This window comes from Lithobates pipiens, unplaced genomic scaffold, assembly GCF_037356315.1.
Source record: "Lithobates pipiens isolate NorthernLeopardFrog02 unplaced genomic scaffold, aLitPip1_a1.2 Scaffold_28, whole genome shotgun sequence".
Lineage (NCBI taxonomy): Eukaryota > Metazoa > Chordata > Amphibia > Anura > Ranidae > Lithobates > Lithobates pipiens.
In genome coordinates, this window is record NW_027507789.1 from 51,654,251 (window position 1) to 51,726,339 (window position 72,089).

The following is a 72,089-nucleotide window of genomic DNA, read 5'->3' on the forward strand; positions in this document are numbered from 1 at the left end:
AGGGTTTTAATGAGAGTAATGAATTTGATCTGTTTGGCAACATGGAAGCAGGAAATGTATTTTACGAGGTCAGATTTATACAGGGCAAAGTCCTTCTATTTTAGTCTTACCCCAGAGTTGCTCAAAAGCATAACTATTTTGAGACTTCTGGTGTTGTCTGTGTGCCAAGGTTGTAGAGGTCAGGGCTTGTGTGTAATGAGGTGAGAAAATGTGTCCAGGTAGGATTGGTGCGAGCTGTTATAGACAAAGGTGGCAGGTCAGGTCAAGACAGAGATGAGATTTAGTCAAAGAGCAGTTTGTTACAGAATAGAGAAATTAAAGGTTAAAGTACCAACGGTTTCTATGGGTAACTGTTTTCTGGTTGGAGGGATAGGGGGTTGAAAACAGAGTGAGCATGAAAGTGATACGGCTCTGATCAGAGAGAGGAAAAGGGGTGTTGGAGAAATTGCAAGGGGGGTAGAGGTGGGAGAATACAAGGTCGAGGGTGTTGTCATCAGAATGAGTAGAAGTATTTATTGTGTTAAATAATTGGCTATGTTTAGAATTTTAGAGGTAGCTGGGGTGTTAATATTAACAGGGATGATAAGGTCACCAAGATGATAGTGGGTCATAGATAAAGAAAAAAAAGTTCACATACAATCTGTCTGTAGTGGATCACTGATGTTTGTAGATGCTTTTGTGGTTCTGTCTTGCCTAAATTGCCATGTTTATCTGCCCTAATACTAGTGCAGAATTAATACCTAGGCAGAAATAATAATTGGCTACGCCTATGCCCCCTGGCCAGTATTCAGGTGTGTCCAACGGTCCTGCCATTTTGAGGGGTTATATTACACTTTGAAGGTTGAAGAGGACTAAAGCTGAAGGATTCTTCCATCTACACAAACATTTAAGCCGGGTACACACTAACAGGTTTTTTTGTGTGCAACCCTGCAGGTTGCATAAAAAAAAACTGACAGCTCCGGTCAGAGCCGCTGTACTAACAATGCGAGGTTAGTTCAGCGATCTCCCCTTCTGAGCTCCCGCCTTTTACATTGTATTCTGGCAGTGGCACCAGAATACAATGATCATTGGATGAAGCTGCAGCAGAAGTCAATAAAATGTATCTACTCTGTTTCTCTCTATATACTCTAGATCTATCTATCTATCTATCTATCTATCTATCTATCTATCTATCTATCTATCTATCTATCTATCTATCTATCTATCTATCTATCTATCTATCTACTTCTATTCCCCATCTGGTTATATTTCTATCTACCTATTTTTCAATCTGAAAGTGCAGTTGGAAATGCAGTCGCTCTAAATCTAAGGGGTGGATCTGAAATGAGTGGAAGCTCTGCTGATTTTATCATCCAATCATGTGCAAGCTAAAATGCTGTTTTTTATTTTCCTTGCATGTCCCCCTCGGATCTACAGCGACTTTACTTCCAAGTGCACTTGCAGTACAAAGTGGATTTTCCTTTAGTAAATAACCCCTATATATCTATCCCTATCTGTATCCGCCTACCTATCTTTTTATACATATGAGGGTTTCTATTTTTTGAACAAAGTTTGTTAGATTTGCACATTGTTAATGGTTACACAAAGGGAAGTTGTATTGCATTTTACATATATAAAATGTTTGGCCTCACAGTAACTAAACTTCAACTTCTTTATGATCCTTATTAACTAATGTATTGTATTTGAGACTGTTTTTAGTCATACGGTCTTGCTTGTTTGACACTAAAGCACCTCTATTTTGTAAAAAAAAATTAAAATAAAATAAAAATAAACTTGAACTTAATATGTACTGCCCTTATAAATGATTACAAATCCAAATTTTAAATGCATACAAAAACTTGAAGAATTTTGTAACCGTACAGATCATATAAATAATGTCAATAGGAGTTGGATGAAGACTGAATGAATAAATGAGTGAGCAATCACATCATGTTATACGGGGTCCCTGGTGCCTAATGCACTCGTGTATCTACAGGAGACAAACTGCTGATAGGACATGCTGGCCATACTGGTAGATGTGCAGTAGTGACTCAGGCTCTTTAAACCTCAAATAGATAATACCTAGAAGTGGAGCTTTATAGGTAAAATGGAAATCCTGCTGAGTAAATGAGTTATCAATGTTCGCCTTAAAACTGTCTGCCTGGTAATTCCAGATAACAGTCTTACCTTGAAGTTGAAATCATCTTTTTTAAACCATCTTTTTTTTTTTTTGCATTAAGATGAAAGAAACTAAGCTTCTTTCTCTTCTTCTTATCTCAAATCCTCAGCATAAAATTTTCAGACATATTTTCAAGAGGCTGTTCTATTAAGCAGTGACTGTGGATGAGAAACCCTTATGTTCCATAGTGCTTTGCTCTATTCATGAAATATTATACGTGCATCAACTCGAAGAAGCTGCTTGATATAAAATTTACTGTATAGTGTCTGTAATATTGTGTTGTCTATTTTCATATAGTTTAAGTCTATAACTTATGTGAAATCACCATTGATCATATTATTAAAATCAATGTTTTCACCCAAGTTTCTTACAACTTTCACCCAAGATTTATACTTTTTTTTTTCACAAAATCTTCAAATAATATGTAAATCTTGGATGAAAGTTGTATGAAATGTGGCTGAAAACATTTATAAATAAATCCCAAAATAGTTACAGCTATGAGTAAAGCGTTACACTGATTGTAGGCTATAGCTGTATTGAATAATAAAGGAAAGCACTTGAATCCACTCAAAGATCTAATTCAATTTAGAGGATAATTCCGTCAATGTAGCTGTATTGCACTGACTGTGTCACAGTTGCATTGCTCATTGAAACATATACATATGTACATGATATATATATATATATGTGAGTCAAGGGAGTATAGCCAGCCCATTTACTGGCACTATGCATGCTCAATGACACAATTCCATCATAATACAGTCTTCTACTAGCCTCTGAATGGTTCCAAAAATGATTACATTTCATTTCATTGTGTGGGTAACAATAATTGCACACTGTAGTTAAGTTTTTAGCCAATAACACACCAAGCATTTGCATTTTTTTTAGAAATATTCATTCAAAATTTTTTTAGATTGTTCTATATTACTGCAGATAAAAAGATATGAGCATGTAATGCCTGTTATTGCCAGAAGAGGCAGTAATGCGTCATTCCACAACATTTTTTCAATCTCATGGATCTCAGAGCTTGGAAAGGTTCACTAAGACTTTTAATGATCTTTTCAGTTTTATAAATAACATCTGAAAGTTGAAGAAATAAAGAATAGAGAGCAGAGCATCTGATTGTGAATATGGAGAGAATAGAGGAAATCTCCGCAGGCAGATAGGTGTAGGTAGTGCTTGTAGAGTAGAGACGAGGCAGAGAGGATTCTGGGAGGCGCAAGACAGAGCAGGGGGGATTACTCCATCCAACAGAAAGTGTAAGACGCAATGTAATGTACAGGCTGGCGTTACAACGCTCCAGAGGAATGTCCTACAGCTTATTGTACACCTTCCATCATCTTGAGGAACTCTGTGGAGAAAGAAGCAAAAATGCTATAGAATGTGTAATATCATTTAGGGACACATAAGACAATTACTTTACAACTCTTGTCTGATAATTTAAAAGCTTGTGCTGTAACAGCACTTGTCTATTTTTAGGTGCCCATTTGGCAATGTAACATGCAAAACTAGTTATTATGGGGGTTATTTACTGAAATTGGAGCATGCAAAATCTGGTGCAGCTCTGTATAGAAGCTATCACTATTAACTGAAATCTGTTGCAGTTGGAGGATGTACAAAATCAACCAATGGAACAGATTGTGCAATATTTTCAATAGCCTGGATAATCATTCCAATCTCAAAACAACTTGGAACTGGTCACGTATTTTTTCACCAACTTCTGCTTTTAAACTGCTATAAAAAGGTGCAATGAGGTGCACTTTACAGTACAATTGTACTATCTCTGCACATCTTTTTTATATATATTTAACAATGTACTATGAACATAAATCTAAACAATCAGTTCAGTTTATATCTATTGCGCAGGCTCTTACTTTACATAGTTGGTTACATATCTAAGAAGATTGTACAGTTAGATTGTACATTGTATGATTTGTTGTAGATAATGAAGACTAAAACATATCTCAAATAAAAGAAACTGGCACATGTATAAACTGTCTGAGCCAGATTGATCATTTGTACATAATATTCCAAGATGTGTGTAGAAATTTGACTTTGCACCAGATGTAACACAGCAGAAGAGAGATCAGAGCCAAATGGAAAGGGGCATGGTTTCATATTAACACCACTGTACAATATTAATGAAATGATCTTCAGCATTCCATTTGTTCTTGAGATTCTTCTTTCATAATGGAAGCCTTGGAAACTTTTATACAGGAGGCTGAAGTTCTTTCACCAAACTTGTTTATGGACCAGCATTGTTACTATAAAAGGCAAAGGGACACAAATATGCCATGCCCCTGCATATGAGTGCCAGATTTCATTGTGGAATGTCATATGATGTCATCAATCAGGAAGTTGTATCGGTGCATCTTGTGGGGTGACATATAGATATACAAGGGACTCACCATCAAAGTCAATCTTTCCATCATTGTTTTTGTCTCCATCCTTCAAGAGCTCCTCAATCTCTTCATCTGTAATGCTTTCCCCTGAAGAGCGCAAGATCTCTCCCAACTCTTCACTATCAATGTATCCATCAGCATTCCTGATTGAAAGGACAAACATTGTTAGCCAGGAAGCAGGAATGCTACAACAGCCATATAAGTGGACAGAAGTATCTGTGTCTAACCAAATGAAGGGTTACTGAATATGAAATTGAAACCAGCACTTACTTGTCAAAGATGCGAAAGCATTCAGCCAATTCCTCTTCACTTTTTCCTTGCGCATCCTCTTTCATCTGGCGCACCATCATGACCAAGAACTCTTCAAAGTCGATTGTACCGCTGCCTGTAAGATATCATGGGTGTTACCTCATATCTTGGCTCAGTACACAGTACATCTTCACATGTGTATCATACGGCTCCAAGAAACAGGTGACCCCACAGTTCTAAAATGCCATAGGTTTTGTCTGTGACATACAGTATTTGTGACATACTGTACACAATGGACCATACAGTAATCATTTATGAGAAAGTGCCATCTTTTAAGGTGACAATACAAAGTATGGTTATTGTAGCATATCAGGACTTTAAGGGCTTGTATAACTGCAGATCAATTGCAGGTCAGAAAATTGCCATTGACTACAATAGAGTAGTGTAGATCAGTGGTTCTCAACCTCAGTCCTTAAGTACCCCAATGGGCCATGTTTTCAGGTTTTCCTTTACTTTGCACAGCTGCTTTAAATCAATATCAATGACATGGTATTGATAAGAGCTATTTTATTTAAGGGAAGTTCCCAAAACATGGCCTGTTGAGGGTACTTGATGACTGAAGTTGAGAACCACTGGTGTAGATGACAATGCAGAGGCTGCATTTGACCTGCTTTGTATAGTTCCTTTGGATGCAGCAGGTCCTATTGCTGTGTGTTTTGTTTGCAGGCAAAGCAGGTCAAAGATGACCTTTTCTTCACAAATGTTGTGTTTTGGCTTCAAATGCGTGTTTGAGCAACACTGCATCTGAATGGAAAAGGCTGAGTTTGATGTAAACATCCGTCCAAATGGGCCCTTCTCATTCAAATAGAATTTGACATTGTGGAATTGTTTGTCATTTATCCAGATCATATTTGTCATGACTATTTCTTTTATTCAGATCATGATTGTATAACTAGGCTATGCATGGGGTGAAGGGGAGGAGTGCAAGCAGAGACAGTGGCCTCATCTTGGCTGAAGCGATAAACATTTCCTATATAAATTTAAACCAGTTGATTGACTATATCAAGACTATCAGGGTGTGTCTTCTGAAATCATTGAAAATTAAGGTTATTGATTGAGCTGACCAAAGATTTCAATTGAACAATGCTAATCTCATGTACATGGTTACCTTTGGACCTTATTTACTTTTGTGGGGGTACAGTTATATTCAATATTCAGATGTTGAAACCCCAAATTGGTGATGATGGCTATAATTTCCTTTTCCTTGTCTTCTTTTCAATGTAGTCAATGTTATCATCCCAGTAACTAAAGAAAACTGCCTTGTGTGCCAGTGTTTAGTTTATTCAAATGTGCTGTAAGTATGTATGGCAAAATTTGACAAAATTCTGGCCATCGTGTAGTTAAGGTTGTGTACAACGCCATCAATACTCCATCCTAAACTCACCATCTTCATCTACCTCCAGAATGATTTCATCCAACTCTTCTTTGGTTGGGGTCTGCCCAAGCATCCTCATGACAGTACCCAACTCCTTGGTGCTGATGTCACCGCCACCATCAGTGTCAAACATGTCAAAGGCTGCCTTGAACTCTGTTAACAGAGAAAAGAAAAGTTTTTGATTTTCTTGCTATCACAAAGTAATATTTAATCCAAACTTCCATGCTAACTTACTCATTCAATGATCACTTTACATAAATCAGTCTCTGCTTCCTGAGATTTTGTGCTATGTTTTTACTTCCATCATAAAGAATCGTGCAATTTGCATTACGCTTTTCTATGCTGTTTATAATTTCGCTTCTCATTCTGTCAATATTCCTCTAAAACTTGAACATGGCTGTGAAATTCTTTCCTTACAATCTACATTTTAATGCCCCTACTTATCTCTGCAAAGTGTCATTACTCCCTTTTCTAGTGTTACTTGCCCTTTTGCATGTATATACCAATGGACATTTAAAGGAAAATGGGTCTGAAGAAGACAGTAGAGGAACCCATTTCTGACTTTTTAATCTGAAATTACTAGAAGTCTTTTTTTTTTACATGCTAATAGACCCTCTCTGGCCTCAAAACATTTTTCAAAAAATGGAACACACGGGCAGCTAGAGAAGTCATAACACCTAATTTTGTATACATGTTCTATGCTGATAAGTTATACAGTACAGAAGCCAGGGGACCAACATGACAGCTATGCAACTAGCAATTTTAGAAAAAAGAGGTCAGCAATGGCAACCCCCATATTTTACTTATGACAGGTTACCTAATTTTGGTGATGCTACCCAGAGCACAAATTAGATTTTAGGCCAGTATGGCTCAGCCATAAACGGCCCTTCTATTATAGCCTTTAAGCTACATGTTTCTCTTTTATTTATGATAGATATAATAGTGTTTTATGGTGAAACCTGCAATAGTATCATATCGTACATACTACTGGCCATTATTGATAAGGCTGCTGGTTTTAGCCTCACTTTATTAAAGTTAATTCAACTGATAAGCTAAATAATATCCTGGTTAGCCCAATTTGAGATCTGCAAAATATTGGTTATCACTCATTATTCTGTTAGATGCTAATTTTGTAGCAGAAATCTGAAATCGAGACACTTATGGTCTTGCTTCATAAACAGCCATGTTGAATAACTACTTGTACAACTAATTAGAAAGCAGCTTTCTATTAACCCGCCACTGTAAGTTGTCAAAATAATAATTCTTGGTATGAAATGCTGCACACTACTATAACGATCTTAAGTTTATTAAGCCTTTTTAACACTAGTATATTTATCCTGTGAGATAGATTTTCCTCTTACTCATAAAAGGAACATAAAGATTGAGTTATCTTTGGACTTTCCTTAATTTTATTGTCCATTACATAACAATCTGAATAATTTGTGGAGATAAGGGGCCTCAAGAGACAACTAGGTGTACATGTCTTTAATCACACATTTAAATCAGATGTACAATTTGGTAAACACAGGCTAAGGTTAGTCATACATTATACATTGTTCTTGTACAATTTCCCTTTAGATTTACCAAAACCATATAATACGTCAAACCTAAACACTTTCAATTTGTATGCAGTCAGGCAGGCCCTTATGCTACATAGTTGAAGGTAAATTTAAAGGAAACAGAATAAGAAAATTGTATAATGTATGGACAGCGTAACACACTAAAGGTATGCAAAATATAAGTAGCAGCAACAAATTAAGTTTCATAATTTCCAGAAATACAGGCCCTTGAAATGGGTCTTTTTTTTTTTTTTTTTAGAAAGATGTCAAATTGCTTGCTTGATCCCAAGCTAAGAAAAGGTTGGACACCACTGATCTAGGCTCCACCAAATATTACAAAGTATAAAGTACAGGGGACTTACCAGCGATCATTTCTTCGCTGAGGAAGGACCTTGCGTCCATTTGCTGGTCTGTAGGCTGTAAACCAAAGATATGCTCATTATTGATCCATCATCCATTAACTCATCCTAAGAAAAGACCTAACCCTTAATACACTACTCCACTTTTTAGTCATGCTTTCAAAATAAGCCAGAAGCCAGGCCTGCAAGTGCCGCTTTGTGCAGAGCAAATAGCCCTGGGTATTCCTTCAACCAGCAAAACAAAATCATCAGGGGCTTCAAGTAATAAAGAGTATCCACAAGAGCTGGGAGCACAAATGACATCTTCTGTGGGGTCTGATATGAGGAATTCCAAAAAGCCCCATTACCCCAGACAGGAGCAAACTTTCATTAAAAATAACCAGCAAAAAAAAAAAAAAAGGAAAAGAAAAAAGTGAAATATTGTAGGGCACAACAAAATAGAAGATTGGCTGAGTGGAGGATAAGGAGGTATTGGTACAGATGCCTCTATAACGCAGACTGACCTGCGCCATGGTGCCTTGGGACACAGAGCTTCGTCACAGCACTATGTCCACGGATGACTGAACCCCAAGAGGTTGCTGCAGGTGTCCAAAAGATAAGAGCTGGTATAATTAGCAGACACTTCAAGGCTCCTTATAGGGAGTGGAGCTCAGAGGGGGATTGGGTTACTCCTCACATATGAACCCCCTAAGGCTGGCAGAGATGGAGATGAACTGAAGCTGCCAAATTACTAAATATACTCTCTGCAGACAGAGCAAGTTTCCCTGAAATAGGCTGAATCCTGAGTGTCCATTATGCTTTACTTTAGCTTCTGTCTGTATAAATATTCTATGACCATTATGCTTTCCCACTTTCATCCTACACCCCTACATTTGACTTAAAAGTAACACATTCAAGAAATATGTCTGGTATCTGTCACCAAGAACGGTAACAGGCTATTAAAGGGATTGCAGTATACATTACTTTTAGTATGCACAAAGTGAAAAGTTATATACCTTAAGTCGTATTGAGAAACTGTGCCATAAAAATACACATAGAAGATCCTAGGATTCTGCAGATTAACCAAGTTTCATCTGTTGAATCATTCAAATGTATCTTCAGCCAGATGTTTTATTTCAGTTTTGGATATAGTGGGAAATGTAGAAACCTCTGTTAGATTTTTTACTGCTTTCCAAGGCTTTTGGGGAGATTTCTCCTCTCTTTGGGCCCATTCAGACTTTGACGTTCTGGTGCATTGCGCTTTCCTTTTTTTTTTTCTCTTTTTGCATTGAAACTGTCTGTTCAAATGAATGAGTTGGCAATGCACCACCATGTCCATTAAAGGACATGCGCCATTCATAGCAAGACAAAACACTACAACGTATGGTTTTGCATTACTGTGCATTGGCGCTGCACTGCCTTAGTGTGTCTGGGTGCCATTCAAAATTAATGGCACCGCTATGCACTAATGCCCATAACATGGTTTATCTCAACACAGTAGAGTATGTTTCAACCCCTCTTGTCCTGGTAATCAGGACAAAAAGTTAGGAGAAATCTTATGCCCCATACACATGGTTGGACATTCCGACCACAAAATCCGTCTGATTTTTTCCGACGGATTTTGGGCCAAACTTGTCTTGCATACACACAGTTGCACAAAGTTGCACAAAGTTGTCGGAAAATCCGATCGTTCGGAACGAGGTGACTTCAAACACGTACGTCGGGAGTATAAACGGGCAAGTAGCCAATAGCTTTCATCTCTTAGTTCATTCTGAGCATACGTGGCACTTTGTCCGTCGGAATTGTCTACACACGATCAGAATTTATGCGATCAGATTTTGTTGTCGAAAAATTTTAGATCCTGCTCTCAAACTTTGTGTGTTGGAAAATCCGACAGAAAAAGTCGGATTTTCCGACAACATAATCTGATCAGACTTTTTCCATCAGAATTTCCAACCGTGTGTATGGGGCATTCAACATTTTTTTTGCAGACTGTGGGAAGATTAGAACCCCTGTAAATATTTTTTTTGTGCTGCTGTAGATTTTCTCTCATTTTTGGTCTCGTGATAATGTTGTCACCACAAAATAAAAAGAATAAAAAGAAAATCTCTCCAATGAGACATCAGACAACAATAATAACCTGCTCTGGAAATTAGGTAAATGGCACTGGAACCTAAAGCTAGAAATAAGTAGTTTATTCATTGTTGGTAGAAACCAACATGTTTTGGGGGCCCAAAAGTACCCCCTTCAGTAGGGTTTTAAAAACTATAGGGTTGACACTCCCGTGGTTGAACAGCACTGTGTTGTAGTGTGCACACACACAAAGGCTAAATCACCAGATTCATATAGATTTACAGATTGTCAACCCTACATTTTTTAAGCCCTGATGAAAGGGGTAATTTCAGCCCCCCCCCCCCAAACACACTGGATACACACGATTAATACATTTCTTTCAGAATATAACCTTATGGTGTGGCCTTCCAGTCACTGGATCAGAGGTTTAACACAATAATAATCTAACAGAAGTTCTAATCCTTCTCTGCTCTATCCATAAAAAGCAGGCTTTTGTTAGAGTAAACTAAAGAATTTTTATAACTTTCACACAAGATTCAGTTAGCCATATGTGTGCATCATGGATGAAAGGTGTATGAATTTTGAGTGGAAAAATTGATAACCAGACCTCTAAACCCTTGTACACACGGTCGGAGATTCCGACAACCAAATCCGTCGGAGTAATTCCGACGGATTAATTCCGGAAGAGGTCCGGAAGTGATGTTGCATACACACGGTCAGACTAAATTGTCGGAAAATCCGATTGTACATAACGTGATGACGTTATTTCGTTACGATGGGACTACGTTGAGGCTAGTAGCCAATAGCTTTGGTCTAGGAATTTGATCTGAGCATGCATGGCACTTTGTCAGTCGGAGTAGGCTACACATGATCGAAAAGCATTTTGTCGGAAAATTTTACCGGCAAGTTGGAAAACTTGGTCCGTCGGATATTCCGACGGAAACAATCTGATGCAGACCACACACAGTCGGAATATCTGACAAAATGGTCCGATAGGACACATTCCGTCGGAATCTCCGACCGTGTGTACAAGGGCTTAGAGTGATCCTTGGGAGACAGCATTGACAACCAAACCTCTAAGAGTGATTCTTGGGAGACAGCATTGATAACCAGTCCTGGCATTAGATATGCTTGTGAAGTGCATGTAAGGGTGATGACTGACCTGACCCGGGGTAGGTCCATTGGGCTATGCCAGGCGGTGCCTGGGGTCATACAGAACAGGGGTCATGCTAGAACAGGGGTAACACCTTGCCCCAAGATGTGCCAGGCACCAGGCGAGGGCCACAGTCATGTGAAGAATCAAACATTAAGGCAGTCCCTCAACTTAGAGATGAGCCACTTATGGGTAGTATTGTATGTGGAGTTCCTCCAGAAATGTTGTCCCTTGTCCTACACAGTACAGGTATATGTGTTGCATTAGTGTACATTGTATTAGTGTAAGTCACTGTACCTGTTACCTCACTCCCAGTAACAGAATGTGGTCCCACTTAGCACTTAGAGCAGACTTCATGCTTGCTCTCACTTAACTTTTGCCTCACGTACTTAGTAACCAGGCCATAGATCTCTGTAATGCTAGTCTGCTACTGGTGACTGGGGGAGACAGACAGCTAGAGAGAGAAAGAGTTGGAACATTGAATCCCCTAGCTACCAGAGCACCCATCAACTAACCAGGTACCTCGCCAATGACTGGTTGTTGTTTCTTTCCTACCCATTCCAAAGTCTTTTCCTCGTAGACTCACACCCTGTGTTGCAGTGATGTTTCACAGGACTCAATGTGCTGTTTCAGACCCTGGTTTCTTAGAGAGACACCAGGACCCCACATGCACCCCTTGAGTAACTTCAGACCAGGCCTTGAGCAGTAGAAACAACTGTACTGAACCTTTGGCAGAACATGTATAACATCCAGTAACATCTCTTTCATAACTAAACCTAATTGGGCCTGTCCCAGGTTACCTGCACAGGTGGAGTCTCTTAGAGGAAAATCCAAGCTTGGCGGTGCTCTAACAGGTCCATGTTCCAGGTTGATTCTAGCAAATCAGGGTTCCCTAGCAGACCGTAGGGCTCAGCAAGTGTTTAGCTTAGGTTCCTCGTGCGTTTCACCAAATGTTCCCCAGAACCCCCCAGGTTCCAGACCTCTTCACATTTATATATATATATATATATATATATCACAGGGAGGCTGGACCCCAGGGAAAGTCACCCTGACCTGGGCAGCTGGGTGCTAACTAAATACACAAAAGGGAAACTGCCTACAAACATGTTCATTGGAAACTCCAGTTTGTTCCAACTTCTCTGCACATGATCGGCTGTTTGCGGTATACAACATGAACATTAAAGAAGCACAGCTGTGGCTCTTACATATAAAAGTGAATAAGTAATGCTTTATCCTAATTACCAAAAAGTGCTAAAAACTGCAATGGCTAGCAAAATGCATAACAAACTCCTGATTTAGCAGTACACATCTGAGCCATTTTGATGTCATTACTTAATCTGTAATCAGAGTAAACCAATTCAAATGCTAAAATGAAGAATGAATTTGCATGTTTGCATGTATTTGCATATATGCATTTTTTTATTTATTTTTTTACCTGCTCTTGTAAAATAGGAAAAAATATTTGAACTTGAGGTGCAAAGCAAAATAAAGGCACTGCAAACGCCACTAACACACGTAAAGCATCCTATCACAACACACTGAATTGCAAAGAGGTGCATGGGCCCTTCGAATTTTAATACATGTACACTTTAATTGAATGATATATAGTTTTCTAAAGCACTGTAAATCATAAACAACTATCATAGTGTTTCTTTAAAGTATAACTAAATGCAAAACTTATTTTTTAGTTTTGAACAAAGTGGATTGGGATTAGAACACTGATCAGGTTTTTATTGCTGTCTGTGCCCCCATTAGGGAGATTCACCCTCCCTATTTGTCCTGTTTACCGTTATCATTAAAAGTGAAATTAAAAGAAAATCCCAAATTTTGAGTTGTCCCCAGAAAAGCAATAGAGGGGAAATCTTCCAAAGGGGACACTAGTTCAGGTGACCTGGGAGCCCCAAGGGATCCCCTTAATTTGCAGGATTTCCTGTCCCTTTCTGTTTAGGTTATGTGACAGGAAGTGAAGGTAAATCTCCCCAATGGGACACAGATGGAGAAAAAAAAAACTGATAAGGGTTATAACCCTTATTAACGCTATCTAAAATTAGAAAAAATGTTTCCTTCAGTTCCACTTTAAGGAAATACCGTTTTACCTTTTTTTCATACTTTATTGCATCTCCTGCATCCTCTTTCAGCCACTTGTGGTCTACATACGTACCTACTCATGGCAATTCTCAGGGCTGCTTTCCTGATGGTGACAATAAGGGAACATGCCTTCAGCGTGAGCATGGACACTTATAGTCTCCACAGGATGTGATGTGTATGTGACAGAGTGATAATAAAGGACAGCAATTGTAAGGAGTGGCCAGCAGGTTGTCAGCCAAAACAGGAAGTGCCTGAAGAAGGACCTTCTTGGTAGGTTCACCAGGTACTATCTTAATGAAAGCTGAAGATTTAAAAATAATAATAAAAAAACTTGATAATACAATATATGAGGTTTTAGAGATTGGGTTTAGATATCATTTATATTATGCTTTAGGGTGTTTTTCTGCTAAGGGGACAGGACAACCGTATCAAAGGTATGATGGATGGGTGGGGCCATGTGCCGTCAAATCTTAGGTGAAAACCTCCTTCCCTCAGCCAGGGCATTGAAAATGGGTTGTGGATGGGTGTTCCAGCATGACAATGACCCAAAACAAATGCCCAAGGCAACAAAGGATTGGCTCAAGAAGAAGCACATTAAGATCCTGGAGTGACCAGTCTCCAGACCATAGAAAATATGTGGTGGGAGCTGAAGGTTCGAGTTACCAAACGTCAGCCTTGAAACCTTAATGACTTGAAGACGATCTGCAAAGAGGAGTGGGACAAAATCCCTCCTGAGATATGCGCAAACCTGGTGGCCAACTAGAAGAAACGTCTGACCTCTATGATTGCCAACAAAGGTTTTGTCACCAAGTACTAAGTCATGTTTTGCGAAGGGGTCAAATACATATTTCACTCATTAAAATGCAAAATCAAGTTATAACTTTTGTGAAATGCGTTTTTCTGGATATTTTTGTTGTGTCTCTCACTGTTAAAATAAACCTACCATTAAAATTATAAACTGATAATTTCTTTGTCAGTGGGCAAACGTACAAAATCAGCAGGGGGTCAAATACTTTTTTCCCCTCACTGTATAGGGAGTGAAGCAGTTCTGAAGCAATCCAAAGCATCCAGTCACGTACGGGGAAATTAATGCTGAATTTTAGGCATAAAACTCTAATTTAAATATATTCCTCGATAGCCACAATGAATATAAACACACTTTGTGTGAACCAGATGCCTTTGCCAACCCAGGTATTACCTTGTAAGAGTAGCAGTGACATCATCACTGTGCTGTATATAGCCTGTGCACAAAGCAGGGCTGTGGGCGGGACCAAGCAGACCCACCTACTAATTGCTGCCTGTAGAAAACTACAGGAGGAGGCGGAGACAAGACCAGTCGCCCTGCACAACCTGGTTTTTATCACCGGAAACTTCTGTACAGAGGCAAAGATTCACACTGGATTACTGCACAGGTCTCAAAGAAATACACAAAGCACACCAAGATTCAAGTAAGAATACACATGCCTCTTGTATTTAGATGATATCTGTTTATACCGGAGTTCAGCTTTAAAGCCCAACTCTGGGCAAAAAAAAGCTGTGCCAGGACTGCAGGGGTAAGCTGCTTGTTTGTCCAGGGGAAAGGAGAAGGGTGTATACTCACCCGATCCTCAGCTCCACCGGCAAACAGCACTCCTCTGCAATCCAGGGGTGGGCATTTTCTTACATTCTCATATCCAGAGCAGGTCTGTTGGCTTGACTATGTCAAGAATAGTCCACCACACAAGATGGCTAGACCGTGAGTTGGCAGGAGCCGCAGGGACTGGCATCGTGCGGGGAGGATCAGAGCATCAGGTAAGTATGCCTCCATTCTCCAATCCCCTAGACCAGTGGTCTCCAAACTGCAGCCCAGGGGCCAGATTTGGCCCTTCACTTTCCTTTATCAGGCCCTTGGGGAACTATTCATCCCATGGACACGAGACACTATTCTGCTCACTGACACCAACAATGGGACATAATAACTCCCCCGATATCAAAGATTGGATAGTATTTATTTCCACTGATGCCAGAAAAAAAAATTCTATTCCTGCTGGTCACAGTTCGGTCCCCCTAAAGTCTGAAAAACAGTAAACTGGCCCTTTGTTTAGAAGGTTTGGAGACCCCTGCCCTAGACAAAAATGAGCAGTTAACCCTTGCACTGCAGGCACACCCCCACTGCAAAGGAAAACCTTATTTTTGCCTGAGAAAGAAAAGTACCTTTAATTCACTTAATTTTACCTTAATCTCATGATCTCCCTTCACAGTTTGGAAGATAAAGTTCACTGTACATGACCATGCCTATGTTTCGTCAGATTCGGCGACCCGTCAGAATATGTAACGGAAGTGACTTTCCGTCTCCGCCATCTTGCTACACCCCACACTCCTCCACAGTAAGGATACAGTGAGAAGGGGGAAAGCGGACATCTTGTTACACCCACCGGAGTTTTGCATTTTCCACTTATTTTTAACAGTACAGTGAGTTTATATAGTGAAATACAGTAGTACAATTTAAAAGAAGCAGGAGTGTTAGTACTAACAGGTATGTTGAGGTCCCATGATTATGGGAATTTCATAAGAGAGAATGTAGCGTAGCCAGGCAGAGAAGTAAGATTGATACCAGTCAAGGACACCGGTAGATCACAGCAATTCTCAAAGAGACTGGAAAAAAAAGACAAATACAGTGAGCCTTAAATGATGAAGGGGACAAAGAGGGGGGAAAGAACCTGAAAGGTGCTTTGTTGGGATAGAAGGATTCTACCTCCCTTCTGTCTACTGGGTCTGCATGGGTCCAGAAAAGAGAGGGAAGCAGGATTGAGGAAACCAGGCTTCAGTATCAGCAAGTAGATTAGCCACTTGCTGACCAGCCACCGTCATTATACTGAGGCAGGTTAGCACAATCCTGCGAACCGTCATAGCTGTACGTCGGCACCTTTAAGCGGGATATAAGGCGTGGTGCATGCGCCCGCTGCACACCAGGGGTGTCGCGAAGCTCGTAGCCGGCGGAGGCAATGACCGCCGGCCATGTGCGATCATGGGCGCGAGAGGCAGAACACACAAATCCCTGTTCTGTGAGGAGAGGAGAGAAAGATCGTGAGTTCTTAATAGCTAGGAAGAACGATCTGTCATCTCCTATATTCAGTCCCTTCCCCCCACAGTTAGAACACACACTAGGGAACACAGTTAACCCCTTGATTGCCCCCTAGTGTTAACCACTTCTCTGCCAGTGACATTTACACAGTAATCAGTGCATTTTTATAGCACTGATCGCTGTATATATATCAATGGTTTCAAAAATGTGTCAAAAGTGTCCGATGTGTCTGCCAATAAAAAATAATAATGATAATAAAAATGCCATAAATCTATCCCCTATTTTTTAGACGCTATAACTTTTGCGAAAACCAATCAATAAATGCTTATTGTGATTTTTATTACCAAAAATATGTAGAAGAATACATATCAGCCTAAACTGGGGAAAAAATGTGCTTTTTTAAAAAAAAATTGGGGATATTTATTATAGCAAAAAGTACAAAATATTGTGTTTTTTTCGAAATTGTTGCTCTTTTGTTTATAGTGCAAAAAAAATAAAAGACACAGGGATGATCAAATACACCAAAAGAAAGGTCTATTTGTGGGGGAAAAAGGACGTCAAATTTGTTTAGAGAAAATGACTCTCTGATGTTCTTTGGAAGTGAATTTGGGGTGTATGGGGTTAGCACTTTCATCTAGCAGCAAAAAGGGTCGCTGGTTCAAATGCCGACCACCACACCATCTGCATGGAGTTTGCATGTTCTCCCTGTGCCTGTGTAGGTTTCCTCCAGGTACTCCGGTTTCCTCCCACACTCTAAAGACATGCTGGTAGGTTAATCGGATCCTGTTTAAATTGGCCCTAGTATGTATGAATGAATGTTAGGGACCTTAGGTTGTAAGCTCCTCGAGGGCAGGGACTGATGTGAATGCACAACATATATGTAAAGTGCTACGTAAATTGATGGTGCTATATAAGTATCTGAAATAATAATAATTCCAGAGATTTGGGGCATAGCAAAGCTCTGTCTTTCATTGAGTGTAGGTGAGTAAGTGTGGAGGAGCTCTCTACACTAATTGTGTCTTCACAACTCTGAACAGAATTTTGTATAAATCCAAACTGGACCCCAAACCCTTCTGTTTTGGGAAAGGTTTATATATGATGAAACTGTGTTTTTTTTTATAAATAAGGATGTTTTTAATGAATGGAATTTTGTAATAAACTTGATACTTTTTAATAAATATATATTTTTTGGTTGTGATTTAAAAATCCCACCATAGTTAGGGGTTTAAACCCTTAATAGTGTTTTGATTTGGGACTATATCTCCAGAAGTAAGGAGGAACAGAAGGGTGAGGGAGGTAATATGGGAGTGAGGTTTATATGAAGGGGGGCATAGTATTAGCAATAGTCGATGAGTGCAGTAATAATGGGAGCACAGAAGTGAGGGTGATATATGTAAGCTATGGGGTGGCGAAGAGGGGTGAAGGAAAGACAGTTTAAGGAGAGAGGACACAACTGTAAGAAGGAGAGGTAGGGATCGCATGTTACACATTGGAAGGGTTAAGAGGACTGGGTAAGAGATGAAATAGCTGAACGGGGAGACAAGGTCACCTGTAGTCTGGTGTTTTGTAATGTAGTTTGCTGTGGATATTCGCTTTGTGCAATTGCTGAAGTGCAGAGCTGAAGTGGCCACTTCAACTAAAGAAACCCAGCCTATGCCATCCCAGTATGTTTCTCCCAACAAGTGCCATAAAGATGGTCTAACCTTATACTGTGATGAGTGGGGTTCGTAAATTGTCAATTGATTAATCAGAAGTTATTAAAAGACATATGGCTTGCAGAGCAAGCTTTCACACCAAATCATACTACATGAGGGGCAGGTGCGTTATGAATAAGCACTTTACTGTGCGAAACGCGTCAACAGCTTGTTTGTCCTGTGTGCTGTCCACTTCACACTGGACAAATAAAATATTTTTGGGATTAAGTCCTGCGGTGGTGTACAGCCATAACCCTTCTTTCCTTCAAGAGGAGCAGGATGGCAAAGTTGGAATAATATTAATAGTAAACTTTATTTTATATAGCGCCTTTGAAGGTAGCTTCTCAAAGCGCTTTACAAAGACAAACGAAACAAATATACAGAGGGAAAAAAAGGGACAGTTATATGAAAGTTTGTCTAAAGAAAAAAGTTTTTAGATTTAATTTGAATTTGTTTAGAGAAAATGACTCTCTGATGTTCTTTGGAAGTGAATTTGGGGTGTATGGGGTTAGCACTTTCATCTAGCAGCAAAAAGGGTCGCTGGTTCAAATGCCGACCACCACACCATCTGCATGGAGTTTGCATGTTCTCCCTGTGCCTGTGTAGGTTTCCTCCAGGTACTCCGGTTTCCTCCCACACTCTAAAGACATGCTGGTAGGTTAATCGGATCCTGTTTAAATTGGCCCTAGTATGTATGAATGAATGTTAGGGACCTTAGGTTGTAAGCTCCTCGAGGGCAGGGACTGATGTGAATGCACAACATATATGTAAAGTGCTACGTAAATTGATGGTGCTATATAAGTATCTGAAATAATAATAATTCCAGAGATTTGGGGCATAGCAAAGCTCTGTCTTTCATTGAGTGTAGGTGAGTAAGGGGTGGACACAGAAGTCCAGAATTTGAGGAGCAGAGGTTATGAGTGGGGGAGTAAGTTGATAAAAGTTCAGATGGATAATGGGGTGCCAAGCCATGAAGAGCCTTATAGGTGAGCAAGAAGATCTTAAAGTCTATGCAAAACCTGAGGGGAAGCCAGTGCAAGGACTCCAGGATAGGGGTAGTATGATCACTTGTACAAGACCTAGTCAGGATTCTGGCTGCAGAATTTTGTACATATTGTAGTAGATTAATAGTGGATTTAGGAACACCAGCGTGTAGAGCATTGCAGTAGTCAAGTTGGGTGAACAGAAATGTATGGATCAACTTTTCGGCTACAGTGTATGACAGCATAGAACGCAGCCAAGCAATGTTTCTCAAGTGGAATACAAATGTTCTGCCGGCATTTTGGATATGTGGATCAAAGTTGAAAATTAGCATCCAATATCACCCTTAAAATGTTCAATTTAGACTGCAGCTCAAGTACAGTGGCATTTATAGATAGTCTACCAGGACTGGCCTTACATAATTGATGGAGGGTGCCAATAAGCATGACTCAATCTTGTCACAGTTTAATTGAAGGCAATTGTTGGCCATCCATGTTCGCATGTCACAAATACAGTTAGATACGATAGAAGCAGCTAAAGTAGAATCCGGTTTAGTGTGTCATAACTCATCAGCATAGACATGATAGTTAAGCCTATGTGATCTATGCAGCTGGCCAAGTGGAAACATGTAAAGCTAAAAAGTAAGGGAACCAAGATTGAGCACTAAGAAACACTGAACTGGACTGGACCAAATTCAGACTGGAATCCACCAAGAGAAATAAGATGACAACGATCAGTAAGATATGATTTACAGAGCCAAATCTGAGACTCCAAATATGGTTTCAAGGCATGAAAGTAAAGGATTGTGGTCTACAGTACCAAAAGCAGAACTAAGATCCAGTAGAAAGAATAAGTGTAAAGATTAAGATCAGGCCAGAGTTTAGGCAAAACAATAAAGAACACAATAAACATTGCAATAATATGGACAGGGTTACAGACGGTGAAAGCAGCAGATTAGATGAATATTTTCCCATAGGCACATTAAAGTAATCAGGCAGTTTCAATTTTAGGTGGATGCAAGAAGCAGCAGCATAGATGAATAGTTTACCTGTGAAGGGACGGAGAAGAGAGGATCAAATGAGGCAAAGCAAGACGTAGTGCCCACTTAAGCAACGAAACCCACTTCAGCGAAAGAAGACCAGCCTATACCACATCAGCATCAAATATCACCTCTAGATTTTTCAATTTAGACTGAAGCTCAAGTACATTGCCATTTATAGATAGGCTACCAGGACTGGCCTTACATAATTGATGGGGGGTGCAAATAAGCATGACTTCATTTGAATCTGTTTTAGTGATACACTTAATAAGGTATTTCAGGTCAATGTTTCGCCGGATCTGCCTTTTAGGTATCTTTGGTGATGTGGTAACTAGGGAATTTACAAGGGTAGCAGTGCCGCTCCAGAGATGTGTGAGCTGGCTCCATAGAGAACCAGTCACAATCTCCTGACATGCGAATTGGATGCAGGGAAAACTGTATTCCAACTCGCAATAGTGTGAACCCAACCTCACAGTTATGGAAATCCTCTGATCTACCTTCACACAAGACCTGGATAACTAATGTAGGTAACACCCTCCTGCTAGAAATTTACATATTTCAACATAGGGGCTCTCCTTGTAAATTTAAGAAACTATGGGGGTTGTGACTTTATATACGCTAGGATTAAGCCCGAGCGAACTTGTATACATGAGATTCCTACAATGCCCAGACACAAGTCCATCAAGTCCAACCTATGATGTTATTGTCTTGGAATACCACTTTATGTATATGACAATCTAGCTTTTTTTGTCTCTTTCATCAGCTAAATGAAAATGGCCACTGTTATCTCGGACAAGACTGTATATGTTCATACTTGTTATGGAATTAGATGTTCTTTTCGGTGTTGCCTTCATGCTCTGGAATTAAACTTTTTCTGATTTAAAAAAGAACCTGGTTTGAGTGGATGTATATAGAAGTGATAATTGAGCCCATGTGATTTAAGCAGTTGGCCAAGTAGAAACATGTAAATGCTAAAAAAGGGACCCAAAACTGAGCCCTGAGGAACACCGAGCTTGACGGGATGAACTTCAAACTGGAATCCGCCAAGAGATTAAAAGGGACAGCAACCAGTAAGATACGATTTAAATCATTTCAGAGCCAACTCTGAGGCTCCAAATATGGTTTCAAGGCGAGAGAGCAAAAGATTGTGGTCTACAGTACCAAAGGCAGAACTTAAATCCGGTACAGAGATTCAGGGTCTATGCAAACTGGGCTTAAAATAATGCCAGTTCTTTTGCCAGAAAAAAATACTCATATAGAGGGTTTTTATACAGGTGTTAAGGAGCGTTTAGCATTTTTTTTCTGCCAGCAAACTCCAGAAGGGTTTTTTCCCTGCCTATAAATGCTGAACTTAAAATATGCCTGTAAACGTCCTAATGCGCATGAACATATAGCATAACTTTGAGCTGCTTCTACAGGCAAAACGCAAAGTTCGTGTAGAAGCAGCATTGACCCCAAGGCTTCATGTACACTAGTCTACACTGGCAGCACTTAAACTTGAGTTTAGGAACTTTTGGTGATTTTTTTGCCAAAGCTCTTAAACTCAACTCCATAAAAGCCTATGTGTCAATGTGCACATAGGCTGCTTTTAGCTGCCACGTTTAGATGATCTTCAACCTCTCTCTTCTGAACGTGGAAGAATTGCATTCAGAATAGGAACGTTTTGAAAGGCAGCCGCAGGAAAATGCAAAACGCAGCAAGATCGCGACGCTACTTTGTCGCATCTTGCATTTTTTCCACGGCCACGAAAAATGTAAGCCAGTTTACATGAAGCCTTATGCCCCATAAACACGATCGGATTTTTCGACAACAAAAGTTTGTTGGAGGAAAATCCGACCGTGTGTATGCTCCATTGAACATTTTTTGGCGGACTTTCCTCCAACAAATTTTGGCTAGCAGGTTCTCAAATTTTCTGCCAACAAATGTTTGTTGCCGGACTTTCCGATCGTATGTACACAAGTCCGTCAGATAAAAGTCCACGTATGCTCGGAATCAAGTACGAGCCGCAGATATAACTAGTGTTCGTAATGGCGATATCACGTATGTCTTGTACGTCACTACGTTCATAATTGTTGGCCAACATTTGTGTGACTGTGTATATGCAAGACAAGTTAAAGCCAACATCCTTCGAACAAAAATCTACAGTTTTGTTGTCGGAAAGTCCGATCGTGTGTATGGGGCATAAGAGTAAAGATTCGGATCAACCCAGAGGTAAGGTATTTAGGTAAGACAATAAAGAACAAAATAAACATCACAATGTTGTGGACAGGGTTACAGATGATGAAAGCAGCAGCATAAATGAATAGTTTACCAAAGGCACATTAAAGTAATCAGACAATTTTCATTTTTAGGTGGATGCAAGAGGTAGGAGCATAGATAAATAGTTTACCTGTGAACGAACAGAGAAGAGACGGCCAAATGAGGCAGAGCGAGCCGAAGTGCCCACTTAATTAAAGAAACCCACTTCAGCAAAAGAGACCCAGCCTATGCCACATCAGCATGTGTCACATGTCCTATATCAGCAGCTGTCCTTATAGTTTATTGATATACCAAAAGGCAAAACTTTTTTTTTTTAGTCTTGGACAGAGTGGAGAAGATGGATTAGAACCCCTGTCAGGTTTTATTGCTCACGGTGTCCCCGTTAGGTAGATTCACTATTTTTATTTGTCCTGCTTACTGTTATCATCAAAAGTCAAGGTAAAAGAAAATCCCAAATTTTGGGTTGTCCCCAGAAAAGCACCTTTCCATGAGGACCCTAGTTCTGGTGATATAATAGTAAATAAACACATATACAAAAACACCAGGTTAGTTTGTATCATATTGATATCATTCCCAGTTCTATGCTTTATCTGATGTTCATCAAAATGTTTTATTAGCTTGATAAAGGGCAGGGATCCTTGATTACATGGAATTTAATGAGAAATAAATATCGCTCAGCGTGCCACGACTCTTTTGTTTATTTGGTGGTTATGAGAAACACACCTGGATGTGTATATGGATTTTACTACTGCTTCTTGCTGGTGCTGGCCCTCCTCATATATACTTTGCTATTGATATATTATATATGTAATTTATTATATGATTCATATCATTATATAGATCATATGCTTTCTATATATATATACATATATATATATATATATATTATATTATATTATATTATATTATATTATATATTAGGGTTGTCCCAATACTACTTTTTTAAGACCGAGAACAAGTACCAATACTTTTTTTCATGTACTCACCAATACCGATTACCGATACTTTTTTTTAATGTCACGTGACAGTGTTTTTTTTTTTACACTTTTTTTTTTTTTACAATGCTTTTTTCAGAGGGGGGGGGGGCAGTGTCTGTGTGTTTTATTTTTTAATTTTTATAATTTTTTTACAATCATTTTTTTTATTATTATTTTTTTTTAAATCAGCCCTGTTGGGGGGCTTTGGTGAGATATCAGGGGTCTTAATAGACCCCTGATATCTCCCCCTTGAGACAGAGAAAGAGACATTGGATAGAAATTCCCCAGTTCCTTTCTCTGCAGCCTCAGCTGCACTGAAAATGAATGGAGAGAAGACAGCAGCTCCTCTCCATTCATAAACCAAGACATCATAATCACAGGAGGTTACAATATTTCAGTTATTCGAATGGACATACAGAGAAGGAAGGAGGAGGACATGAAGAGGGACAGCAGAACAGAGGGGGACATGAAGAAAAACTGGAGTGGGACAGCAGCAGAACGGAGGGGGACAACAGCAAAACCAAAGGGGACACGGAGGAAGAAAGGAGGGGGGCAGCAGAACAGAGGAGGCATGGAGGGGGACTGGAGGAGGATGCGGGGACAGTCAGTGGTAATCGTGTGTGGGGGAGTTACAAGCACCGATCACCGCTGTATAGATTTCACTAAAGCAGCTAAAAGCTGGGGGGGGGGGGGGGGGCTTGTAACTACCCCACGCACCGATCACTGCTGACTGTCCAGGTAGCGGGTGAAGCATCGGGAGCATTTGCTCGAGTAAAAGTACCCGGGCAAATGCTCGGTACTAGTATCGGTATCGGGAAAACCCTAATATATATATATATATATATATATATATATATATATATATATATATATATATGACTTGATATACAAGCGATGTCTTGATATACAAGTAGCGCCATGTCACAACTGAGTATAAAAGAGAAGAGAGGCACCTCTAAGTTTAGCAATATGGTTGCTTAATGAAGGTACAACATTTAATGAAGGTACAACATTTAATGAAGGTACAACATTTAATGAAGGTACAACATTTAGCAACTCACATGGTTGATGATTAAAACAGGCACATCCAAGTATGCAGACATCCGGGGTAAATATGTCCACATAGACCATCCTCCTTACCACCACTCACGTCGTCCCTTCCACGCTGTGCTCCACGAGCGGTTCAAGCCTCGCTTTCAGATCGCTCTACTGCAGGGTAGTCTTCCCGGTCACAATTGCAGACAGCTTTACCTCGGATGCCTGCATACTTAGATGTGCCTCTTTTAATCATCAACCATGTGAATTGCTAAATGTTGTACCTTCATGAAATGTAACCATATTGCTACACTTAGAGGCTCCTCTCTTCTCTTTTATACTATTTTGCTTCTAATCCCCTTGTGGGGGCTTCCATTTGTGGATGGACATTTTATGGTTACACGACCATGTTGCTATAATTTTTTAATATAGACTATAAACTGGAGGACTTGTGAATAAATGGTTGTGGAACAAATCATTTGATTTTCCATTATTTCTTATGAGGAAATTGATATACAAGTGCTTTGGATTACAAGCATGTTTCCGGAACAAATTATGCTTGCAATCCAAGGTTTTACTATATATATATATATATATATATATATATATATATATATATATATATATATATATATATATATATAGTATAGCTTTCTGCTTTAGAATGCTACACAAAGGTTTGCATACTACTGTTTCTTTTCAGAATGCAAGTTGATTGGTTGACCATCTCATCGAAAACAATGCACGCTCTCTGTGGCTGATATCTTATCTCAACACTCCCTCTAGTGGCTAAAGTGCAATATATACAGTATTTCTATGTGAAGTGTCATTTTCTACTGTCCAAGCAAACTAATTGCTGGATGCTGGATGCTGGAAGTTGTAGTTCCACAACATTCAGAGAACCAAAGGCTGCCTACCTATTGTTGCTTTTCAGAAAGTAAAATATTTAAATGTTTAAAAATGTGTAAAAATGAAAAATCTTTTTTTTTTACATATAACTTTTAAAAACTTTACTGATGATCTTTGGCAATCTTTGTTTTTCCAAAGGCAGTGTAACCACAAGTCCCAGCATTCCTGGCTAGCCCAAAACTGACATTAAAAGAATCACATCCTTGGGCTTAGAATAAATGTGAATTTTATTGGTGAAGACATGGTTATTATTGATATGTCAGCAAATCACACGCTAATTGTACACAAGTCGGTGGAGGAGCAGCAGGCCAGGAATGGGATGAGTGAGCAAATTTACTTTGGCCGCCTGAGCAGCAATCACATGCTAAGTGAAAAACGAGGAGACTTCAGCCCTGAGCTGTTGCTGTTTCCTATTTCCCATCCACAAACAGCACTCTGGTGTGAACAGGTGTGGGTAAGAGTCGGGATTTTTATCCGATTCCTTCTAATATCTAACTAGGTAAACATATGTTTGTTTTTGCTGTGTGATGCACACTTGTAATCTAAGGGGTTGATTTACTAAATGCATATAGACTGTGCACTTTGCAAGTGCAGTTGCACTCATTTTCCCCAGAGCTTAGTAAATGTGGTTAAGCTTTGCTGATTTCCATCATCCAATCATAAAATTCCTTTTTTAAGTTTTCCTTGCACCTGATTGGGTATTCTTTCCAAAGTGAAGCTTTACTACAGTCACTAATGTCTGGGGAAAGTGTACTGCACAGTACACAGTCTATTTGCCTTTAGTAAATTAACCCCCAAGGCTGCATTCACACCTGGGCGTTTTGAATCCGATTTGATTCCGAAATGCTCTGGTAAAAGGGCAAATCGCGCAATGCGACTTTCATATGCCATGCATTTTAATGACACCTAAAAATGCGATACGGTTGTGCCGTGATTGTCACATGATAAATCGCTCTGCGATCGCAGCAAACCGCATTGCGTGAAGCTTGTCACCTAAAAGTAGCTCTTTAACTTTTTGGGGGCGACGCGCTTCACGTGATGCAGTTTGCTGTCATTTCAGCATAATTTATTATGTGACAATCGCGCTTTTAAAGTGGTTGTAAACCCTTATAAACCACTTTGACCTACAGGTAAGCCTAGATTAAGGCTTACCTGTAGGTCCAAGAAATATCTCCTAAACCTACACGGTTTATGAGATATTTACAAAAAGACAGGCACTGCTGTCTACGGCACATGCGCTGTAGACAGCGGCGCACAGGCGTACTGAGCCGGCCGCAGATCTCTGCGATATGCCGCTCGTGTCTGCTCCCGTGCGCATGCGCAGGAGTGACGTCATCGCGGCTCCGACGAATCACAGCGCCGGAAGTCACTCCAGGATACATGGCAGCGGCGAAGATGAAGACGGAGGACCGCTTCGGGGGCTTCGTTCTCAGGTAAGTTATTCATAATGAGCTAGTATGCTATGCATACTAGCTCATTATGCCTTTGCCTTGCAGGTTGCCTTTTTTTTTTTTTTTTTAATAGCCTTTACTTCCTCTTTAATTGCCATTAAAATAAATGTCGTCTGAAATCAGCGTTGTGCGATTTGTAATTTTATCAAAGAATTTTGAAATAGTGGGCAGAATCGTGGAAAGTCTGCTCACAATTCAAAGCGTCCAGGTGTGAATACAGCCTATGGGGTTGATTTACTAAAGGCAAATAGATTGTGCACTTTGCAAGTGCAGTTGCTCCAGAGCTTAGTAAATGAGGTAAAGCTTCACTTTGCAATGAATACCCAATCACGTGCAAGGGGAAAAAAAACAAAAAAATAAACATAATTTTTGCTTGGATTGGATGATGGAAGTCAACAGAACTTCTGCTCATTTACTAAGCTCTGGAGCAACTACTCCTACAGTGTGCAACTGCACTTTGCAAAGTGCACAGTCTATTTGCCTTTAGTAACTCAACCCTAGTATGCCTCATTTATAAGCGTTTTTTCAGTGTTTTTTTGGAGCAGAATTGCAGGCTTTTGCAGTATTTGTTGTTTTTTTAGCCATTTTTCAAATAAAAGGTGTGGAGTGCTGCTGAAAAAGGGGTGGAGAACTGATGTTTGAGCTGTTTTTAGGCGTTTCCATTGAAGTCTATGGAGGACAAAAAATGTTCAGTTGAAAGCTGAAAATTAGTTCATGTACTTTTTGAGCGACGAGCGTTTTGCTACCAGCGACAGGACGCTCAGATGTGAACAAGGGCTATTGAAAACAATAGGATTTTGCTTGTTGAACATTTTTGAGCCTCGAGCTACAATACTCTCAAGTGTGAATGGGGCCTCAATGTGTGATGTCCTGCCAGAGCTGGATGCAGCTTGTAGAGGGCGTGTCAGTAACAATAACTAAATGTCTTTATTTTATCAGAGGTATGTGAGGGCCAATTCACACCTGTGTCTTGTGCATTGCGGAGGTATGTATTAACCGCTTCCCGAGCGCCTCACGCAGATGTACTGCGGCAGAAGAGCACGTACAGGCAGATTAACGTACCTGTACATTGCCCTTTAAGAGGCGGCTTGCGGGCGTGTGCGCCTGCCGGGAGCTCCGTGACATGGGTCCCGTGGATTCGCTGTCCACGGGCATACCCGCGATCGTCTCACGGTGAGGAAGAACAAGGAGATGCTATTGTAAACAAGCATCTCCCAGTTCTGCATAGTGACACTGTCACTGATCAGCTCTCACTGTAATCGGGAGCGGTGATCAGTGACGTGTTACACACAGCCACCCCCCCAAGTTAGAATCACTCCCTAGGACACACTTAACCCTTACAGCGCCACCTAGTGGTTAACCCCTTCACTGCCAGTGACATTTTTACAGTAATCAATGCAATTTTTTTGTATTGATTGCTGTATTAAGTGGTTGTAAACCCTTACAAACCACAAGCCTAGATTAAGGCTTACCTGTAAATCCTGGAAATATATCCTAAACCTACATGGTTTAGGAGATATTTACAAAAAGACAGGCACCGCTGTCTCCGGCGCATGCACCGTAGACAGCGGTGCGCAGACGTACTGGGCATGCCGCTGCTAATGGGGATATTCCGTTAGTGGCGGCTCCCATGCGCATGCGCAGAAGTGACGTCATCTTTGCTCCAGTGCTGTGAGTGGCCGGAGCAGCGATACCCGGAAGAAGATGGACGCTCCGTGCTACAGGGGACAGCTCTGATATTGCTGGCTCCTGTGTCAGGTAAGTGACACATAATGGGCTACTTTGTGATGCATAGTAGTCCATTATGCTTTAGCTTTGCAGGGAGAGAAAGAGGAAGTAAACCCATCAGGGCTTACTTCCTCTTTAATGCCAATGGTCCCAAAAATGTGTCAAAATTGTCTAATTCGTCCACCATTATGTCGCAGTCATGATAAAAATCGCTGATTGCCGCCATTACTAGTAAAAAAAAAAATATATAATCAATAAAAATGCCATAAACTATCCCCTATTTTGTACACTATAACTTTTGCGTAAATTCTTCCGGGGCTGAAGTGGTTAAGACACACTGCAACAGCATATGGCAACTTAAAGCAGGGTTCCACCTTAAAGTGGAACTTCCACTCATCGGAACCCTCCCCCCCTCCAGTGTCACATTTGGCACCTTTCAGGGGGGAGGGGGGTGGAGATACCTGTCTAAGACAGGTATTTGCACCCACTTCCGGGCATAGACTCCTAACGGGAGTCTATGCCTCTTCCTGTCCCGCCGCGCTGTCTGCTGGGACACACACGGGTCCCAGAGACAGCGCGGACCATTCCTATTGCGCTGCACGACTCACGCATGTGCAGTAGGGAACCGGGAAGTGAAGCCGCAACGCTTCACTTCCTGATTCCCTCACCTAGAATGGCGGCGGCAGCAGTCGAGAGCCGAGCAATCGATCAGTCTCGGCTGCCGACATCGCTGGATCCTGGGACAGGTAAGTGTCTATTTATTAAAAGTCAGCAGCTGCAGTATTTGTAGCTGCTGGCTTTTAATAAAAAATTTTTACAGTGAAATCCCTCTTTAACTGCTGTAAGTGCAGAGCACTGCAGTCTTAATGTTATTATCACTGTTATTGGCACCCCAATGTACTGTACATTAGAATGCAACGCACAACACAACACACATACCGTGCGTTGTGATGCGTTGGCAAAAGGCTTATGCACATTTTTTATCCCTTGTGATGAGTTGGCAGTCTATTCAAAATGAACGGGCTGCCTTAAAGTAATATGCGGTAATGCCTCATTTATATTTGCAACAGATCTTGCCACCCCCCTGACAAGGGCAGCTGATGGGCAGCTGGGAGGTAATGTGTCACCTCCTTAATGCCTCTTTCAACTCTTATGCCCCATACACACTATCAGATTTTCTGCTGATTTTTGTCTTCAGATTTACCAAAACCATGTAGTAGGGCCTGCCTGATTGCATACACATAGAAACTCCTAGGGTTTGACCTCATATTATATGGTTTTGGTAAATCTGAAGGAAAAAAAAATCTGCAGAAAATCTGATGGTGTATATGGGGCTTTATGCCCTGTACACACAATCAGACTTTCCAACTGGAAATTTTGGGCGTGAACTTGTTGGCTGAAAGTCCAACCGTGTGTATGCTCCATCAAACATTTGTTGTCGGACAAATGTTGGCTAGCAGGTTCTCAAATTTTCCAAAATTGTTGTCGGACTATCCGATCGTGTGTACACAAGTCTTTCGCACAAAACTTCACACATGCTCGGAATCAAGTACAAGCAGGAAGCGCCCGGTCTTGTAAAACTAGCGTTCGAAATGGAGATATCACATGACTATTGAACTTTCTTTTTATTGGCTTGACGTACGTCTTGTACGTTCCCACGTTCATAATTGTTGGCCAACATTTGTGTGACAGTGTGTATGCAAGACAAGTTGGAGCCAACAACCTTCCACGGTTTTGTTGTTGGAAAGTCCGATTGTGTGTACGGGGCATTAAAGTAGAGCTATAGGCTTGGATAGAGTAATTCCTGGTTCACACCTATGCATTTTTTAGTGCATTTTCAGTTTTGCAGAAACACACTGCAGTCCATTTAACATGGTTTCCTATGGATGTAGTTCACAGCTGTGCACTTTATGGACCAGGCCAGGGACTTTTTTCTAGTTTTGGTTCCACAGACTTCAGTGGTTTAAAGATGTGTATTGAATAAGGCAAAATACACCTGCAACCTGCACAAGTGTGAATCAGGCCTAATGGAGGGTTATAACCCCTGTCAGTTTTATTTGTGCCAGTTGTTTCCCACTGGTGAGCTTTCCCTCATAGGCGAAACAGGAATTGGAAGGAAGTTCCTCCAAAGTGAGCAAATCCCTGGTTGGCACCACTAGTGTCCCTATTGCATACTTCCCAACATTTTGAGATGAGAATGAGGGTCCCCTACTAGCAAACTTATGTAGGCATAGGACACGCCCACTGCCACACCCCCTTAAAGGAGAATTAACTCCAAAAAAAAGGTTAATTAAATCCACAAGAGCTTTTTTTTACGACTACTATTCCTTTATATTGGCTTTAAAAATTTACAAATGCAGCAATTTAGAAATCAGATGAAATTAGCACTGGGAAACACTTTTTGAAAGATAAATGCATTTTATGTACAACTATATGGATCAGACCAAAATGAGAGACAAATGAGGGGGAAAGAGGGACAGAGGGACATTGCTCCAAATCAGGGACAGTCCCTCGAAATCAGGGACAATCAGGAGCTATGCTATTGGAAGAATTCCCCTTCTATTACTGTTCTGGGGACAACCCAAACTTTAGTTTTTTTTTTTTTTTTTTTTACTTTCCCTTTCAAGGACAATGGTAAACAAGACAACTAGAGGATGATTCTCCATAACGGGGGCACATGCAGCAATAAAAACCTGACAGGTGTTCTAATCCTTCTTCACTCTATCCAAAATGAAATAAAGTTTTGCCTTTGGTTATACTCTAAAGCCTCGTACACATGGTTCGATTGTTGGCAGGGGATTGTCTGTTGACAGACTGTTGTCCTAAAATCTTACCATTAGTACACTCCTTTTGACAATTGTTGTCCAAATTTCAGCCAACAAATATTGGATGGCAGGCTAGAAAATTTTCAGTGGACAGCGGCTTGACATCAGATTTTCGTATGGTCCGTAACAAATCCGTCACACAAAAGTCGAAAGTACAAACACACATGCTCGGAATCAATGCTCGCCAAACACTAAATTAGCAGAAGAGGCCCAAAGGGTGGTGTTCAAGAGCTGAAATTCCTCGTAGTACCTCACTATGTTCGTGTTTGTGGCACAACAATTGTGTACCGTTAGTATGCCAGACAAGATTCTAGCACACGCCCTTAAGACAAAAATCAGACGCTCAGTTGGCCAACAATCATACAGTGGGTACGAGGCTTAAGGCTCCGTTCACATGTACTGCGGCCGCAGCTCACAGCATGGAGTCCGGTGCATCCCTGTTCACCGATTCAGGTGCGAGTCAGGGCCGGAATTGTTGCCTGAATTTGCACCTGAATCAGACCAGAAGATGCACAGGACTCTTCTTCAATCCGGACCCTGGAGCTGTGTGAACCAGAGGTCCATTGAGAGCCAGTCACAACCTTCTGTAATGTGAATTGGAATGCGGGGAAATCCACATCCAATTCGCATTAATGTGAACCCGGCCTAAATCTTTGCACCACCGCGATGCAACTGTGTGCATTGCAGCCAAGTGATGGTACTGCCGGCCAAATGTTACAGGGGGTATAATTTTTGGCAGTATGTGTACAACCCTGGCCCATGTGTTGGGTTAATAAGGGCCATCAGAAGGCAGTAAAACTGTGGCTCAGCCTCTTTTTACCACCTCCACGGCCACAAGTGTGCATCATTATCAAGGTGTGACAGATGGCTTAGGTTTGAATGGGCCTTAAAACAACTCACCTCCATTGAAGTACATTGGTTTATATGTGCCAGAGATTTCCCTTTTACATCGGAATCCACAGAGTTCCCCTTTTACAACTGAACTCGAATAGTTCCCTTACACTGTAAAGGGGGAATCTGCAGACTCTGATGTAAGGGAGAACTCTGGGGACTCCAACATAAGGGATGCTCTGGGAAACTTGATTTAAGGGGGGACACTGAGAACTCTGATGTAAGAGGAACACTGTGGCTTCTGGTGTAAAAGGGAACTCTGATGTAAGGGATGCTCTGAGAACCCTGATTTACCTTTAGTGTACTCACTCAGAGGCAGGAGGGAGAAGGATGGTGAGCTCACTCACCCCTTGGCAGTCAGCACTTCTCATCCAGATGTATATGAGGCTGCTGGACTTTAAATTTCTGGCCCCCACTTTCCTTTTCTGAAGCAAAGTGCTGGGGATTAGAATGTGGCAGACACAGAGGGGTAGGAGTGGGAGGGAGAGGAGCAGATTGAGCCCTCTCTTGTCTGTGTGTGTGTGTGTGTGTGTGTCTGTGTGGGGCAATTGTTAGTGCTGGCTTTGAGCAGTGTGAAAGAGAGTGTAACAGACACTCTCGGCTTAGACAACTGCAGCCAGCAACCCTGCTGGGAAGCCATAGTCCAGTCTGAATAATGTGTCCCGGGTTTCAGGCAGTTTGAAACCTGGACACCTGATTCCAAACCCGAACTGTCCGCGTGAATCCCTACTTGAATACCTGCCCCATACCCCTCTTCCTTTGCTTCCCCCACTGCTTTGTATGGCAGGCGAGAGTGAGGAAGAGTTGGCCCAGTGTGAGCTCCAAGTCATAGGCCTGTGGATTGTCTTCCTACCACCATGCTGGAGGAACAGGGAAGTGGCTTGCTGTGTGGATGCACTCAGTGTAGGGACACTTGGCTGCAGTAACCAGGAGTTGGCATGCAGAGGTGGCTCCATGGGACCCTGCAAGGGGATGGAGCCACCCTAAAGCAGGAACTGGGGGAAAGTCCCTTTTTAAAGATGGAATGCAATGCAATGACAGGCTTTTGTCCTGCATATACAAAGCACAGGTTCACTTTAAGTGTGTGGCCAGATTTACAAAGACAATCTGATCCTGTTCATGTCCACAGTGGGGTGCTACTCTGAAAGCTTAGCTTAGATGAAGGGTGAGCAGAGCCAGTCCTAGTAATGGCTTATCAGTGTTAGGACAGCAGTGAGTGTGGCGGATTTACTAAACCGTAACACCATGGGCGTCCGTAGGTAGGGGCAAGGGGGATCAAGTGCCCCCCCCCCCCCCGGAATCAGGGATCAGATCTTAAATTCAGCACAGTTCCATCACTATTGGGGTGACACCATCAAGGTTCTGTCAAGCCCCCCTATCAGTGTAGTGTGACTGCGGGCTCTTTTTCCTGCTTTGTCCAGTAGAGAACTTGGCGGCGCTGTGACAGGAGAAAGGCGAGCTGCGGGCTATCAGGTTTCCCCGGTCACCCCCCTTTCTCCTGTTAGGGGTTTACAACCACTTTAATTTTGCTAGGATCAGACTTGGCAAATTTAGCCTTTCAGCTGTTGTGAAACTAGAATGCCACAGATTGTGCCAGTATTCATCACTTCAAAATATTGTCTGGCATTTTTTTTACTGACCTGTAACCAATCATTCTATATAATAATAACAATTACAGCAACAACTATTTATTATCTAGGCTGCAGTAGACCTTATAACCACAAGGTGGCAATAGATGCCCAATACATTCTGTAATTACTAGTAAATACCATATACTTCCACTAGAGGCATAGTATTTGTCTGCACTCATAGGAGATAAAACATAGAACAGTGAGGCTCCATTCACACTGGACGTTAAAATAATGTTATAAAAACGCCAGTAGCTTTGCAGAGTGCCTTTCAAAGTTTTTTTTACAGTTTTTGCATTTAAAAAAAAAATATATTTTTTTTTTCAATGGATCAAAAACGTTCAATAACGCTGGTGAGCCATGTTTTTGGGCGTTTATCGAAATTTGGCGTTTGTGGTCAGAAAAACGACTCCTGAATGCAATTTTATGGCATTCAAAAAACAGCCCATAAACTCCACTTCTGATAAAAGTTAAAAAACATCCATGTGTACATGGACATAGGATAACATAGAGGGGAATTTATGGGCTGTTAAAAAAAATGGCCAAACTCCAAAAATGAGCTCCAGTGTGCATGGAGCCTTAAAGAGGAAGTAAACCCTGGTTGGTTTTACTTCATCTTTATTTCCCTGTAAAGGTAAAGCATAACGGACTACTATGCATCGCATAGTAGCCCATTATGTGTCACCTACCTGACACCGAAGCCTGCGCTGTCACCGTTTCCCCACGAACAGGGAGCTTCCATCTTCCCCCTCTTCCTTCCAAGGCCGCAAACTCCAGATCCGTGACTGGCCGGAGTCGCGTGACATCACTCCCGTGCATGCACGTGGGAGCCGGCAGTCACGGCATAAACCCCATTAGAAACGGCACGATCTAAAGGGCGCATGCCCCGTAGTCATCTGCGATCATCTTTTTAGTAAATACCTCCTAAACTGTGGAGGTTTAGGAGATATTTCCAGCACACACACACACACACACACACACACACACATATATATATATATATATATTCTATGTGTGACTAGGAGTGTTCAGGAACAAGGACCTGAAATATATTTGTATCATTTTCAGGAAACACAATCAGTGTGATATTTAATGAGTGTATCAATTAGGATTCGGCCTTCCTTTCCAAGAAATGTTTAACCACTTGCCTACCAGGCCAATTCTGCCATTTCTCTCCTACATTTAAAAATGTTTTATTTTTTTTGCTAGAAAATTACATAGAACCCTCAAACATTATATATGTTATTTTTTAGCAGAGACCCTACAGAATAAAATGGCAATCGTTGCAACTTTTTATCTTGCACGTTATTTGGCAGGATTTTTTCAAACGCATTTCATGCTTAAAAAAACAAAACCAAAAAAAAACAGTAAAGTTAGCCCAATTTTTTTGCATAATGTGAAAGATGATGTTACGCCGAGTAAATACATACCTAACATGTCACACTTCAAAATTGCACATGCTGGTGAAATGGCGCCAAACTTCGCTACTTAAAAAGCCCCATAGGCGACGTTTTAAATTTTTTTACTGGTTAGACGTTTTGAGTTACAGAGGAGGTCTAGGGCTAGAATTATTACTCGTTTGCGGCAATACCTCAAATGTGTGATTTAAACACCGTTTTATATATGTGGGAGCGACATACGTATGCGTTAGCTCTGCGTGCGAGCACTTTAAAAAAAAAATATTGTTAATTTTACTTTTATTTTTCTAGTTTGACGCTTTTTTTTACATTTTTTTAATCACTTTTATCCCTATTACAAGGAATATAAACATCCCTTGTAATAGGAATAAACATGGCATGTACTCTTTACAGTAAGATATGGGGTCAATAAGTCCCCACATTTCTCTTCTAGGCTGGGAAGCCTGAAACAAAAATAAAAAAAACTCAGCTTCCCATCTCAGGTGGCGCCATTTTTTCAAATGCAGAGGCCGGGCGTGACATCATAACATCGCGCCCAGCCTCCGAACTATCATAGAGGCTCCGGGGACCATCTGGTCTGCCAGAAACCTCTATGGTCAGCATCCAGGCCCGGCGGATCCCTTCACTGGTTCTCCGGGGGAGACATCTGCTCAACCCACCCGTAAGAACGATCAAGCAGCTGAACAGCCGCTATGATCATTCTTATGGTGCAGGGAATCGCTGGCTGAAAAATAAGTCATCTGAATGATGTCTGTAACTACAGGCATCATTCAGATATCACTGCTCAAAGTCAAAGACATCATATGACGGCCTGCCGGCGGAAATCGGTTAAAGGGTAACTCCACTTTCGTGGGGGGGGGGGGGGGGGAAGCAAATATAGAAAAAATAATATAGCGTATACAATTGTGATGCAAGTCATATTGTAATTGAATGTTATTAAAAACTAACTTTCCTTTTCAATCTGCAGCCACTGTAATTTTCTATAAATGCAATGCAATATGGCTACCTGAAGGTATTCTGTACACAGAATGTGTACTGACCACTCCCCAGAAACATAATTTCCTGCTTGTGTGATTGGCTCAACAATTTTCCAAGAAGTCTGCCTAAGATAAGATACAAGTCAGATTTCAGGCATCCCCTGCAACATGAATGTAATTTTTGGTGAGATATTTCCAATAGCAAATCACATCTAAAGGGATGCAGGCCCAGCAGCTTATCTCATTAGTGCTCTGCAGCTGCCACAGCTGACAGATAATTATGAAACCACTCCCATTAGACCCTCTCAGGTGGAGGCACAGAGGAACACACATGGATTTCTTCAGAATAACTCAAGGTAGGAATCTGCAAAATCTGCAAAACAAAAGTGGAGTTACACTTTAACTAGCCCACAATAAATTCAGTGGATTGTATAGTGGATTTATGCATATTTCCTTTATTTATGTATTATTGCCAGGAGAACAAAAAATAAATTTCTAAATAATATTTTTAGCAAGGTATATCTGAATTATTGCATTTTTAATTGAGAGTGGACAGCATACCTTTTCCAGCACTTCAACAGCAGGCTTGTGGCTCACCTACACAGTAGCCGACTGGCCTTTTCTCCTTCTCTGCTCCCTAAATGCCCAGTCACAGAATACTTTGTATTCTGTGAACCAAGTCTCAAAATGATAATTTCCTATGATTGTCAGTGCCATCTAGTGGCCACAATGTGGTATTTGAAACATCTCAATTATAAAAATACCGACTGATGGTCACTAGATGAAGCTGATGATCATAAGTAATAATCATATTAGACAAAATACGGTAGTAACGCGTATGTGTGCGACATTCATCCAGTTACATTTTATTAATAGATCCGAAAGTCTTCTGTTAAGATTTAACTATTTAGAGCCTGGCAGATCTTTTCAAAAAAGTTTTTTCTCCCATTGTTCTTCATCAAGCAACAACTTCATCCATGAGTATATAAAATATACAAAATGTTTATTAACATGTATTAAAATCAACAAACATTCTATAAAAAGGACTGAATGTGGTTCTGACAGGATGCTACATAGTATATACACAGAGATAACCAAATACTTCTGTCCTCCAGACCTCACCCGTGGAGAAGTATTTGGTTATCTCTGTGTATATACTATGTAGCATCCTGTCAGAACCACATTCATTCCTTTTTATAGAATGTTTGTTGATTTTAATGCATATTAATACACTTTTTGTATTTTGTTTATACTCATGGTTCATGCCTTTCCAAGTCCTATTTAAAGGTTTCATTGTGCTTAGTGTGTCATTCTTCAAACAACTCAACACATTGCAATACACTACACACTCACATAGAGCTCGACCGACCGAAATGAATGGCAATACACAGGCATAGGTTTATACTACTGTGTATGTTAAAAGCTGTTAAATGGTTTCACGTGCTGATATCAGTTATTAACTCACAATGGTAATACTGGTGGCATGGGCAAAATCCATCCCTATTGCTAAAGCTTATGGGTTACGCCACACACAATCAGTAACAAGGCTGCCTTTGATTAAGCAAGCGTGAGCAATGCTTCATCATGATGGAATGCTGCTCTCTGCTACCATGCAGTTTCTAGGATCTTACAGTGTACTGTCATTGTTTTACTTTCAGCTGATGACAGTTGGCAATCAATACCGATCCCTACTGTGATTAACACTGGCATCTGCCATTCAGCTATGGCCATCCTTTCCTCGGTCCCCCCATTGACATGAATGCACACGTTTGACCACATTAAATGTTAGCAGTTGCATAGCTGATGTTCCCTAAGGTTCAGGTCATACTGTCACGACTTGGGATCCAACTTGTGAGACCCCCAAGTCACGTCATATGTAACATCCTATGTTAGTCAATGAGAGCTGTCTTAATTAGCCCTACTGAAGTCGCTCCGACTTTAGAAAAGGTTCCTGTACTACTTCTATCGGACTTGCATAGCTCCCAACTGTCCCTGATTTGGAACAAAGTCCCTCATTCCTCCTCATTTGTCTCTCATTTTGGTCTGATCTATATAGATATATATAAAATGCACTTTTTATCTATCAAAAAGTGCTTCCAGTGCTAAACCTTTCATCTGATTTCTAAATTGCTGCATTTGTGAATTCTCAAAAAGTTTGACGGTATGGACTTGTGCCCATAGACTTTAATTGAAGTCGCCTCCAAGTTGGATCCTCATCTGTATTAATGTGCTTTAGATCTCATATTCTAGGAAGATTACCCAGGTATTTCATGAAATTTGCTTTGAAGTTGCTTAAAAGTTGTATCAAGTACCAGGAAGTCATCTGGCAAAGTCGCACCATAAGTCGCGTAACTTTCAGGTCACGGCAGTTTGAACTGAGCCTAATCAGTTGGTGTGATTGAAATTATTGCATTGAATAATCATTTTGGGACCCTCCATTCAAATGGTTTAATATGCTTTGAGTCAATTTTGACTTTGGCAAGTCCACTGGCTGTGGTGGAATTTTACTGATGGTTTATGATCATTACAAATATCTTTGTGGAAATTTTGTAGCAAGAGGTCCAATCTAGATACAGCACCTCATCCCATTTAATTTATTTACAAGAATAGCAAAAATTCCAGAAGAGGAAAAGGGGATTATCGCGGTGCTACAATTATGAAAAATACTAAAAGTTTATACAGAATTTATTAACTTGTAAAAAAAAGGGGGTTATTCATATACAAAAGCAAAGACAAATATACAATTACATAAAGGGAAAATATCAAAATAATATTGTTCTCTCCAATTTCCAGAAAGCACAAAATTTATAATAAATTCGGCCAAGAAGATAATAGCCTTAAAGTGCTATCCGATCAGTCCTTCCCTACATGTTTCGCCATAAAAATGGCTTCCTCAGGGATAATAGAATATAGATTCAACGAAGAGATAACAATTCTACAATAGAAAGAAAATACGTAAAATTTATGTACATAAAAGCTGCATGAGAATACATATAGGCCAAGACAGGACCCTGGAGAATTCAAGAAAAAAAAAAAAATCTTTGTAATTTTTGCTATTCTTGTAATTACAAATATCTTTGTTTGCCAGACAAGGCTTTTCCGATAGATATGTGTTGCATTAGTCAATAAATCGTTTTCTTGCCATCAATCACAGATTGATAGATGTATGTCCACCTTAAAGAGGAACTTCATCCCTTGGGGCTAATGTTGTCCTTAATCTCATTTTACTTGCTTTGCTGGGTTGAGCTAATATAGCCCACTTACCCGACCAGCTAATCAAGCGCTGTCTTGCTGTCATCCACCAAAGATCACTGCACTTCAGGTCCCGAGCGGCCAAGCCACTATCTTCTTTGTGAGTTATTTTACCTTGCATATTTTGAATGCCATAGTGAAAAGTGGGCTTTAAAGTGTATCTATACCCAAACCCTCTTTTTTTAAACTTAGAATGGACTGGGGAAGGCTTGGAACCTTGTCAGGTTTTACTACTATCCAAGGCTCCTTTAGTGGGATTTCCCCTCACTCCTCTGGAGAATAATGTTTTACCAGACAGGAAGTGAGGTCAAACCTGCAACAGGGGAACAGACTGTTCTAGCGTTCCCTACTTAACTTAAAAAAATAAATAAAAAATTTTTACTTTTTCTGTCTGTGTTGATGTTTAGAGGGATTTCCCATCACTTCCTGTCCTGGGGACATCCTTTTTAGCAGACAAGAAGTAAAGGAATTTTCAATGGAAGCAAAACCGATCAGGAGCTCTAATCATTCCCCACTCTATCCAAAACAAAAAAAAATGTTTGGGCTATAGATACATTTTGGGGTTTATTTATACAACAGTCTGAATGTCAGAAGCATTTGTGCAAGCTGAACAGCTGAACAAAAAAAATCCTTTATTTTTCTAACAGATCAATTCCTGTATCATCAGCTCCATCTAGTGGCCAAAATGCAATATATTTTTTCCATTGCCGTATTTCAGAAAACGATATAGCATTTTGGCCACTAGATGGAAGTGATGATACAGGGATTAATCTATTAGAAAACATAAACATATTTTCGATTCTTACAGTCATGCCAGGAATGTCACAGTATATAAATAGACCTCTTTAATCCTAACTCCACGTTTAATGTCCTTTTAAACAGTGGCGGCTGGTGCTAGCCCTGCTTACAAGCCTGCTCGCCAGCCCGCCAGGCCCTGCTCTTACCCCATACAGGTCTCATCCAGCTTCAACGGCTTCTCCTCCCTGCCAATCCGGTTGATTCTCCTCCTGATTGGCCAAGAGGAGAAGCAGGAAGAACATAGCGAATGTTGATTTGCTATTGTCACAAGTGGGTGGGCTCGGGTGCAGTGCTCTGCCCACCCGGCTCTAATCATGTGCTGCACAAAAAAAAAACAAATAAAACGGTAGAACTATATGTGTCCGCATGGAGATTATGGGCCTGGTGCATAGAGATCAGGGGGCGGTGCCCCTTATGGACGGGCCACCGCTGCTTTTATATGTGCAAAGCTGGCTCAAATAAACTATTTACTTCAATAACAGGTATACTTGTGGGCAGGGGCGTAACTAGAAATCACAGGGCCTCATAGCAAAATGTTGTATGGGGGACCCCCTGCAAACAGCCTCCCCCCCCCACAGTCACCCTAGTGTCAATACAGCATGACCTGTGCCCAATGCAGCGTGACCTGGGCCCCATGCAGCGTGGCCTGTGCCCAAAGCAGCGTGATCTGTGCCCAATGCAGCATGACCTGTGCCCCATGCAGCATGACCTGTGCCCCATGCAGCATGACCTGTGCCCCATGCAGCGTGACCTGTGCCCAATGCAGCGTGACCTGTGCCCAATGCAGCATGACCTGTGCCCCATACAGTGTGACCTGTGCCCAATGCAGAGTGACCGGTTCCCCATACAGCGTGACTTGTGCCCCATACAGCGTGACCTGGGCCCATACCGCGTGATCTGGGCCCATGCAGCGTGACCTGGGCCCATGCAGCGTGACCTGGGCCCATGCAGCGTGACCTGGGCCCATGCAGCGTGACCTGGGCCCAATACAGCGTGACCTGTGCGAATACAGCTTGACCTACGCCCAATGCAGGGTGACCTGTGCCCCATACAGCATGGCCTGCCTGTGCCCAATGCAGCATGACCTGCCTGTGCCCAATGCAGCATGACCTGTGCCCAATACAGCATTGCCTGTGCCCAATACAGCCTGGCCTGCCTGTGCCCCATACAGCCTCACCTGTGCAGAGGAAGAGGCAAGCCGCCCAGATCAGCAGCGAGCGGGATTGCCCGCTCTAATAGCTTTCATTTGAATTTCCTGTCTTCCTGGTGAGCATCGTTACATAGCCTCACCTCTTGGCCCGACACCTTTGATGACGTCACAGGTCCCGCATTTAACCAGCGTTCTGTCTATCACTAGCCTGCAGGAAATTTCATTTTTTAATGTGCGCACTGTAATATGTTTTGTACTGTCTATCAAAGGCGCCGGGCCAAGAGGTGGAGCTATAGGATGTGAGCCCGGGAACACTAGAAGTTCTAATGAAAGCTATTACAGCGGGCAATTCCGCTCTCTGCTGATGCAGACAGCTTGCCTCTTCCTCTCCTCTCTCTTGCCCTGGCTGGGAGACTGTGCCGGTGGTGCTCTCATCTTCACCGGGCCCCACTCAGGTGCAAGCCCCATAGCGCCTGCGTGGGTCACTATGGCGGTAGTTCTGCCTCTTCTTGTGGGCCATGCCGTATAAACTGTATGTATCCTCAGCTTCATACAATATACAATGCTGTCTTCCCGCAGTGGGACGGGCACTTCCTGTCCCACTCCCAGAACAAAATAGAGTTGGGTTAAGTGCAACAGCTGAAAAAGGCTGCCAAACTTTGTAGTTTTCCACTCACAGAACTCTGTGAATGAATGATGCAGCCGGGTGAGTGGAGCCTTGCGCGGCCACGTTCTTTGCAGATTGTGACAGAGCGCAGGGGGAGAAGATCACCCCACTGCCTGTCACAAAGGATTTTACACCCTGAATATGGGTGTAATGTGTTACAAAAGGTGCACTTATCCTTTAACACAATATGCCCAGCAAGTGTACCTGTTAGTGCAGTAAATAGTTTGTTAGGGCCAGCTTGGCCCCAACAAACAATGTAAAGGGACATTAAATGTAGAGTTATGCTTTAAGTCCTCCAATCTGCCTGTGCACACATGTGTGCTGGTTCACACCAGATGCAGTCCAGTACATTTTTAATCTGCATCCAAAATGCATGCATAGTCTTTTCCATTTATTCCAAAGGCTCTATCTCACACCAGTCAGTTCCAGTGCAGTCAACAATAGTAGAATCTGCTGCAAAATGCATATAAATGCACCGTAATGCATGTAAACACATCAAAAATGCACCGAAATGCATCTTGTCCTGAGATATTTCAAGTGTCTAAATAAAGAAAAGAGAAAAAAATGCCCTGGAATGCATTGAAATTGCATCAAAATGTGTGTAAATGCATTTGCAAATATGCATCCGGAAAACAGAATGCAGCCCTGAGGCCAGGTTTTATTTTACCACCTCTGACAATTTAGTTATATGCTATATTTTTGTTGTTTCCCTGGCCTTGTCATCTTGTAATGGAGTTTTTTCAACATGAAGGCTGAAAATTCACTTTATTAAAAAATTGCAGAGCTATTCATCCTCTAAAACAGTATGTACAGACATGAGGCCATGGACCATTGGGTGGATGGTTTATAAGCCGTGTCGCACAATCAATACAATAATTATTGTGTAGTTGATGTATACTTTTTGCCAATTTACTGTGTTAATTGTATGTTTCTTTGTATTTATTGTTATTAGAGCCATTACCACACACTGGTACATATTCCCTTGAAGAAGCCAATGTTTGGCGAAACATGTAGGGATTGTTACCAGTCATTGCTGTTACTTAGATACCTTGGCCAGTATTATTTGCATACTCTGTAATTTATGCACTTATGATCTGTTATGTTTGATGACTTTATGTAATAATAAAGTAATTTTATACTATTATAAAATCTTTTATTATATGCTGGGCTCCGCTATAATCCTCAGTTCTTACCCTATATCTATACTCTATTCAATCAAGGATGAGGTGCCGGATCGACTGAGGTCACTTAACACACACCCCATTACAATCTAGTATGTACATTTGTTCTCAGTTATCAGTTATTACGCCATTTTGCCTTCAGGCCATATATTATTCAATAGAGTGAATCAGGAAAACACCACAATATGGTGGTATGGAGCTGAAAATAAAATAAACACCTCTTTACTATAATCGTCAGCACCATCTAGTGGCCATAATATATTTTCCTGATTCACTCTATTCTGTATGAATTAGGAACCTTCACTCTGGAAAGAAAATAGTCTAAGCCCTTGTACACACGGTCGGACATTCTGACGGAAAATGTCCGATCGGACCGTGTTGTTGGATAATCCAACTGTGTGTGGGCTTCATCGGACTGTTTCCGTCGGAATATCCGTCGGACAATGTTTTAGAGCTGGGCTATAAAACTTTCCAACAACATGATCCGATCATACAAAGAAGTAGAAAAGATGTAGCTGGATAGCTGCACTCCAAATTATTCAACTTTGTTTCAAAAATGTAATTAAAATCATAGCATCTAGGCTGGTAAACAGACTAACTGCACAGCCGCTGACATGTTTCACACCGAACACGGTCATGATCCGATCAGACTTTGTCCAATTGTGTGTAGAGAATTCCGATCGGACAAAGTGCCATGCATGCTCAGATCAAATTCCTAGACCAAAGCTATTGGCTACTAGCCTGAACGTAGTCCCGTCCTAACGAAATAACGTCATCACGTTACGTACGATCTGATTTTTCGACAACTTTGTCCGACCGTGTGTATGCAACACAAGTTGTCGGAATGTCCGACCGTGTGTACAAGGGCTAACATTCAGTTGCCCCCATTCGCATATAACAAATGTACATGCAGCTTCACAGGATGAATGCCCCTTTTACTTAAATTATTTTATAAGCTCACCCCTTTTTGTGTAAGGGTTTTCTGCATATCAATTTATTAACTGAGTCTGCCGCAGATCATATAAAAGTAATCCTGTTTATGGCTAAATATGGAAAAAAAATACTTACTAACATGTCAAAAACGGCAGCTGATTTATTTCTCTCATTACAGAATTTGTTTAATCGCAGAGCGAAATCAAAATGATAAGCGATTCCGTCATTGCCTCTGTCAGCATTTATGCTGGCCTTACACCTGTAGAATTTTATTTGATCAAGAAATAATAAAAAACTTCTCGTCTGGCCATTTGATGTAAGATATTTATCCATTACATTGGATAAATCATCTGCCCTTGTATAGACGTCTTAATGTTAACAATGGTGACCTCGAGATAAGTGGTCTCAAAGAGCTCTCAGCATGAGTCGGCCACCTAGCCGGTGAGCTCTATTGACAGTGCATAGGTTAATAGACTTAAGATGAGCCTCTGCCTGCTTCTTCATAGTTATAAATAGGAGAAAAAGCAGACACCTGTTCTTCTCCAGCCTTGTGCAGAAAGCAGCTGCCCTTCACTAGGAATAGAAGTGACAGATATGAGACACAGCTTCCCCTTCAACCCAAACTCCAGTCCCCCCCCTCCCCCCGTCCTGCACAAACATATCACGATCAAAGGGCTGAGCTGATCCCACTATTTCACACAAGGGCGATCGTGTTGCTGCTAGAATGCACATGGATGCAGGGACATTAAATGGAGGAACATTAGCTCACATTCCCTATCTGCACCAGTAAAAGATTGCTGTGGTCCATAATGGGTCCCAGTGTAGGCATTTGTGGCAGCATGAGTTTGTGATCAAGAAAGACAGAAATGATAGGGTGTTGTTTGTGGGTTGCTGTCCCTGGTTGTGTCAAATTGTGTAGCTGTCTTGATGTGGTCTGTGGCACTGGTTGCTTTAATCTCACGTATTTGTATTTTTGTCCCTCGGTGGTCCTCGTGTGTGTGTGTGGTCCTTGTTTCTATTTTGTATTTGGTTTCCCCTTATTGGCTTTTGTTTGAAAATACGACATCTAGTTTGGGCTATAACAGGCATGTGAAATGTAAATAAAAATTGAATATCCACAGGGGACCACACCTACTTCACTCCAAAAAAAGATTCTAGCATTCCAATACGTAACATTTTAGTAACAACTGTAACATATAACGTTTTCCCCAAAGAATGGGGATCTCAAACTGTATGTGAAGCCCAAAACTATTTTCTTAGCTTTGGATAGTTTGGGGAAGGATTAGAACCCCCCTGTACGCTTGCTTACTGATATCTAGAGGTTCACTAGAGAGATTTTTCCTTGCCTCCTCTCCTGCTGACTATGTTTTAGCAGACAAGAAGTGAAGGAAAATCTGCAACAGGGACACGGGGAAAATTTTTTATGGGGGTCCTTCCCCTAAAGAAAAATGGAAAATTGTATCAAATAATTACCGTAATTTTCCTTTCCTGCAACCAATCCATGACAGCATACATGTGGTAGTATGCTGCCATGTTAGCGCCAGGAAAACTGTATAAAAAAAACTTACCGTAATTTTCCTTTCCTGGCACCAATCCACAGAAGCATAATATATGTGGTAGTATGCTGCCATGTTGGCTCCAGGCAAATGGAAAATTGTATCAAATACCATAATTTTTCTTTCTTGGCATCAATCCACAGAAGCATATATGTGGTAGCATGCTGCCATGTTGGCACCAGGCAAACAGAAAACTGTATGAAATACTTACCGTAATTTTTCTTTCCTGGCACCAATCCATGTTAGCATACATGTGGTAGTATGCTGCCATGTTGTCACCAGGCAAATGGAAAATTGTATGAAATACTTACCGTAATTTTCCTTTCCGGACACCAATCCATGGCAGCATACATGTGGTAGTATGCTGCAATGTTGGCACCAGGCAAACTGAAAATTGTATGAAATACTTACAGTAATTTTCCTTTCCAGGCACCAATCCATGACAGCATGCTACCACATGTATGCTGCCACGTTGGCCCCAGGAAAGCATTTTTTTATTCAGTGTTGTTGAGTTTTCCCCACTTCTTTTACAATAAAATGTTATCAGCAGGGCAGAAAGGGAAGGGAAATCTCTTTAAACCTAGCCATAGATGGCTCAATTTCCTCTCATTCGTCCTATAAGCTGAACAAGTAAAAATTAATTGATTCCACCATCCACACCAAGAGCATGGATGGAGGAATCTCCACTGCTGGCTGTGTAAATAAAGTGGCACTGCTGAACAGCCACTGCCATCTGATTGTGTTGGGCCGATAACTTCCCACTCAGCTCATTGATTTTTAAATCGCTGTTGTTGAGTTGGGGGTTGCGTGAAGGATCACTCACGGCTCAAATTTTGTCCAACTTAGCAGGAATTAGATTAAATCAAGCCATCTATGTCCAGTTTAACAACGTTTCTGTAAAAACCTGACATAGGTTCTAATTCTTCCCCAAACTCTAAAAAACAAGGCATTTGATTGGCTATACACTTTGAAGCCCCATGTGCACAGACGCAATAAACACTACAGTTAGTCATCCATACAACATTAAGTTATAGGGATCTGAACGCAGTTCTGTTATAGCCAATGAGTCCATGCACATGGCAGCTTTTAATCTATCTTCCAAAGCAGCAATCAGATCCCTTAACAAATATCCAAATCCCACACTCAGAGGCTAGTTTTTTTCCCATGTTTTATGATGCAAGTGGCATTTGTGCTATCATTTACATGCATATAGGGCAAATGCACTCTATTGTAGCTTCCTGTATCCTAGTGCTGAAGGACACTAGCTGGCAGGAGCTAGGGCGCAGGTGGCTCAAGAAGACTAGTGTCTTTTGTCACTGGGTGGCACCATTGGCCGTGACCACTGCTCAGGGCAGACATGTAAATAATAGCATGTAATCAGCAGGAACCACCTCTACTGGTCACACATTACTGTAGTTTACATGATGGCTCTGATATCAGTCATTCATGTGGTGGCCGCGTATGTGCAGAGTGACAAGGCCCAGTCATTCTGCGCATGTGTGGCCGCTGATTATAGACTGCTGTGCATCCATCACTGTAAAGATGTAAACATTAGACATGTGCATTCGTTTTCCTCCGAATGCATTTTCCTCCGAATTTCGGGTATTTTCGTTATCATTTTAACAAACGATAAGGAACGTGCAGAATCCGAAAACCGAAAGATCTGACGTAAACAAATGCTTTATTTTCTTTTCGTTGCAACAGTTTGATATAGATAGGAGATTATACATGACGCTGACAATAGCAATCTGTGTCCACCGAATCTGTGGTAGAATGTACCCAACCTTAACTCTGTTAGTTCAAGATTATTCTACACAGAGAGAAAAGATTTGACAGAGACAAAAGATTCGACATTATGGAGACAATAGCAAAAAAGGTTGAATGTGCCTAACCTAACTCTATTACTCCAAGATTATTCGACATGAACATTCGACGAAGCAGTCACCGCGAGCGGACATTTATGGTCAAATGCTCCACCCATAGGCTATAGAAGAATTCTAATGTTGTTGACTAGTAATAATATTTAATAAATATAATTATTACTAGTGTCATACAACATTAGAATTCTACTATAGCTTGTAGTCGGAACATTCGACTGGAAATGTACGATTGCGGCGTCGTACAGTTTAGCAGCTCCGTTGAATCTTTTTAGAACATTAGACAGACACCATAAGCTTTCAATGACAGATTTGACCTGAATTATTTCGGATTTTCGGATGAATGCATTTTTTAACGAAACAAAATATATAAAAACGAATTTTGGGAGTAACTAAATAAATTAAATTTTCGGACGAAAACGAAATTCCGAAATGAAAAATTTCAGTGTGCACATGTCTAGTAAACATTGGGATGTGCAAAATGATCCAAACAGCCACTGTACCTCCCAGCCTGTCATTGAGTTTTACAGGCTGGCTACATGCGGCTGCACGGAACACCTGGTCGCGCCAAGGACACAAAAACACCACCCTCTGTATGGATGTTGAGATCTATGCACCTGTGTGAATAAGGTCCAAAAGGTATCTGCTGTTGAAAGTGCTAATGAATGAAAATAATGGCTGCTCAAGCTTACAAAAACCATATGAGCCAGATAAATAGACTGAAAAATGTAAGTTACTCTTGTTCGTTTACATACCATCATTTCCTCTAATTGGAGGTTATGATGTTACCACCCTGCCACTCCACCATATTAGAGAAAAATGTAGAGCGTTCTATGAATGGCACCAGTGTTGCATACCTCCCAACTTTCTGAAATGGGAATGAGGGATACCTGTTAGCAAAAGTATGCAGGCATAGGACACACCCCCTACCACGCCCCCTTAAAGGAGAATTGTATAAAAATAAAAATGATTGGTTTTACCACTACTATTCCTTTATATTGGCTTTTGGTATTTACAAATGCAGCAATTTAGAAATTGGATATAAGGTTTAGCACTGGGAAACACTTTTTGAAAGATAAATAGTGCATTTTATATACAACTATATAGATCAGACAAAAATGAGGGACAAATGAGGAGGAATGAGGGACAGAGGTACATTGTTCCAAATCAGGGACAGTCCAGCGAAATCAGGGACAGTTGGGAGCTATGGTGTTGAACAAGCGCCATCCCACCGACTTCTTCACTATGCACTAGTCACTTATAATATTAATTTTTCTTTATTTTTTTCACCCAATTGATGAACTGAATTGTGAGGTTTTAGTATTCATATTCTCCTATTTGTCCGAAGTTTTTGTATATTCATTTTGATTATTCCAATACTATTGAATATTTGGTTATAAATATGACCCTGAGGAGGGGATATTGTATTAACATCAGACACTGATATGGAGATGTTTTTACATTCTTTTTAACTCTGATAAAGAGGGTGCTTTTGGACCCCTGAAACACACTGGCTACTTGTTGGATTGTCGCCCCCCCCCCGCCTTTTTCTGGAACACAATTTCAATTTCTTTTGCACTATGCAGCAAGGCAGCCTCTTGACATGGGACCCGGAAGACAACAAGGATCAATGTAGTAGCGGCAGTGATTCTGTGCTTTCACAGCGATTGGACAGCTATGGAACATTCATGGTTACATTCGTCCAAGTTGAACCAATGTAGCTATTCGGGTTTAAACTATCAAATTATTTTCTAATGAATGAAAAATTAAAACTTTTTTTATTGTTATCCTTTTGTTCTCTAGTCATCTGTTCAAGTTTTAGAAGTTGCAAGCCCAGAGTTCTTATGTCAAAATGGTTTACCATCAGAAATCCTGAGCCTAGGTCTGGTCATTACATCTCTGTAGGCTGGAATTTCTGAATTTGTTAAATGTTTGCCTGGAGCATGATATTCACCAGGCACAGATCAGTTGTGCTTCTCAGTTTGTTGAGAGGTTATACCTTCAACAAATATGGAGCTATCAGAACCATTGAATCCAGCAAAAATGACATAAGGGAACCTGGCAAATTTACTTTTTGAGCACTGGTTGTAACTGAAATATTTACCTGTATGGAGGACTTCAAATGGTATACACTATATAACCAAAAGTATTGTGACACCTGTCTTTACACGTACATGAATTTAATGACATCCCAGTGTTAGTCCGTAGGGTTCAATATTGAGTTGGCCCACCCTTTGCATCTATAACAACTTCAACTCTTCAACTCTTCTGAGGTCAGGACTGTACAGGCCAGTCTTGTTCCTCCACCCCAAACTCACTCATCCATGTCTTTATGGACCTTGCTTTGTACTGTGTGCACTGGTGCACAGTCATTTTGGAACAGGAAGGGGCCATCCCCAAACTGTTCCCACAAACTTGGGAGCCTGAAATTGTCTAAAATGTCTTGGTATGCTGACGCCTTAAGAGTTCCCTTCACTGGAGCTAAGGGACCAAGCCCAACCCCTGAAAAACAACCCCATACCATAATCCCCCCTCCACCAATTGATTTGGACCAGTGCACAAAGCAAGATGTATTCTTGACCAATGGTGCAGTTTTGAGGTGCCGTATAACTGTTTATAAGGGCAACACAAGCTGTTTTTAATCTGAAAGGCTTAATAAAAAACCTTTAAGCTGGCCATACACGTTTCATTTTTTGATGTCTCAATCAAACTTTTAATTTCATATTTTTGTCACAATTGAAGAAAAAAAAATGAAGGTTTCCATTAACTGTAAGGAAATGGGATAAAAAATGCCCAAATAGAACTCAAAGAAAAAACTCTGCTCCCCATAGCTTTTTCTTTTTGGTTTTGATTTGATGCAATCTTCAAATAAACTGTTATGCCCTGTACACACTGTCGGACTATCCGACGGAAAATGTGCGATTGGATCTTGTAGTCGGAAAATCCAATCGTGTGTGGGCTCCATCAGACTTTTTCCGTTGGAATTTCCAACACACAAAGTTTGAGAGTAGGATCTAAAATTTTCCGACAACAAAATCCGATCGTTTAAATTACGATGGTGTGTAGACAATTCCGATGGACAAAGTGCCACGCATGCTCAGAATAAATTACGAGACGAAAGCTATTGGCTACTGCCCTCGTTATAGTCCAGTCGTACGTGTTCTACGTCACCGTATTCAGAAGGATCAGATTTTCCGACAACTTTGTGCGACCGTATGTATGCAAGACAAGTTTGGGCCAACATCCGTTGGAAAAAATCCGATGGATTTTGTTGTCGGAATGTCTGACCGTTTGTATGGGGAATTAGAAGTTGTCAATGTAATTCCACGATTTGACTTCAATATCTGTTAATTGATCAAAGCTTATGCCGCGTACACACGGGCGGACTGTATGGCGTACTTAGTCCGTCGAAACACATTTCAGCGGACAATCCGCTCGTGTGTGGGCTTCAGCTGACTTTTTCAGCGTGCAGTCCGGCGTACTAAGAATTTCGGTTTTTTCGAAATTCTGTCCGTCGTACTTTGGTTTCAGCGGACAATCCGCTCGTCAGTATGCTAGTTCGACGGACTAAGAATGGCGCATGCCCAGAAAGGATTTACACGGCGGAAGGGTGCTTTGCTGTGTCTTGGACTTCCTATTTCTAGTCCCGTCGTACGTGCTGTACACGTCATCGCGCAAGCTTTCGACGGACTGTTTGTGCATCCGTGTGTGGTCAAGTCCGTTCAGTCGAAAGTACGACGGACTGTCCGTCGGATTGTATGACGAACTAAGTACGCCATACAGTCCGCTCGTGTGTACGCGGCATTAGTGTTATGGCATAAGATTATTGGCAGACTATTAGGAGAGTAGTCTCATGAGATCAGTCTCATAGGGTGTAAACAAATGGGGGAAAATTACAAATGAGTGACTGTTAAATGATTCATTTCCAGCTCCCATTTGGTTGTTTAAAGCAGAGAGGGGATCAACTGGTCAGTATTAGTTTCTGCTACTCAACTTTTTGTGACTGCGGAAGAGTGATGGCTCAATTATGCTACTGAGTACATCGTGTGTAGCAGCTGGCATTAAAAGTAATTTTATACAAACAAAGAGACTGATCTCATGCTATTTCGGTAAGAGTCAGCCTTGTAGTCAAGCCTAGTTGGTAGCTGAACAGCTCACAGACAAATGGATGAGAATTTCTTTTGCAAATAAATGACAGCTAGGACACGTCCTAACAGATGATCTAAATCTCCTAAAATAACTGCATTAAATGGCTATTATCTGAAGCTAAGAGCCATCTCACCTCCTCTTAGAGCAGGGATATTTAATCCAACAACAAATTGTTATGTTCTACAGAAGAAGAAACTTTTGGTGGCTCACTGGATTTAGCCATTTGGTAGTTTTCTTGTGTTTAAACGCTGGTTGACAAAAGTTGAAAGAGCCTGAAAGCTGGCATGTGGATGACCACAATTAGGCTACATATAAGACTGCAATGTTGAAGGAAACCTATGGATGAAGTATGAAGCCCACCACTTATGACCTCCTCTCCTGAAAATACTAGTTCACTGGTGGGCGGCACAGTGGTGGTGGGCGGCACAGTGGTGTAGTGGTTAGCACTCTCACCTAGCAGTAAGAAGGGTCGCTGGTTCAAATCCCAACCACAACACTACCTGCCTGGAGTTTGCATGTTCTCCCTGTGCCTGCGTGGGTTTCCTCCCACAATCCAAAGACATGCAGGTAGGCTAATTGGCTTCTGTCCAAAATTGGCTCTAGTATATGAATGGGGACCTTGGATTGTGGGCTCCTTGAGGGTAGGGACTGATGTGAGTGTGCAATGTACAGGGGTAATTGTAGACACTCACTCAGGTTGAACTGGATGGACTGGTGTTTTTATTCAACCTTACTAACTGAACTATGAAACTGGTTATCCAGTAGCTTCAAGTAGTTACAGAGTCAACCATCACCATGCAAATATGCAGATTAGGAGTTAAGATGGCATTCCAACTTCTTTGATGAACATCAGCCGAAATATCTGTAGGGCTTGAGTTTTTTGGCCATTTTCCTTTGGATGAACAATCTTTTTTTCCTTTTCTACTTTTCTTTCATAAGATGATCATAAGATTGTACTTAGTACATATGAGAAATTCTTGTAGATTAATGCATTGTTATAATGTTGTATAATTTGGCACCCTTTCATATGTATTTTGAATGAATGAATATTTTTTTTGCTATCTTTTGTACAAAGTTTTGTTAGTCCATGGGATCTACCAAAATTCTGGTAAGCACTGTCTGATGCTTGCTACGCAAATTGGATCTTCTTTCAAACATCATCTGTCAGATCCACAAAATGTATTATTATACAGGATTTATATAGCGCACCACTTTACAAACCAAAGGGAGACAGTGCAGTTACAATAAAATTAAGACAAGAGAGTTAGGAGGGCCCTGCTCATGAGAGCTTACAGTTTGTAGACAACAGCTCTGCAGGGTGAATGCCTACTTAAACAAACATTCCAATTACATCCAGTCACACTATGCCGTTGTTGGTAAACTTTGTTGATCTGAAAGGTCAAACCTGTAACAAAATCCTTAGATGATCTGAAAAACCAAATTGGAAGTTAAGTCTGCATGTTTGTGACTGGCATTTTGTCTATAGGTAATGATCCAATATGTAAGGGTCCAATTTTAAGCCATGAGAAGACCTGTTGCGGGAGATGTGGTATGACAAGCAGAGATGTGAAGTGGTGAGAAGAGATTATATAAATAGTGAGAAAAGACTTGATGATGTGGTTAATGGGATCCCAAAAAATATCGAGGAGATCTTAAGTAGTGAGGAAAGATCTAAAGTGGCAAAGAGAGATCTCCCATGGTTAATGGCACCCCAGAACGTGGTGAGGATTGACCTAAAGTGGTGAGGAAAGATTAGAGATGAAAAGCTATGTTTTGAAGCGATGCTGAACGTTCTTTGGCTCTGTAGTCATCTTTTTGTCACTGTCTTGGCAGAAGTCACTGTGGAATGTGGCAGAGTGGGGAGGGCCTATAAAGTGCAGCTGTGCTACTTGGAAAGCGTGAACATGTCTGAATGGAAGATGATACCTCCCAGAACCTTCACACGGAACCATCAGCTTCTCACAAAGCATTCACATGTATCTCTCAGCATCTCATTGAACCTTCCCCCATGCAGAAACCAATAATCCCTTAAAATTCACAACTGTACAATACCAGCCTGCTTATCATGATCCTTCACAAACACACTGCACCAGCTACCTAGAAAGCTTCATGATTCCTCACATCTGCGTATGATCTATCCGAGGAGATGCTACCTAAGGCCCCTTTCACACTGAGGCCCTTCTAAACCACCAGTAAAACACTGAGCTCTTTTGAAGAGCTTTTCAGGCGCTTTTGAAGAGCTTTTCAGGCACTTTTGAAGAGCTTTGCATTCATTTTAATGGAGAGGGGCGTTGTTTCACCGCTCTGCCAGCACACTGCCCCAGTGTGAAAGCATTAATTGATATTAATGGAAAAAGGTTTTCGTGAGCTTTTCAGGTGCTTTTTTTTTGTGCGAAAGCGCCTAAAAAATGTCCCTCGGTGTGAAAGGGGTTGATATCTAAAGGCTGCTATTGACTTCCCCTTCTCAAAATATTAGTTGCCAGACTGTCATGTTGATCTAACACCTGCAGTTTTGTACTTTCTTTGCTGCATGCTTGTTCTGCATCAGTGACTCAGAAAACAAAGCCAGAAACCTCCAGACATTTAGCATTTTCAGGAGATTGGCAATGACCGCCTGCATATTCCTCTCAATGTAGGCCCCCTTTAAGGGCGTGTTCACACCATATCCATTGAGTTGTGTTTTTCTGCACATCACTGCACTACACTGCACATTTATAGTGCAGGCACACAGAAAACTATTTTTTTTTTATGTTCTCTGTGTACACAATACATATGCCATGGTGTGCAGAACAGGCCCGTGTTCCTATCCCTTATCTGTTCACTATTATTCAACATTCTGCAACAGGCTATTTCAATATTTAAGTGTATGTAAAGGTAATTTTTTTAAGTTTTGGATTGAGTGTGGCATGGTTAGAACCTCTATCAGGTTGAGTCCCCTCTGAGGACATTCACCCACTATTGTGTCTGGTGACCATCATCACCAAGACAGAAAATGAGGGGAACATTTTCACCAGAGTAAAAAAGTGAGGATAAATCATCCAATGGTGACAACTTCCTTGGCGATGTCTAAAAAATTTTTTTTTTAATTTCTTGTTGCGTTTCCAGGACAAGAAGTGAAATGAAATCTCCCCTGTGGAACACAGACAACAAAAAATTACTTGATCGGGGTTTTAACTTTTCTTTACTGTGTTTCCAAAACCAAATCACGTTTAGGATATATACAAAATTTAAGTATTCCTTTTTTTGGCTGATCAGATTAATGTAGCTGACTGATAGGTATTTCACCCTAAAAACAAAAAACAATATATAATGTTATATCCAAGCTAAACTGTTGTCATACTGTTGCCATGTTGTGCCCAGGCTGACTCTCATAAACTACTTTTGCCACTGTTTTACTGGAATACCTTATCTATCACGCGTTTAACGATATGCTGAAACCTGCTCTTAAAGTATTTTCGTCCACATACTTTCCATATAAGATGGCAGTCATGTCAAACTTGTGTCACCCTATATTTTAAAACAGAGATTCAATATCCTCTTGCCCAATTTTTTTCTACCTCATTCCTCCCTCTCTTCATGCCCCCCTTCCTTCCCGAGTCCACCTGTTGCTAAGAAAGCATAGGCCCATGTTTCTTAATGACCTCATAAGCCTCATGATTGGGGCTGTAAACACATAGAAACACAGACAACTGTATCACCCTATCCCATATACATCTGCTCTGTCACAGGCATGTTGTGTTCTAGTATTACACTCACTATGTCAGTTATGCGGATCAGCCCCTCTGCATTGCACATTAAACAGCTTCATTTGTACCATGGGTTGGTCTTTCCATAGTTACAGCCGCACCCCAACAAGAAACTTCACACAGCTTACACGTCAGTCCTGCTGCTCTTGCTCATATTATGTACCCCACAAATTAGCCTACCGCACCGTATCAGGTCTGTATCCAGATTATACACATAGGAACTGAACTGAGCTAATTGGCTGATCATGGGGATTACTTTTCTTATTCTTAGTGACCAATTGCAACCAATCAAAAGACACAATGCTAAAGTCAAACTGGAACACAACTGATTCTGCTTGGTTGCTATGGGTTACTGCACTTGTAGTTAGCACTAGAATAAAACGTTATTTCATAAGGCCAAAAAACGGCACAATTTCAAGATGTCTTCCATATACAAGTAACAATTGACCTAAAAGTGACCATAGTTGGGACACCTTGAGTACAATTTAAACCGTAATAATGGAAAGAAGTGTTTGCTAGGAGAATGGGTAATTATCCGAGAGTCTGATTATTTAATATAATAGTGACCCTCCATGTATGGCCAGTTAGTTTTGAGAGTTTTCCACCTTAACCACTACAGATCCGCGCTATTGCCAAATGACGGCATTAGCGCGGACCTACATTTCCGGGACTACGTCTATTGACGTCGTCCCGGATACGAGCGGCCTGCGCGCCCCCTGAGGGGCGCGCGCGGCGCGCTCTGTGATCGGCGAGTCCGTGAGACTCGCCTGATCACCGATCCGTGCAAGGAGTCGATCCCGACCCCTTATCACGTGATCAGCTGTCAGCCAATGACAGCTGATCATGTGATAGAACGGAGCCGGTAATCGGCTATTATTCCTCCTCGCGCTGACAGCGCGAGGAGAGAAAAAAAAAGCCGATCACCGGCGGCCGTGATCGGGACATCAGTCCCGATCACGGCCAGCAATACAGCTGACCACCTGCCCCCTGCCAGTGCCCACCTGCCCACCGCCGTGCCATCCTGAATAAAAGTAAGTGCCCCCCATCAGTGCCCATAGTGCCCACAGTGCCACCTACAGTGCCACCCACAATGCCACCCACAGTGCCATCCAGCAGTGCCACCAACAGTGCCACCCACAGTGCCCACAATCTGCCTCAAAGGTGCTGCGACCCAGTGCCGCCCATCAGTGCCCAGCAGTGCCGCCCATCAGTGCCCAGCAGTGCCGCCCATCAGTGCCCAGCAGTGCCACCTATCAGAGCCACCTATCAGTGCCACCTATCAGTGCCCATCAGTCCCATCTATCAGTGGTACCTATCAGTGCCCATCCGTGCCACCCATCCGTGCCACTTATCCGTGCCACCCATCCATGCCATCTTATCTGTGCCCATCTTTGCCCATCAGTGCCGCCTTATCTGTGCCCATCGGTGCCGCCTTATCTGTGCCTATTAGTGCCGCCTTAACTATGCCTATCAGTGCCCACCAGTGCAGCCTATCAGTGCCCACCAATGCAGCCCATCAGTGCCCACCAATGCAGCCCATCAGTGCCCACCAATGCAGCCATCAGTGCCGCCTAATCAGCGCACTTCAATGAAGGAGAAAAATGACCCGTTTGCAAAATTTTATAACAAACTATTAAAACATGATTTTTTTTTTTTTTTTTTGCATCTTTTTTTGTTTGTTTAGCAAAAAATAAAACTCCGAGCTGTAACTAAATACCACCAAAAGAAAGCTCTATTTGTGGGAAAAAAATGATAAAAATTTCATTTGGGTACAGTGTTGTATGCCCGCGCAATTGTCATTCAAAGTGCATCAGCGCTGAAAGCTGAAAATTGGTCTGGGACTGAGGGGGGTTTAAGTGCCCAGTAAGCAAGTGGTTTTAATCACTCAATAAAAGTCATAATTTGGATGCTTTATTTTCCTCTATCCATAGCTAACACAATTGAAATATTCAGTTGTGCGGCATCATTGTCATATACAAAAACAGCTCAGACTCTGGCTCCTTTAAAAACTCATATTTACTCTCGATAAATGGAGGGAACACATATTAACAACCTGTATAAGTTGGATGCAGTCAAAAATCACATCCTTTATTCATGGCACCCAGTGTCATGTTCTAATGCCACGTACACACAATCGGAATTTCGGCAAAAATTTGAGAGCATGTTCTCAATTTTCCCGACGGAAAAACTTTCTATCAGAAATTCCGATCGTGTGTATGCAATTCCGACATGCAAAAACTCACGCATGCTCAGATTCAACTACGAGATGGAAACTATTGGCTACTGGGTATTGAACTTCCTTTTTCTAGTCCCGTCGTACATGTTGTACATCACTGTGTTATTGGCAGTCGGAATTTGGTGTGACCGTGTGTATGCAAGACAGCTTGAGCGAAATCCCATCGGAATTCCATCGGGAAAAGTTTTTTCCGACCAAAATTCCAATCGTGTGTACGTGGCATAAGTCGATTATATGATGCATTTGAAGATTGTGGATGATATTTGCACACATGATGTGTACCAGTTTACTTTTGCATCTGATTCTGTACCCCCAAAACTGTTACTGTCTATCTTTGTGAAAGGTAAAACAGATTGGGTAAAAACAATATTCATTTATACCTTTACAAAATATACATGAGCCTATGTTTATGCATCAAGGATACAGGCGACATATCATCATTGACACCATCCAACCCTATTGAGTAGATCCCTAATTGGGTAATAATAAGAGTGCATTTGGCAATAGTGGAGACACAGCCTGCACTTGTACTGTCCACGAGGCAAATAAGTCCCAGTATTTCAGAATACAGTTTTTTTTAGCCGCGGTGGGATTCTAAATTAAAAGACGATGATAAACAAATCACTATTTAAATCAGTGCCACGATCAATATCACAGCTCCCTTACGAAGACATAAAATCATTTGCATCAGAGTCACAATTCATAGAATTTAAAGGTTATACTACAGTAGATGGAAAAAAAAAAATCACACTCTTCGATCATTTCCACAGCCCAGGAATCCCCCCCCCCCCCCCCCATTTAATTCAGTAAAACATGGTGGATGACAAAGCCATCCATCATTATTGGGGACAGGGCAAAACTTCCGGTGACAGCTCCTTTCAGTGATGACTAATGAATGAGCGCGCGTATGTGTGACATTCATCCCTCATACTGTTAGGGAATGTGCTTAGTCGGATCTCTAAGCAGTATGATTTCTGAAACCTGGAGCAGAGACACGAAGCTGTTGCCCATAGCATTCAAGCAGGCTCCAAGTTTGGCATTTCCAGTTCAGGGTGCAGAATGAAAGCTGAATTATAATTGGTTGCTATGAGCAATGAACCAAACTTTTCTTATGCTCCAGATTCTATAAAACATCCCTGTGTGTATAGGTGACACTTGTCCGGTCTGGAAACTAGAGTTGCCCGCTACTATTCCAGCACTGCTATGACACGAGGTGAAAAATCCATTGGTCTCAGTTCACTTACCATTTTGGCGGGTCACCTCAATGCCTGGGTAGAGAAAGGACAGGCTGGAGGTATCTGCTAGCTCCTTGGTAGAGACACTCAAAGGTTTCTCTTTAAAGAGTTGCCTCTAATTTGTACTGTGCCCATTCACACACCTGCTCCCACTTCGGCCCTGATTGGATGCCACTAACTATTACACCCCCCCAGTCCCAATCCCATGCCAGCTAACCCCTGATTGGATAGACGGGCATTTTACCAAATTTAGCCTGTGACTTGGGAGGGGGGCCAACACAAAAATAAAAGACCAGGTAAAGAGGGAGGGGTCAGTGACAAGTATGAACACATGGCACTCTTCTCCCTGTATATAGTTAAAGGGAATTTCCAGCACTTGCCACCCCCCCCCCCCCCCTCTAAGCAACCCCTCCCTGTGAAAGTGCTGGAGCCCCCGGATTTACGACAAGGTCTGGAAGGGCCAGAGAAGAATAAGTATCAGATGACTTCTTCAGCCCCTACCATCAGGGAACAGATTAGAAATAGAAGCAGCTGCAAACGTGACTAGCCATGGTACAATCTATGTTGCGAGGTGCAGGCAAACAGACTATTTACTTTCTGAGTAATGTCAAGTAAAAATATATAAAGAAGGAGACTGTTCATGTCATGGAATTTGCTGCAAATGCCCATTACACCATAGCGGTTAGTTATTCGTTTTGAGTCTGAATGCTCTATGCAAAATTTGCTAGGGCTAGAGCAATCTACGTACATTATTATTATTATTTCATGTACTTATATATCGCCATCAATTTACGTAGCACTTTACATATACATTGTACATTCACATCAGTCCCTAGCCTTAAGGAGCTTACAATCTAAGGTCCTTAACTCACATTCATACATACACTAGGGCTAATTTAGACAGGATCCAATTAACCTACCAGCATGTCTTTAGAGTGTGTACATACACTATATTGTCAAAAGTATTGGGACTCCTGCCTTTACATGCACATGAACTTTCATGGCATCCCAGTCTTAGTCTGTAGGGTTCAATATTGAGTTGGCCCACCCTTTGTAGCTATAACAGCTTCAACTCTTCTGGGAAGACTGTCCACAAGGTATAGGAGTGTGTCTATGGGAATGTTTGACCATTCTTCCAGAAGCGCCTCCTCCTAGGCCCTTTGGTTCCCCCCCCAGAGTTTAGACTCTACCTGTGGGTCCCATCAGACCAGCTTCCCCCCAAAAATGGGGATGACCCTTCCCCTGCCCCCTCTCCCCGCAGTATTTCACTCACTCTATTATTCTAAAGGGGACATACCTGTACACTCTTTTGCCCACCCGTGCCATTCTGCCAACGTATATTGGCGTGTGGCCTTTGGGAAGGGGTAAAATAAACTATATTACCAAAAGTATTGTGACACCTACCTTTACACGCACATGAACTTTAATGGCATCCCAGTCTTAGTCTGTAGGGTTCAATATTGAGTTGGCCCGCCCTTTGAGCAAACAAGCAGGACAAAACTTTGGATAGCCGCACACTGCAAAAAGACTTGAAATCCCATCTTTAATTGAAACAACGTGGGTCACATCAAAACAAAATCAAAAAATCCACAGCAAAAGAATAACAGGGTACAGGAAAATCCTGACGCGTTTCACACTGTAATCAGTGCTTACTCATAGCTGCTAGGAGACAGAGCTTCAGTCCTCGAGGATTACATTGGGGTGGTGGTTCATCCTTTCTATCAATTGGCCCACCCTTTGCAGCTATAACAGCTTCAACTCTTATGGGAAGGCTGTCCACAAGGTTTAGCAGTGTGTCTATAGGAATGTTTGACCATTCTTCCAGAAGCGCATTTGTGAGCTCAGGCACTGATGTTGGATGAGATGGCCTGGCTCGCAGTCTCCGCTCTACTTCATCCCAAAGGTGTTCTATCGGGTTGAGGTCAGGACTCTGTGCAGGCCTCGCTCATCCATGTCTTTATGGACCTTGCTTTGTGCACTGGTGCGTAGTCATGTTGGAACAGGAAGGGGCCATCCCCAAGCTGTTCCCACAAAGTTGGGAGCATGAAATTGTCCAAAATGTTTTGGTATGCTGACGTCTTAAGAGTTCCCTTCACTGGAGCTAAGGGGCCAAGCCCAAACCCTGAAGAACAACCCCACACCATAATCCCCCCTCCACCAAATGATTTGGACCAGTGTACAAAGCCAGGTCCATAAAGACATGGATGAGGGACCAACAGTGGGGCACAATTCCTTCCACTGATAACAATGACGGGGCACTATTATTCCCACTTACATCAACTTTATTGGCCTCCCAGTCTTAGTCCGTAGGATTCAATATTGGGTTGTCCCACCCTTTGCAGCTATAACAGCTTCAACTCCTCTGGGAAGGCTGTCCACAAGGTTTAGGAGTGTGTCTATAGGAATGTTTTGCAAATGTGTGCAGACTAAATCCCTGCTTTTAACGCATACTGCTAGACAGGTTTACTTGGTTGTCTGTGGGCTGGTCAGTAAATTAAGCTTGGTTTTTTCCTTGGATTTATCCTTGGCCTTGTTTATAACTGTTGTTAGCCTTCCAATGCTTCTGAAGCCCCATACACACTATCAGTTTGTCTGCTGAGTTTTTCCTTCAGGTTTACCAAAACCATGTAGTGCAAGGGCCTGCCTGATTGCATACACATTGAAACTCCTAAGGTTTGACCTCATATTATATGGTTTTGGTAAATCTGAAGGAAAAACTCAGCAGAAAAACTGATAGTGTGTATGGGGCTTTACTGTGATAGCCAGCTATAGATGGGGGCAAGTGGTGCACCCATTTTGTATCACTGTTGTGTTTTATGGTCAAGCAATGCACTGACACCTTTGCAGCCATTGTGCCATATGCTGGGTGTTCAGTGTGCCCCTGTACCTTTAAGAAGGGGTGGCTCCCCTTCAGTCCACCTGCTCTCACCTAGCCATCAGAATGCATGTGCCTCCACTGTGGGGAAACTTATAAGTTAGTGTCAGGTACCACAGATACCAGGGTGCCTTGACAAGGCTCTGTGGCTTACGCATGCATTTGCAAATGTGTGAAAACTAAACCCCGCTTTTAATGCATACTGTTAGACAGGTTTACTTGGTTGTCTGCATGCTGGTCAGTAAGTTAAGCTTGGGTTTTTCCTTGGATTTATCGTTGGCCTTGTTTATACCTGATGTTGGACAAGAAGGCCTTCTCACAGAATCCACTTCTGGAAGAATGGTCAAACATTCCTATAGACACACTCCTAAACCTTGCGGACAGCCTTCCCAGAAGAGTTGAAGCTGTTATAGCTACAAAGGGTGGACCAACTCAATACTGAACCCTACAGACTAAGACTGGGACGCCATTTAAGTTGATGTCAGTGGGAGGAATAGTGCCCCATCTTTGGTGCCAGTGGAGGGAATAGTGCCCCATCTTTGGTGCCAGTGGAGGGAATAGTGCCCCAATGTTGTTATCAGTGGAAGGAATTGTGCCCCACTGTTGGTGTCAGTCTGTAGTGAGCTGACAATGCTGCACTGAAATCCTAAAACATTGTTACCAGTCTGTGTCCTCTCTGTGGACTACAGACCCCTTCCCCTCTATGGAGTTGAGGAAAGAGGAGGTGTTCTGTAGTCTTAAAACATATTCTGTTTGTAGGGGTACAATGCTGCTGCGGCTGCATAAATACAGTACCTTTGAGCGCTACACCCTGAGACAAGAACTGGCAGGATCACCAACGAATGCAGTTACTACAACTAAGAATTAGTAAGCTGAAATATATTCCATTTTTGTTTTGGCGCTTAGATACACTTTGACCCAGACCTTCTCATCCTTTTTACTCCAGAGGAATTCCCAATTTTAGGTCTTGGGGAAACCCTGCTAAAACCAATTCACTAAGGGACCAGTGGGACAAATGGCCCTTACATTGGTGGTCAGTGGGAAGAATTCCCTTACAGTGTTGGTTAGAATGCCACCCTTACAGACAGCTAAAAAAATATTTGGGTAATGCTGCTGGCTCCATTAAATAGGAGGTCAATTAGCCACAGCTCAAGGAACACCTAGCAACCTCTGAAGGAACTCTAGGGTTCCACAGAACATGGGCTGAGAATGGCTGCTATAAACCTTTGGGTTGACACGAACAGTACCTAGACCAAAGCCATATAAAACTAGGCAGAACAAAATACATGCAAATTGCGTGTTGTCTATCGAATGCTTAGAAAAATTGCTTCTGTAACACATAAAACCCAGAATAGCATTTTCTTTGTCCTGACTTCAAAACAGGTGTTAAACATTGGACAAGAGTGACACAGACGAGGTGTGGCTCGAGTATGAAGTAAAGGGTCGTACACCCTTTTGCTTGAAGATGACACCAAGCTATGCAGTGGATTAACGTTGTTACAGGATGTCTCTAATTTACAAGCCAACCTCAATGCTCTGTCTAATTGGGTAACTAAGTGGCAATTGAGGTTTAATCTTGATGAATGTAAAGTTATGCACTTGTGGGGCTAAGAATATGTATGCATCATACATACTAGGGGGAGTACAACTGGGGGAATCCATAGTGGAGAAGGATCTGGGGATTTTGGTAGATCATAAGCTCAATAATAGCATGCAATGCCAAGCTGAGGTTTCCAAAGCAAGCAAAGTCCTTTCTTGTATTAAGAGAGGTATGGACTCCAGAGAGGGAGATATTATTTTGCACCTGTATAAATCATTAGTAAGACTTCATCTGGAATATGCAGTTCAGGTTTGGGCACCAGTTCCCAAAAAGGATATCGGGAACTGGAGAAAGTGCAGAGAAGGGCAACCAAACTGATAAGAGGCATGGAGCTCAGCTATGAGGATAAGATTAGAGGAACTGAATTTATTCTCTCTCGAGAAGAGGAGATTAAGGGGGGATATAATTATGAGTATAATGAGTATAAGCCAAGTTTTTCAGCAAATTTTTTAGGCTGAAACGCCCCCTCTGCTTATACTCGAGTGAAGGTGCCCATCTGCAGCTGTACCTGTGATTACTAAAACAACGGGTGTCTCCCGCTGTGTCATGCCCATCTGCAGCCCTACCTTTGATAACTAAAACAGTGTGTGTCTCTCGCTGTGTCATGCAGTCTGTTTGGCGGCCATCCATTGTAACAAAGCCCCGCCTCTTACTCGTTCATGATAGACGGAACACTGATACAATGCTGGGAAACTGTATCAGTGTTCTGTCTATCATGGACGAGGAGGATGCGGGGCTTTTTTACAATGGACGGCCGCCGAACAAACTGCTTGACACAGCAGGAGACACCCGCTGTTTTAGTTATCAAAGGTATGCTATGCTACAATGGAATATTTGAGAAAAATAACATAACATAAGTAAACAAGTACAAAGCACTGTAACAACATATGCATATAAAGCAAAGCAACAGAAAAACACACAGAATGGAAAATTAATGGGGAAAAAATTCACTTACATATAGTGAAATGACAGCCCTTGCAGGCTTAAAATCATTTGGATGCGAAAAGATACTCCAAAAATGGCGTAAGGAAGGGAGGTGCCTGGCCCAAAGTTGCTGAAAGCAGCAGTTCCAAACAGAATTTGCATTTAAATTGGCTCTGTCTGATTTTAGCTATTTGGGCATCCAACTTCCCATTGACTTGACTATTTTGCCCCTTTTATTTTATTTGTTTGGACTGACCTGTTGTCCTGGTTCTCCAAGAATCTCTCCTGGATGGGGAAATGTAATGAAATTAAAGGAGAAGTACAGCCAAAGCTTGTTTTGGCTGTACTTCTGTGTATCACAGGAGTTCAGTTCGTTCTGCACTCCTGTGACCCGTTTTCAGAAATGTTGGCTGACGTCATAGAGCCATTCCAGGCTCAAGCAAGTTTGCGACAATGGAGTCAGGATATGCCCACATGCCTGGACCAGCCCCTGGTTCAGCTTTTCAGAGAGCCGCTGAGAGCCTGAGCCGGCTACTCCTATCCCCTCCACAGCCCAGTGATCCAGTGCAGTGGTCATCAACTCTATCCTCAGGGCTCACTAACAGGCCAGGATTGCAAGATAAGTGAAATACATCAGAGGTGATATTATTTGCTACTCAGTGATTGCAGCATTCTAGTCAGCATCTCCCCCAAGGTAATACATAAAACCTGGCCTGTTAGTGGGCCCTGAGGACAGGGTTGATGACCACTGCTCCAGTGAGCGCACGTGGAGGAGGGGGGAGCAGAGCAGAAAGTGGTGACTGACAGTCAGCAACATTCTGCTTAGAGAGCCCTGAGAACCGAAAAATCAGCGGTGTCCGATCGCTCGGTTCTCAGACAGATGCAGCATCAGACGGATGCTGCATTCAACTAGGTAAGTATGATTCTTTAAAAAAATATATACATTTTATAAAGCACATCCTTCACTTGTTTCAGACAATAACTATCCATGTACCTTTGCAATACCTTAAATCTCTTCAGTCCCTCTTAAAAATGTTCTATGGTCTACTAAACCAGCATGCTTGAAACATAGCTTTTGATTCTTATGGAATCACCCAACTACATTCACCCTTGTTCCTGATTCAAGACAAACTCGACTTTTCCCCGGGTACACAGGACAGTTTATCCAGATAAAACAAGAACAAAAATGGGATGCAAAATATTTCTTATATCGCTCCAAATGGCTATCCTCTACCCAACTCGTGACCATCCCAGCATTTTCTGCATTGGGTACTCTGCAGATATTGCAGCTTACACATTGCAGCTTACACATTTTTTACGTTGCTTGTCCAGTTCTCCAAAATTCTCATGTAAACTGACGCCACTTGAACAAGAGTGTCAGGCCGAAGGCCCAATTAGTCACACCCTCTCTGTGACTTTTAATTATGGAGGCTTCAAAATTATCACTACACTTCTAGACCATTTGGAACAGGGATTACTCTTGAGCCAGAAGCTCGCACAAAGATTTGCACTGTGTCCTTTAAATCTTCTATAAGTAACAAATATCAGGAATCAGGGTATCATACACCATCCCTTCTGCATTCTATCTACCCCACAGTCCCGGAGACTTGCTAAAAGTGCGGCCATAGATGGGGATACATGCTACATGAATTCTGGTCCTGTCCACTTTTTGACACAAGTCTATGAGCTCTCACAAAAATTCACAGATTGGGTACTCCCTAAAACGCCTAAATTCTTTCTTTTGCACAACAACTCTATTCCAACAGCTACCTCGATATTATGCCATCTGGTCAACACAGCACGCTCATGTACTCTGTCGGGTCCATTTTTTCACAATAAAGGAAGCCATTATGAGGGCAGTCTGGCAGAAGAGTCCACTGGATATTGCTAAGCTGGAGTTTATATAAGCTTTGGGAGCCACCTATACCTAGAAGTATCCTCTCTCCCTGCTGGTGAAAAAGGACAATCAGTCCTTTTCCTTGTTTACCTCCACACAGCTACCACAGATCTTTCTTTTCTTGGACTGCCAAGCCATAGAGGTCCCAGACTGGACTGCCCTGCCAAGAGCCTGGGACACACTGGCACTTCACAGCCACATCCACAGCGAGAGCACAGATCCAGGTCAAGTCAGCCTCGTACACCACCAGTCCGGGGGCACCCGGCCAATCCCGAAGCCTGACCCGGCTAGTTGTCTTTCTACAGTTTGACACCCAGAACTAACTCGGATCACGTATGCTTTTACCTTTACTTTTTATCACTAATTCCCTGGCCAGTGGAGTACAAGCAGTTGTTGAACTCTTTGACTGAACATTTTTCAATGGTTTTAGTTTGCTCCTGAGCTTGGGGAGGGGTTCCACTGATTGCGTTTGGGAGGGCTGCCAGGACTTGTGAGCATAGCAGGAGCGCCCCTCCTGGGATCCATTTGTTCGATGTGTTAAAATGAAGGTTGGGGGGGAAATGTGAAATATGATATATCCCTCCTCCGGGATATCTATAAATTAGAACAGGTTCATAAGGCCTCGCCTGCTCAAATGGTTGAAGATAAACTCTCGGATTTGAGAGATAAGCTCAATTCCGTACTTGCGGAGAAAGCTAAAACTCAGCTGGTGAGAAAAAGGTGGGTGTTCTATGAGTTCGGTAATAAACCTGGTAAAATCCTGGATAATGCTTTAAGGTCCACTAGGGTGCATACCTATCTTGCACAACTTAAAACAAAAGACGACAAAATGGTTAGAACCTCAGCCGACATTGCTAAGACATTTAGAGACTATTATACATCTCTGTATAATCTGACGCCCCAAACGCCACCCACGGCACGTAACGGTGTACACAAACAGATCCAACAGTACCTAGTCCTCAGGCATGCCATGTTTATCTGATGAAATGGTGATGGATTTGGACCAACCTATTTCAGCAGATGAATTTCATGTGTAAAGTCCATGAAAAAGGGCAATGCGCCAGGCCCAGATGGATTTAAGCTTTCATACTATAAGATGTTTGTAGCGATCTTGGCTCCATGTTTTGTATCAGCATACATTTCCTTGACAGAGGGATACAATCTTGCTGATGTCAGCATACTGGCCCATGTGACTGTGATTCCTGAGGAGGGCAAAGACACGGCTCATTGTGTAAGTGACAGGTCCATTTTACTCTTAAATATAGATCTGAACATTCTTACTAGGGATGAGCCGAACACCCCCCGGTTCGGTTCGCACCAGAACTTTCGAACGGACCCCGCGTTCGTTACGAACGTTAGAACCCCATTGAAGTCTATGGGACTCGAACGTTCGAAATGGAAAGTGCTAATTTTAACGGCTAATATGCAAGATATTGTCCTAAAAAGGGTTTGGGGACCTGGCTCCTGCCTCAGGGGACATGGGTCAATGCAAAATAAAGTTTTAAAAACGGCCGTTTTGGCGGGAGCACTGATTTTAATGACGATTAAAGTGAAAAAAAAGTGAAATATTCCTTTAAATATGGTGCATGGGGGGTGTCTGTAGTATGCCTGTGAAGTGCCACGTGTTTCCCTGCTTGCGGTTTTAATGTTATATCTGGTTCCTGCAATATGGTTGAAAATCATTCAGAAAAATGGCATGGGTAGCCCTCCCTGCCCATTACCAGCCTATTTGGGTCTTGTACGCATATTAAGGGGAACCCTGTACCCATATTAAAAAAAGGAAATGCGTGTGGCCCCCAGGCCCTATATACTCAGAACAGCAGTATACAGGCAGTGCAAACAAGACAGGGACTGTGTAGGTTTGTTGTGTTAAGTTGAATCTGTTTGTAATTTTCAACTGGTACATTTTTAAAGTGTAGCTCCAGTCAAAAAAACTATTTTTAAGCTTTTTGGAAAACATAGGGAAGGGTTATCACCCCTGTATAATTTGTTTTGTCGTCCATCTTTTTTCATCTCACTTTCTGCTGTCTCCTTGCGTTTGCAAGTAGGAGATGTTTGTAAGTTGGATGTTTGAAAGTAGGGGCCTGCCCTATATGCTCTGCAGAAATGGCGGAACAAGGTGTTGGTTTTGCCACAACATTGTAAGCCCTCAAAGTGACTCTTGGTGGGCGCTGGAGCGCCCTGCTGTGAACGATTATATCAAGAATTGTAATTACATGCCATTGTTGAACAGTGGTAGAAAAATTGACCTTTGGTGGTTGTGGTGCTGGTGCCACAACACTATAAGTCCTCACCGTTACTCTGGGTGGGCACAGGAAGGGGCCCTCCTGTGAAATAATATATCAAGAATTGTAATTACATGTCCCTGTTAAACAGGGGCAGAAAAATTGGGCCTTAGGCACTGGTGCCATCACACTGCAACCTCTGCCATATACTCTAGTTTTATTGCAGGAATTAGCCCTGCTGCAAAGCATTGCATCAAAAATTGTACTTAAACGCCCCTGTTAAACAGGGGCAGAAAAATTGGGCCTTAGGCACTGGTGCCATCACACTGCAACCTCTGCCATATACTCTAGTTTTATTGCAGGAATTAGCCCTGCTGCAAAGCATTGCATCAAAAATTGTATTTAAACGCCCCTGTTAAACAGGGGCAGAAAAATTGGGCCTTAGGCACTGGTGCTGGTGCCATCACACTGCAACCTCTGCCATATACTCTAGTTTTATTGCAGGAATTAGCCCTGCTGCAAAGCATTGCATCAAAAATTGTACTTAAACGCCCCTGTTAAACAGGGGCAGAAAAATTGGGCTGCTGGCATCACCCAGAACCAAAAATGTTCTTCCAACATATCAGCGGAGGAGGAAGAGGATAGACAATCAACATAACAGGACAGTCACTCAGCATCAGCATAGGCAGTCTTGAAGGGATGTGATATTTCAAAAAAAATTATTCGGTTACATCAGCTTCAGGTGCTTGGTAGCTGTGGGTGATCCAAGACTGATTCATCTTGATGAAGGTCAGTCGATCAACTGATTCGGTGGACAGGCGCACCCTGTGATCGGTAACAAAGCCACCAGCAGCACTGAAGGTGCGTTCCGAAAGAACGCTGGATGCAGGACAGGCCAGTAGCTCAATTGCATACTGTGCAAGCTCTGGCCAGTGATCCATCCTCAAGACCCAGTAAGCCAGAGGATTTTCGGTGGGAAAGGTGTCCAAGTCTGACCTTGCCCCTAGGTATTCCTGCACCATGTAAATTAGACGCTGGCGATGGGTGCTGGAACCAATCATACCTTGGGGCTGCGGACTAAAAAATTGTCTGAAAGCATCAGTCAGACGGCCACCTTCTCCACCGCTCCTTCTGACTGATGCCTCAGCAACACGTTGTCCAGGACTAGGAGTTTGTGACCTCCCAGTCTCTGGGAACGCGTTGCACAGAGCTTTCTGCAAGGCCTCCCGGAGATGTCTCATCCTCTGCTCCCTCTGCGATGGCAAGATAAGGTCGGCAACCTTACCCTTGTACCGTGGATCAAGGAGAGTGGCCAGCCAGTAATGGTCCCTCTCCTTGATCCGAAGAATACGAGGATCCTTCCGCAGGCTTTGCAGGATCAGGGAGGCCATGCAGCGTAGGTTAGCTGAGGCATTCGGTCCGGAGTCCTCTGGGTCACTAAGGACAACATGATCCGCAGCTACCTCCTCCCAGCCACGTACAAGTCCACGTGTTTCTTGGGACTGTAAATCATCCCTATAAGACTGCTGCTGCTGATGCTGAGTGCCAGCCTCCACCTCCATGCTGACACAATCATCCTCCTCCTCCTCTTCCTCCTCCTCACCCTCTTCCTGTGTGATGGGTGGCACAGCAGGAACACTGTCTGGATAAAGGGGGCCTTGAGAGGCAAGGAAGTCCTCCTCTTCCTGCCTCTGTTCTGCCTCAAGTGCCCTGTCCATTATTCCACGCAGCGTATGCTCCAAGAGGTGGACAAGAGGTACAGTGTCACTAATGCATGCACTGTCACTGCTCACCATCCTTGTGGCCTCCTCAAACGGTGACAGGACAGTGCATGCATCCCTGATCATGCCCCACTGGCGTGGTGAGAAAAAACCAAGCTCCCCTGACCCTGTCCTGGTGCCGTAGTCGCACAGGTACTCATTGATGGCCCTCTGCTGCGTGTGCAGCCGCTGCAGCATGGCCAATGTTGAGTTCCCTCTGGTGGGCATGTCACATATAAGGCGGTTCTTGGGCAGGTTCATCTCCTTTTGGAGCTCAGCCAGCCGAGCACAGGCATTAAATGATCGGCGGAAATGCACACAGACTTTCCTGGCCTGCTTCAGGACATCATGTAAGCCGGGGTACCTGCCCAAGAACCGCTGCACCACCAGGTTAAGGACGTGAGCTACACAGGGCACATGGGTCAGTTGTCCCTGTCGGAGGGCGGAGAGGAGGTTGGTGCCATTGTCGCAAACCACCATTCCTGGCTTAAGCTGGCGTGGCGTCAACCACCTCTCGGCCTGCCCCTGCAGAGCTGACAAAACATCAGCCCCAGTGTGGCTCCTGTCCCCCAAACAAACCAGCGCAAGCACGGCATGGCATCGTTTTGCCTGCGTACTTGCGTAGCCCCTGCAACGCCTACGGAGCACCGCTGGTTCTGAGGACAGAGCACTGGAAGAGGCCATGGAGGAAGAAGAAGAGGAGGGGGTGGAGGAGAGAGGTGTGTCACAACCAATAGTAGCATTTTGGAGGCGTGGTGGCGGAACAACCTCCAACACTACTGCACCTTGTCCTGCATCCTTCCCAGCAGCCAGAAGAGTGACCCAATGGGCCGTGAAAGACAGGTAACGTCCCTGTCCATGCCTGCTGGACCATGAGTCAGCGGTAATATGCACCTTACCGCTGACCGCCCTGTCCAGCGAGGCAAGGACATTGCCTTCCACATGTCGGTAGAGAGCCGGAATCGCCTTCCGTGAGAAAAAGTGGCGTTTGGGGACCTGCCACTGAGGAACCGCACATTGTACAAACTCACGGAAGGGGGCAGAGTCTACCAACTGAAAAGGCAGCAGTTGAAGTGCTAGCAATTTAGCCAAGCTAGCATTCAAACGCTGGGCATGTGGATGGCTGGGAGTAAACTTCTTCCGCCGGTCCAGCAGCTGGGGCAGGGACATTTGCCTGCTATAATCGGATGTGGATGTACCACTAGCAGAGTTCCCGGAAGCACTTGGCTGTGACACACCTAATTCTACACCTTCATTCCTCTCAGAGCAGGTTTCAGAGAGGACTGAAGGTCTAGTGAGGTTGGAGATGCCAGCTGATGAGGGGCAAGGAGAGGTCCGCTTTGTTCTTTGGTGTGGGTCTTTGAGGTACGCTTGCCAACGAGCTGCATGGCAGGTCAACATATGTCTGGTCAAGCATGTGGTGCCCAAGCGGCTGATGTTTTGGCCACGTGAGATACGCTTGAGACATATGTTGCAAATAGCAGCGGTGCGATCTGATGCACTCGTCTCAAAAAAGACCCACACCAAAGAACTTTTAGAATAACGCGCAGAGGAAGCGCTCTGCGCAGGCGGAGCTCTGCGGTGTGATTCAGTCGGTGTGCTGCCCCTAAGCTGGCCCCCGGAGGGCATCCTGCCTCGTTGGACATGTGCCTCCTCCTCCTCCCTCCTTCCAGGCACCCACGTGGAGTCAGTGCCCT

General features: G+C 42.2%; 1 protein-coding gene across 2 annotated transcripts; it reads right to left on the reverse strand.

The window, feature by feature from the left end:
- Nucleotides 1-3,190: 3,190 nt before the first annotated feature.
- On the reverse strand, nt 3,191-59,261 carry TNNC2 (troponin C2, fast skeletal type). 2 transcript variants are annotated; one of them, XM_077459217.1, is made up of 6 exons: nt 59,121-59,261; nt 8,166-8,220; nt 6,254-6,397; nt 4,831-4,945; nt 4,567-4,703; nt 3,191-3,509 (listed from the first exon to the last, which is right to left on the reverse strand). In XM_077459217.1, the coding sequence occupies exons 1-6, from the start codon at nt 59,121-59,123 to the stop codon at nt 3,478-3,480; spliced, it is 486 nt and encodes a 161-aa protein (XP_077315343.1). In that variant the 5' UTR covers nt 59,124-59,261; the 3' UTR covers nt 3,191-3,477. The 2 variants fall into 2 exon arrangements, with proteins under 2 accessions (XP_077315343.1, XP_077315342.1); XM_077459216.1 differs by lacking the exon at nt 59,121-59,261 and adding an exon at nt 8,666-8,818.
- Between the last annotated feature and the right edge of the window lie 12,828 nt (nt 59,262-72,089).

Bases quoted from the DNA above. Each gene is read 5' to 3' on its own strand.
- TNNC2 (XM_077459216.1), bottom strand. The intron at 6,398-8,165 runs GTAAGTCCCCTG...CTCTGTTAACAG, and splicing joins CAGCGAAGAAATGATCGCTG to AGTTCAAGGCAGCCTTTGAC. The intron at 4,704-4,830 runs GTAAGTGCTGGT...CCTTTCAATCAG, and splicing joins TGCTTTCGCATCTTTGACAA to GAATGCTGATGGATACATTG.